Source organism: Schistocerca serialis, chromosome 6, assembly GCF_023864345.2.
Source record: "Schistocerca serialis cubense isolate TAMUIC-IGC-003099 chromosome 6, iqSchSeri2.2, whole genome shotgun sequence".
Lineage (NCBI taxonomy): Eukaryota > Metazoa > Arthropoda > Insecta > Orthoptera > Acrididae > Schistocerca > Schistocerca serialis.
The window spans coordinates 497234288-497306376 of record NC_064643.1 but is presented as its reverse complement, the minus strand read 5'-3'; positions in this window follow the sequence as shown (position 1 = coordinate 497306376).

The window sequence follows — 72089 nt, the reverse complement described above, 5'->3', positions numbered from 1 at the left end:
TCGTGTACCCTAGCTCACACCGGCACAAGATACCTGCATTTATCATGGTCCCACCGAGTTCATTTTATGTCTTTGCTTTCTCGCAGCGACGGATAATGCAGTATCACATTTACATTCATTAACATTTAAATTGTGCTTCATTCAGAATCTAGAACATTACTGTTACAAACTTAGTTCATTTGGCTTTTTCTTTCACCCCCCACACCCTGAACGTTTATTTTCGTAATGCTCTACCTCGATTCACAAAGAGACTATTTCTCTGAAGCTTGCTCGTTTGCGTGAAAGTCATGAAACTGTTAAGGACACCGGTGGGTATTACGCATTTATTAATGCCACAATCACTCCTACTTTTACGAATGACAAATGACTCAACGCGGTCATAATACATGCTTGTCGCGGTTCCGAACTGTGCCTGCAACAGTCCCCAGTGCACTTCCCTACATTGTTGCGCACATGTGGACAAATGTACAGTATACTACTGTATCTAACTACATGTAATGATTACATCTTATAGATGCGTTTTGTCTCAAATTGGCAAAAAAATCATAATATTACTACTTACATCAAACAAGAAGTCATAAAAATGCACTTCATTAAAGTGTACTTTTACTATTACATGAGTTCTTACCTCAAACAGGTCAAGTTTCACAATGCGTGTGACGTGAATGCCACTTCAAAGAATATTCACTTGAGTCTACGTTCTATTTTCATTTTGATGCCTCCTTAAGGAATTAAAATACTTTTATCAAATAACACTCATGCTCATAAATTAAGCTTAATGCTGATACATGGTGAAACAACGCTCTGGCGGGCGGTTTGCGGGTTTAAATCACCTTGGGTTATGACCATGCGGTGCATTTGACCTGCGGTCGTTGCACAGTGGCGCTGGGAGCAGTCCATATACGCAGAGGTGTGTCGGCGCATGTCAGAGTACAATGCAGTAAGTGTACAGACGTTTTCAGACGTGATAATGGTGACTGTTTGTTGCAAATGGCTCAAAGAACACATATTGATAACGTTATGAGGGGTAGAATACTAGGGCGACTGGAGGCTGGTCAAACACAGCAGGTCGTAGCACGGGCCTTCCGAGTGCCACAAAATATGACCTCAAGATTACGGCAACGATTCCAGCAGACAGGAAACGTGTCCAGGCGCTACAGTACGGGACGTCCACAGTGTACAACACCCAAGAAGACCGATATCTCACCATCAGTGCCCGCAGACGGAAATGGAGTACTGCAGGTAGCCTTGCTCGGGACCTTACCGCAGCCACTGGAACAGTTGTCTCCAAAGACACAGTCTACAGACAACTGAACAGACATGGTTTATTCGCCCGGAGACCTGCAAGGTGCATTCCACTGACCGCTGGTCACAGGAGAGCCCCTAAAGCCTGGTGTCAAGAACACAGTACATCGTCATTGGAACAGTGGTCCCAGGTTATGTTCACGGACAAGTCCACGTATAGTCTGAACAGTGATTCGCCCCGGGTTTTCATCTGGCGTCAACCAGGAACCAGATACCAACCCCTTAATGTCCTTGAAAAGGACCTGTATGGAGGTCATGGTTGGATGGTGTGGGGTGAGATTATGATTGGTGCACTCCTGCATGTCTTTGACAGAGGAACTGCAACAAGTCAAGTGTATCGGGACGTTATTTTGCACCAGTATGTCCGCCTTTCCAGGGCTGCAGTGGGTCCCACCTTCCTCCTGATGGATGATAACGCAGAGCCACATCGAACTGCCATCGTGGAGGAGTACCTTGAAACAGAAGATATTAGGCGAATGAAGTGGCCTGCCTGTTCTCCAGACCTAAACACCATCGAGTACGTCTAGGATGCCTCGGTCTACGTATCGCTGCACGTCTCCAAACCCCTACGACACTTCAGGAGCTCCGACAGGCACTGGAGCAAGAATGGGAGGCTATACTCCAGCATCTGCTTGACGACCTGATCCAGAGTATGACGTGTGCATGGTAATCATATCCCATATTGATGTCGGGGTGCCGGGTGGAGTGACCGAGTGGTTCTAGGCGCTACAGTCTGGAACCGCGCGACCGCTGCGGTCGCAGGTTCGAATCCTGCCTCGGGCATGGATGTGTGAGATGCCCTTAGGTTAATTAGGTTTAAGTAGTTCTAAGTTCTAGGAGACTGATGACCTCAGAGGTTAAGTCCCATAGTGCTCAGAGCCATTTGAACCATTTGATGTCGGGGTACATGAGCAGAAAACAGCGGCGTTTTGTAGCACATGTGTTTTTGGATGGTTTTCTCAACTTATCACCGATACCGTGGACTTACAGATCTGTGTCGTTTGTGTTCCCTATGTGCCTATGCTATTAGCACCAGTTTTGTGTGGTGCCACGTTGTGTGGCACCACATCCTGCAATTATCCTTAATTTATGAGCATGAGTGTACTAGGTGGTCATTTCCACAGCAGTTGAAAAATGACACCACTGGGGCAAAAGAAGCTTATTCCCTACACGCTAAAACTTATATACAATCGCAAGAAGTACAAATGATATAATAATCTAATACTAATGGTAATATTTACACTCATAAAGGGCGTGGAAAACCAAGTTACTATTATTGTACATATCTTTTTAAATCCTTAGCGGGGTATAGCCGCTTTACACGCCTTGTATTAGGGCAAGCTAACTGATAACTGTCCCGTGCCGTAGTTTCAACTATTTCGAAGAGCCCAGCATAAAGGAAGTGCCGCTTGCAGTTTTGTCGCATCATGCTAGAGGATTTTAGATGCGTTTTCAACAACACTAATGCTCCTACATCATAGGTTTGAACTTTGTTCAGTTTCTTATCATATTTAGCTTTTCTAGTCTCAACTTCCTTCATGAGGTTATCTAAATCTGTAGTTATTTTTGTGTCCTTGTCTAGAGCTAGATGGGATACTTCGGGGACTGGATTTATCCACTCGTTGTTTACCCTGCCCTGACCCATTATTTCACTTCGAGTGTACCCTGGGTAATCTACTGAATATTTCTTCAAAATGTGTGATATATTCAACCCAGCGCGTGTGTTGTCTTGGTGCATATGGTCGGATAAATCTGTTAAATTCTCTGAAAGTTTTAACAGGGATGCTTTCAGGATGAAAGTGTGAAATCAGAACGTGGGTTATGTTTTGCTCCTGCAAGAAGTGCTTCCATTTATTGCTCAAGAAATATGAAGCGTTATCCAACAGAATGGCGTTATGTTTGCCCACATTAGATATATAACCAATTAGGTTTGTAATAATGATGAGGGTGAAAGTTGTTGTTTTACTAGTGTATAGCTTCAAATATTTCGAAAACAAGTCATAAAGGGCGACCAAATGTTTGACACTCCCACGGGCAGTTGGTAGTGGTCTGCAGACATCAATAGATGTGATTTCGAGTGGTTTAGGTGGCAATATATTGTGGAGTTCGGTTTTCATCGAGACATTGATGTGACTGGCCTTCTAACAAACTGTACACGTTCTTATAAGATTGTGTACTTTCCTTTTCAGATTCGAATAGTAATATTACTTTGAGGTTTTCTGGGTACATTTTTGTATTCTGAAGTGTGCCCATGCATTGTTCTTATACCAGATCATATTATCTAAAACGGCCGTTGGTATACAGACACACCACAGGTCACTCTGTATGTCGTTTCTGTGGAAGAAAATTCTATTTTCCACTGTATAATGATGAGATAACTCGTTTTGAGGTTCATTTTCCAATGTTTGCGTGTTAGTCCGCCATTTTTCGTCAAGTTGTAGCAAGTGTTCCATATGTTTGCGCATCTCTATGTATTACGCTTACGTGTGGGGCCTTTTATGAGCAGAACTCTGCACTGGGAGGCCTGCTCTATCATTCCTGCATACTGTGTTAGTCCTCGTGGCAAACGCGACGATGCATCCGCTATGACATTTCTACTTCCTTTAACACATATAATTTACAGACGGTACTCCTGCAAAATGACCGCCCATCGCGCTAATCTCGCATGGAGTAACCTACACGACAGCAGAAAAATGACAGATTGGTGGTTAGAGTATACTCGCACCCGATGTCCATACACATAGTAGTGCAACTCGCGAAGGGCCCACACCACGGCTAACAGCCTCTGTTTCCATTGTGGTGTATGCCCTTCGCAATGAGATAATATTCGACCTGCAAAGCCTATGATTTTTATCCTGGTATGCCCGTCAGTTTGGTACTGCTGGAACAAACACGCCCCAAGACCAATCGAGGAGGCGTCTGTCGCAGTGCAAAAGTCACAAGTAATGTTGGGGTGACATAGGATCTCGGAGGTTAATAGTGCCTCGTGGATTCCTTCAAATGCCTGTTGATACGAAGGCGTCTGTATCCACGGGGCATTTTTCTTTCATAAATTTTTCAAGCAGCGTTGTTCAATAATTGGTCTCGCACAAACCGCCGAAAGAATAACGCTAACCCGAGATACGCTTTCAATTTCTTTTTTATTCTAGGAGTGGGACGACTGTTAGTTTCTTCGGATCCGGGACTATCCTTTCACTGGATATAATGTGTCCAAGGAAATTAATCCTCGTACTTCCAAACTTGAATTTCACTACGTTTGCAATAACTACAGCATTTTTAAATCTGGTTGATACTTCTATCAGTATTTCAGTATGTTCTTGCCCGGTGTTTGTAGCAAGTGACAAGATCATCTACATATAAAGTAACTCCGTCTAACAGATGATAACCCAAGACTGTGTCTAAGGCACTTGTAAACACTCCAGCACTTACGTTAAGGCCAAAGGGTAGATTTGATAACTACGCCCTGGAATGCTTATGTCATTATTGTTGCCCTCACTCAGTGCTCTGACTACCACCACAAGGCATGGCGTGCTCATGTTTACAGTCCGTGAGACGAGTGATTGGCACTGACGGTTCCGGCGGGAAGACGGCGCTGTTGCCGAACGTGGCTCACAGCACGCGGCGCCCTGTCTGCTACACGCATTCTCTAGCAGCAGAAATAAAAGCGAGACAAAATACAAGTCGTATTGGTACGCGTGAATTTATTTAAAGTTGATGCTTGAAATATATTAATTCGAAAACTGATAAGAGCTATTTAGTACAAGTATCTAAGATGCTGAAACATAATAAAGTTATTTGTTAAACTTCACAACTGAAATGAAAACTATTTTCGCAAGTTGTTGAACATTAGCAGTTTTGGTTTCCATTGTTAAGTATTAGCATTATTAATTTGTTCTACTACAAGCTACAGAATAATTGGTCAGTGTATTAAGAGTTATAATCTGAAGAAAGTACTCACAATATGATGATCTGGTAGTAGATCGATAGCAAACTCCCTCCTTACATTCCTGAATACGTTGTAGTTACTGTAATGGAAAAACACCACTCACATCACTGTCAGAATCTGATTTGACATTGTCTTCCTCAGCACTACGCGAACTATCACTGCTCTCTCCCAGATGCATAATTAAATTTTCGATGCATTCTTCCACAATCCCTTCGGTTTTGGCCGCCTCTCTGATGGCACTTGCAGTGCTGTTTACAATTTTAGCCCACGTCTCGCTTGTCACTTTATTGATAGCTGCTGGAAGGAGAGTTTCCACTTCAGAGATCGTGAATTTTATATTGTTTGCAGCAATGTAATTTTTTATCTGCGCCCACACTCCTTCAATTGCATTGAAGTGACAGTGGTATGGAGGAAGCCGAACGATTTCATGCCCGTGCCTTTTAGCATTCTCGTCAATTACATATGTTGGAAATTGGGGTTTCTTTTGTGCCACAATTTCGAGCAGTTCCGCCTTCCTTAAATCTTCTCTGAAATCTACTTTTCGCCGTTTCAACCACTGAATGATATCGTCTTTTTTTGTTGCCAAGGTTGGTGCCTTACCGTGAACAACGGAATGATAAGGCGCATTGTCCATAACAATCACTGATGGACTTGTCAGATTCGTCATAAGCGATGTCTCGAACCATTCTTGAAATACTACACTGTTCATTTCTTCATGGTACAATCCCGTCTTTTTTGACCGAAACATTTTCAAGCAGTTTGGCACAAAACCTTTCGATGTTCCTGCATGTAAGACAATAATACGCCCTCCTTTGCCAACAGGCACTGCCATTGTCCCCTCGGGCGTTCCATCATTCCAGCCTCTACGTAAAGAATGGCTGGCATTGACCCAAGCGTCATCTAACCACACTATCCTTTCCAATTCCACACCCATGATCCTGCGCAGAAATCTGCACCGCCATGCAACTACATCTGTCCTTTCCATTAATATTTTGCGTCCGTTAAACAGTGAATAGCTGAAGCCTATGTCTTTCAACACTGTACGCAATGAAAATTTGCTCCCTTTATAAAAGATCGTCTTTCTGAAGCGACACCTGTAATTTAGATAGAGTGGGATGTTCCCTTCTCTTATAATAGCTGTATATATGACGACGAATAGCGTCTTTCTGAAAATCGTCCAAAGCTGTCACCTGCTTATTTCTCGGTCGCTTCTTTCCTGGTGTGTGCAGCTTTGTTGTGCCACTCTCGTCGCAATCTACACTATACTGTTCTTTCCCTATCTTTACAACAGTGTTCTTACTTATTTTCAATGCTGCTGCAGTTTTCTTCACAACCTGAACAACAGGAATTAAGGGCCCACCTTTGTCCTTTTCTTTCTCAAAGTAATCCCTCACAGAGCACACGAATTCACGGGCCTGGGTGTGTAGCACACTTTTCTTCCTCAGTTTCACTTCTTGTGTTGGGCTGGTACTACCCGCCGCACTAGACGTTGTTTACAACGAAACATAAACAAAGAAACACTAAAAACAACAAAAACGAAATAAACTGCGAATTCAACTTCAGACAAACGACGAACGACCGCACCGCCTGCACGCATCGCAGGGATCTGCACGGAGATACTTTTCCTCCGATGTGTGATGGAGTTCGCAGCAGTTATTGCTTTGCCTCCCATGCATGCTGATGTTGCGTCTTCACATGTGGGTTGTCTTCTTGGGTGTCTCCTCAGCACAGTTCGGCAGAGCCAGCTATGTAGCTAGCAGGTGTGGCCAGCGGGTGGTGACGCTGCGTTGCAATTTGTGGCCCAGCGTCCGGATTTGGGCGTTGTGCGACCGACCAGCACTGTCGTAAAAGGTGCGGGCGGTCGTCTGGAAGAGGTCACGGAGTAGAGGTACTTCCGCGACGTCGTGAAGATGAGCAGTGGGAAAATCGTAAGGCAGGTGTAAGGCCAGCCGAAGGATGCGATTCTGCAGAGTCTCCAGCTTCTTCAGGTTCGTGTCGGCGGCGTTCCCCCAGACGACGGCGGCGTATTGGAGTACAGGACGGAGCAGCGCCTTGTACAGGGTGATGCCCAGCCGCGGTGGTAGTTGGGAACCAGGGTTCAGCAATGGGTACAGAGTGCGGAGCCTGTTCCGAGACACTGGTAAGTTAGTTTCTTAAGCGCGCGCGACCGGGTTTCAGAGCGGCAACGTGGCCCTAGCTACCCGCTCAAAGTCAGGCCGTCATTGGCTGCCTGCCTGCAGTCGCTAGGCAACGGAAAGACGCTACCGAGCTGTCAATACCAAAGACACGTCTCCCAGACTATAGTTTACTGAAGTTGACAGGGCTGCTTGGTTCTCGTCAATCACTTCTAGAATGCGTACTGTCTATTGCCGGTCGTTGCATCTTTCTGGTCTCTTCTGTCGTGAGTGTTGGCGTTGATCACTGTCATTTTGATTCGCAGGTGCCCGCCAGTTTGTTTTGGAAGACCCTGCCATCTTATCTGACCAACGCTGGGAGTTGTATTTTGTCACTTAGTAAGGTGGTCATGTCATTGAAAAAGAGCAAGTAATGTTACTGTTATACAATCTTTGGTCTTGTCGTGGCACAGTTTTTGTATCTGCGCAGTCTGGTACTTTTCTAGTTGAAGTTGGTAGATGATGGATGTATTTAATAGTCCTGTGTTGGTTCAAATGGCTCTGAGCACTATGCGACTTAACTTCTGGGGTCATCAGTCGCCTAGAACTTAGAACTAATGAAACCTAACTAACCTAAGGACATCACACACATCCATGCCCGAGGCAGGATTAGAACCTGCGACCGTAGCGGTCGCTCGGTTCCAGACTGTAGTGCCGAGAACCGCACGGCCACTCCGGCCGGCAGTGCTGTGTTGAATTGTGATTGTATCTGGTAGATGAAGAAGGGACAGCAAGGATGAGTATGATGAATACCTTTGAAGGTGAAAGGAATATATCTGTGGAACAATGTTCTTATTTATGAAGAGAAGAAATTTGAGGTAAGACTGCAGTGCTGCGCAGCTAGGAATGGTTATTGTCAGCTAGTTAACTGCTCAGAGCTCAGAGAAAAACCACCCCATTTTCCTGAATCATGGATTAACATGTTAATTGATTAAGCAGTTTGATTTTTATAGAAATTCTCTGTTAACTATATACGCTTTTTAAATCATTGTTCACTTTGTTAAGCACAGCATTGTTCAGAACAATGTCATGTGTGAAGATCAGGCAAAGTTTTACTCTGTCTTTCTGAATATATATTTCATTCTAAAATCGTTGTCTTGGAATATCGCTTCGTAGGAATAGTCACCCTCACCACCCTACTGTTTGTCATTACGCCTTACCGCATGCTACAGTTTGAATATACATTTAGAAACAGAAATCTAGCTTAGCCGCTGCCTGCTTGCTGTTTCGCTGTTGTGCTTCCGAGGAATCCGCATCAATGTTATCAAGACTCGAGGTAAGTGGAAATTTTGATTAGGGCCAGATAACTGTTTTACTTCAGTTGCATTCAGTTCAGTTACAGTTCAGTTCATATTAGGTTCCGTTTACTCAAAGTTTTCACACGAATTTAAGTCGGATAACGGTTTGTGTAGACATAGTTTTGGTAATTCGCAGATTATATAGAGTGGGAGATAAAATTGGGCTAAATTTCAGACATAAAAATATAGTAGGGAGGTTACAGCTTTCAACTGTTGGTAGCCCTGCCACAGACTGTTCATCGCTTCACTTCTGCACTTGCGATTATTGTTGTTCGCGTCAGCTTCGTAACTGTTATTATTATTATTATTATTATTATTATTTCGTTTATGCTCTATACTGTCAGAATTCTGATCGTTACCATTGAAATGGCCTTTGTTATTATTTTTAGACGGCGAGTAGCTGCCATTATTGCCACTTTCTTCACGTGAACCTTCATATATTATTTATTTATTTATTTTTTATTTATTTATTTATTTAACCTGATCAGATTAGGGCCATCAGGCCCTCTCTTACATCGGACCAGTGTTCCACACATGCAGCATTTCACACATCAGAGTAACATCATGAACATAGTTTAAATGAGAAAATTAGCTTACTCTAATGACAATATGAATAAAGACTAGTGACTAAGACTTAATAAAGTAAATGCGGAAGTATTTTTACAACAGTTGCTATACATACAGATTATGGTAAAAGCAATAATAATAACAGTAAAACAAAAAATCAAATAATAATGATAAACATGACTAAGACCTAATAAAGTAAATGCTGGCAGTATTTTTACATCAGGTGCTATACATACAGATTATGGTGAAAGCAATAATAATAACAGCAAAAAAAATCAAATAATAATGACAAACATGAGAAAGATTCGCAATAGTAATGAAGGTTTGTGTAGATGTACATTAATATTTTGGTGTGTAAAGTAGATGTTCACTAGTATAGCGAGTTTTGGGTAAGGGAGGTTTAAGGAGGGGGAGACAGGGAAGTAATGAGGTGAAGTGCACTCATGTACAGAGGAAGGCATTACTGTTGCTTAAGTAGATACGTCATTAACTGATTTTTGAAGCCGGTCATGTTTTTAAGTTCTCTAACATAACGAGGGAGGTTATTCCAGAGTCGGGTTCCCGCTACTGTAAAGGACTTGGAGAAGGTGACTGAGCGATGCAGTGGAACGGAGAGGATTTTATTATGATGGGAACGTGTGTTTCTGTCATGTTGTTCCGACATGAGTGTTAGGGACGAGGAGAGATATGAGGGACAGTGTACATTTATAAGGCAGTAGATGAGACAGAGTGTATGGAAATCTCTGCGTTTGTCTGCACGCAGCCAGGACAATTTTGCATATGCTGGTGAAATGTGATCAAAAAGTCGAACGTCACAGATATATCGGACGCAGGCATTCGTGACCAGTTCTAGACGTCGGGAATTTTCCTGAGAAAGGCCTTGTAGAATAATATCGGTGTAGTCAATGATTGGGAGTATAAGCGTTTGTACTAATTTCTTTTTCAGATCGAAAGGGAAGAGTTTTTTATATTTTTGTAGGACATGAAGGGATGCTGATGCTTTTTTGCACACTGCAGTTACGTGCTCTGTCCAATTTAGATTTTCATCTATTATTACTCCCAAACTCTTTGCTGAGGGCGAGAAGTTAATAATTGTTCCATTTAGGATAAGAGGTGGTACGGATTCCCGATGTTTTGGGCTAATGAGCTTAGAGTGACCAACAAGTACCGCTTGGGTTTTAGATGGGTTTAGTTTTAGACCTATGTCCTGTGCCCATTTTGACAGTGCGTCGAGGTCAGTATTGAAATTTTCAATAGCTTTCTTGAGATTGCTTGGTTTCGCACTTAGATACAACTGAAGGTCATCAGCGTACATATGGTATTTGCAATAGGTCAGGACCGATGACACATCATTGACATAAAGAGAGAAGAGTATAGGACCTAATACTGAGCCTTGGGGAACGCCTGACACTACCTGCCGCCATTGTGATTTTATATCCCCAGACAGGACGCGTTGCTGACGAGACGTCATGTATGAGCGAAACCATTGCACTGCGCTTGGTGAGAAATTTAGACCGCTAAGTTTGGCTAGTAAGATGTCGAAGTCGACAGTATCAAATGCTTTGCTGAAATCTAAGAAGCAAATGATAGTCGCTTCTTGTCTGTCCATGGCAAGTTTCAGGTCATCTGTCACCTTTATCAGAGCGGATGTTGTGCTTCGATGTTTACGGAAACCTGATTGGTATTCGTCTAATAGGTTGTTAGTAGTTAGGTAGTTGGTGAGCTGGTCATGAACTATATATTCTAAGGCCTTAGATAGTGCAGGAAGAAGGCAGATGGGGCGGTAGTCAGAGGCTGCTGTGGCGATGTCCTTTTTAGGCAGTGGCTTAATTTGTCCCAGTTTCCAGGCCTCAGGGAAAACACTTGTGATTAATGAATCGTTGAAAATGTCTGTTATAGAGGGCAGTAGTTGGTCAATAACAAGTTTTACCATCTGGATAGTGATACCATCATGTCCAGTAGATGCTGATCTAATCCGCATTATGGCTTTCTTGACAGTACTGCAAGTGACGTGCTGTAGATAGAACTTTTCTTTGCTACAGTCGTTCATCCCAATGAAGTAATCAATGATTCTCTGTTTTTTTTTGCGGATCAATTTTGGTTGCAGGTAATGTGAAGAATCGGTTTAGTTCTTCAGCTGGGACCATGGGATTTTCTGCAACTTTTATTTTGCCTAAACCGAGACTACGGAGATTTTTCCACAGGATAGCAGGTCTACATCTATTGTCAGCTAATGTACGGGCATGTCTGAGCTTAGCGTTTCTCACCGCTTGACTGACTTTGTTTCGTTTCTGCTTGTATACAGCGTGATTTTCAGGTGTAGGGTGTATCTTGTATGCTCGATGTGCAGCATCTCTGAGATTCATGAGCTGTTTTAGTTCATCAGTCAGCCAAGGTGCAGGTTGCCTTCTTGCTTTTGGGTCTTTATTGGAGCATATTTGTCATATAGTTGAGTAATTTTGTTAGTGAAATCGTGGAGTTTGTCGTTTATGTCCATGAGGGGAGTAGAGGTCATCCCCCAAACTATTTCTTGTGCCTCAGTTTCGAGTTCAGGCAAATTTATGCGTTTGAGGTCTCGGTATGTAGACAGTTTTTGTTTCTTTCTAGGGCATTCTAGTGAGTACGTCATGGAAATGATGTCATGGGCAGACATGCCAGGCGCAGATATTTGAGAGGTGCGGACTATTCTGTTCGGGGATTTCGTTGCGAATATATCTATGAAAGTGTGACTGGTAGTCGTGTGATGAGTAGGTGCCAGCTGAAGTAGCGTCATATTTGAGGAAGAAAGCATCCTCTTAAATTTCCCAGTGGAAGGACTATTGCACAGAAAATTAATGTTAGTGTCACCAGCTATAATTACATGTTCATATGACGATTCGAGACTAGAGAGGGCAGTTTCGAAGCAGGCGAACCCACCTACTTTAGGAGGTTTGTAAAGGACACATATTAAGCACTTTCTGTTAAGTGATTTGATCTCTATGAACATATATTCCACTTGTTTATCTACATTGTTGTCGGATGTGTGTAGTACTGTAGGTGACAAATCAGAGCGTATGTACGCCCCTACTCCGCCCCCTCGTCTGTTGCATCTGTCGTGCCTGACAAAGATATAGCCATCTAGGTTTACGGAAGTTGTAGGAATACTTGGTTTGAGCCAAGTCTCTGACAAAAGTATTACGTGTACATCAGCAGTTTGAAATATATATTTGAACTCGTCGAAGTGAGCTGGCAGAGACTGGACATTTGCGTGTACAATATGCAGCTTGGTGCGTTCGGGTGTTGATTGCCCGAGGAGGCTGCCGACCGATGTTTGCGGGTCGTGGTTGGCGGTGACAAGAGGGTCTGGCATGAGGAATGCGGGAGGCGTGTGAAGGAGGGGGGTGAGGCAGTGTCCTCCCAGTTCTGTGCAGTGAAAGCGACCGGAAGGGGGAGGGGGTAGATCCCCGGGGAGGCAACGGGATCTGCGGCCAAGGTCAGCGAGGTCTGCGACGGTTATGGAAGTAGCCGTGGGCTGGCAGGGGAAGGAATTTCGCTAAATACAACGGGAGTAATCTGCACGTTATGACAGAGTGTGATATTAATTGCACTTATGAGGATAATAACTAAAGTATGATGGTGGTTTGCTAATTAAGGATGGAAGTGAGACTACCTTATGCAATAATTAACAAAATTACATGAGAAAAACAATTAAAAATGAAAATAGTTATGTGGAGAAACGAAAAGTTGATAATACAAATAATAACAAATATTACACGAGAAAAAATAATTAGAGATAAAAAAAATAGCTATTTAGAGAGACGAACAATTTGATAATACATTAGTTACGATATGGTTGACAGTGTAAACAATATAAACATACAGGTTAGTGGCAGCAAGATTAGACATGATTTAGCTTCTAAAGCACAGGCTTTCGAGTTCATTAACACTGGAAATTGTTTTCTTTCCGTTTTCGGTCTTAACCATTATCCTGCCGTCATTTGTCCATACGTTATGTAGCTCAAATTTCGAAATCGCGCTCTTCAAAATGTTTAGTCTTTCAGAGGTCAGATCCACGCGTACTGTCAGACCCGACTTGGCGAGATTCTTCTTTGCTCTGAAGATTTCAGATCTCTTCCTATACGACATAAATTTCACTATTATAGGTCTTGGTTTTGTAGAACCTGGCGACTTACGACCCACTCTATGACTTCTGTCAATGTCACTCAGAGTCACCTGCACGCCTAGCTTTTCTTGGACAAGGTTTATCACAAGTTCATCTGTGTTCTCCCTGCTGCTCTCTGGAATGCCGAACAGTCTGAGATTATTGCGTCTCTGATATTGTTCGAGCTCGTCCGTCTTCTCGATCAATTTCTGTTCGAGCAGTCGTGCTTTCTCCTCACTTGCTTTTAACGATGTGTCCAGTGCACGGATCTCGCTGACATTCGCCTCCAGAGTTTTCTGTATTTTATCCGTCACTGCTGCAGTGACAGCATCAGTGATGGTTTGAACAACGAGCCCGAGCGTCTCCTTAGCCTGCAGCGCGGCACTCACCTCACCTCAGCCTTCACGAGTGCGGCGATGTCAGCGATGCCGGCCGGAGCGGCCGCAGCTCCCGGTGTGGACTCCACGCCTGCGCTGTCGCCGGCCTGGCCGTTGGCTGCACTGCGCGTTGTTCGGCGATTTTCCATTTTTAGTGCGATTCCGTGTAATTGGTGCTCAGTATGTGATGTAAAATACGACACTCGGCAGTAGATATACGGCTTTAGAATATGTACACTAGCCTAACTGCTTAAAACACCTCCAGATTTCACGTAAACTTGCGAGCCAAGCTAACGCACGTCACTCACTCGCCGCCATGTCTATAGGATCTAGTGCTGCTAGAAATCTTTCTATGTCTGTATCGGATACATCAACCAATCGCTCCTGTATTGAACTGGGTAGCCGTGTCTTCAAAATCCTAAGTACTTCTCTTAAACGCATGGGTTCATCCCAGCGCCGAGTCTTGTTTATATATTTCTATATGAAATTTCGCGTATTTCCCTTTTCAGGGTTGTATGGTTTTGGATTCTACACTTCCTCACGAAGCGTTACCTTTATGCAAGGACTCGAGAACTCCGCAAGGAATGCCTTTTGAAACTGTTATAATTGCATTACACGTTTCAGCAGTTTCCATGGCCCAGAGAGCGGAGTCACCTACTATGTGAGTGGCTGCAGACTGTATATTCTCACTCTCTGACCATACTTCCGGAAAAACATACTTAAATCTTTTAATAAATATTACTGGATGAATTGTACGCTTCTCGTGGCAGAAGTTAATGGACTGCTTTGTTTTATTAAACTCTCCTGACGTTTAATGCACGTGCAAACCTGTCTGCCGACTCGATCCTCCAGTACAGGAGGCTCATTTCCTGTACCATGGATTTCTGCATCCAGCATTCTGGATGCCTGGCTTCATTTCCATATTGCTTACGCTGTGGCGTGACGTGAACTTCGCTGTTATTCACGAACAATTGTGCTCGCTCATTGTGGACTATGCTACATGTATTTTCTCTCCTCCACTCTGGCAGATATTCCTCTAAAGTTTGCCTAATGCTTTGTAATTCTGTTCTAAGCTCACTGACCGACACATCACTTCCAAAACCAGCTTCCATATTTGTCTGGAAATTGCAGGCTGTACCTCTGTCTTAACGTGAGCTCTTATTTCTTCATCTTTCTAGTGCAACCACTGTTCGACATTTTTGCCAAGTTTGTCAGAGTGCACCTTCGTATGTTCGTTTATCTGCTTCTCTTTTTTTAACTGGAGCTGATCTAATCTACTGGTTACTTTTTTCTACTTGTTGATTTAATCTACTTGTGGGTGTCTAACGACTTTTAAGCTCCTCTGTTAATTGCTCAATTGGTTCCGGCAGCCCTCATATCCCTCTTTCATCAGGCTGACTTCGGTCATTGTCCCTTGCAGACCTTCGTCTTCTTTACGAGCAAAAGTCTGGCTCTATTCTCTAAAATCGTATTTGTTGTGACTTTACACTATCCCAACAGATTTTTTTGTTTTGTATGCATTCTTTCTCTCTTTGTAATTTTTCCTACTCTTTTTCCTGCTCGCGTTTTTCTCTTTTCCTGTTGTTTTCCTGCCCGTGTAGTTCGAGTCCTCTAAATAATTCAGTGAGCCTGTCTCCGCTGGATAAAGGATTTACTGTTACTGTACTTGTGGTAGCAGTAAAAATATGGGTGGCAATACAAACACTTACCTAAAGAAAAACTATTGTAATGGAGTAATTCTTATTATTTGAGCATCCAGAATGGAAAAAAAATCGACTTTGGTTATCTGTTTAGTATCTGTCTTGAAGTTAATTCTTTAATAAACTTTCACCGTTATTAGATTTCGAGAAGCGAAATCCATCAAGTCAGAGCATTTTATCATGAAAGCAAAAACGAAGATCATTCCTGAGCATTCATGTTTCATGGTATCATTAAAAGATTAAATATCATACTGATTTTCATTATGTAATATTTTTCAAAAAGTGAGGTGAAGCCCGCAAATTATTACATAAATATAAAGCTATTTGCGGTTTATAGCCGCTATTCAGCAGTGATATGCAGTAGCCTATGGCCGTTAGAAAACTTATGTATTTACTTAATAATTTAAGGAGAGGAGCCTTTCAGTAAGGAACGAAGTAGGTTAATATTTTAACGATTGAATTACATTCTGAAAGTAAGCACAAAGTGGAACATTTACAATACACATGTTTTCGTTTTACAAGCAGTAAGTGTCACAAGTGCTATCACACAGCTTCATTCTTGTACACCGATACAAAAGATAGTTAGTCAATTTTCTCTCTGGCGGCGCTTTATATGTGTATTACTCCAGAGAGGCTGATGAGTTTATCCAAAGCAAACATTGTCATCTGCTACTCTTTTTGCATTTTATGTGTTGTGGACGCACTGTATTGGCTTTCATTTCTCACTTCACCATATATTCACAGTACGACACAGCTTCCTATTTTATCGCCGTGGCTCATATAAGACTTAAACAAGGATGGCACAACTGTTACTAAAACTCAAACGTGCAAAACGTATATAAAACAAGGCAAATATGCGTGATATTCAAGTTCGGCTATAGATATACATACTCTATGGCAGGGATCCCCAAATTTTTCGTCTTACGGAACCATAGACCTTGCCGTTGGTGGGGAGGCTTGCGTGCCTCAGCGATACAGATAGCCGTACTGTATGTACAACCACAACGGAGGGGTATCTGTTGAGAGGCCAGACAAACGTGTGGTTCCTGAAGAGGGGCAGCAGCCTTTTCAGTAGTTGCAGGGGCAACAGTCTGGATGATTGACTGATCTGGTCTTGTAACATTAACCAAAACGGCCTTGCTGTGCTGGTACTGCGAACGGCTGAAAGCAAGGGGAAACTACAGCCGTAATTTTTCCCGAAGGCATGCAGCTTTACTGTATGGTTAAACGATGATGGCGTCTTCTTGGGTAAAATATTCCGGAGATAAAATAGTCCCCCATTCAGATCTCCGGGCGGGGACTACTCAAGAGGACGTCGTTATCAGGAGAAAGAAAACTGGCATCCTACGGGTCGGAGCGTGGAATGTCAGATCCCTTAATCGGGCAGGTAGGTTAGAAAATTTAAAAAGGGAAATGGATAGGTTAAAGTTAGATATAGTGCGAATTAGTGAAGTTCGGTGGCAGGAGGAACAAGACTTTTGGTCAGGTGAATACAGGATTATAAATACAAAATCAAATAGGGGTAATGCAGGAGTAGGTTTAATAATGAATAAAAAAATAAGAGTGCGGGTAAGCTACTACAAACAGCATAGTGAACGCCTTTTTGTGGCCAAGATAGACACGAAACCCATGCCTACTACAGTAGCACAAGTTTATACGTCAACTAGCTCTTCAGATGACGAAGAAATTGAAGAAATGTGAGATGAGATAAAAGAAATTATTCAGATAGTGAAGGGAGACGAAAATTTAATAGTCATAGGTGACTGAAATTCGATATAAGGAAAAGGAAGAGAAGGGAACGTAGTAGGTGAAAATAAATTGGGGGTAAGAAATGAAAGAGGAAGCCGCCTGGTAGAATTTTGCACAGAGAATAAGTTAATCATAGCTAACACGTGGTTCAAGAATAATAAAAGAAAGTGTATACATGGAAGAAGCCTGGAGATACTGACAGATTTCAGATAGATTATATAATGGTAAGACAGAGATTTAGGAACCAGGTTTTAAATTGTAAGACATTTCCATGGGCAGATGTGGACTCTGACCACAATCTATTGGTTATGAACTGTAGATTAAAACTAAAGAAACTGCAAAAAGGTGGGAATTTAAGAAGACTAAACCAGAGGTTGTACAGAGTTTCAGGGAGAGCATAAGGGAACAATTGACAGGAATGGCGGAAAGAAATACAGTAGTTGAAGAATGGGTAGCTTTGAGGGATGAAGTAGGTAAAAAGACGAGGGCTAGTAGAAATTATTGATGAAAGAAAATATAAAAATGCAGTCAATGAAGCAGGCAAAAAGGAATACAAACGTCTCAAAAATGAGATCTACAGGAAGTGCAAAATGGCTAGGCAGGGACGGCTAGAGGACAAATGTAAGGCTGTAGAGGCTTATCTCGCTAGGGGTAAGATAGATACTGCCTACAGGAAAATTAAAGAGACCTTTGGAGAAAAGAGAACCGATTGTATGAATATCAAGAGCTCAGATGGAAACCCAGTTCTAAGCAAAGAAGGGAAAGGAGAGAGGTGGAAGAAGTATATAGAGGGTCTATACAAGGTCAATGTACTTGAGGGCAATATACTGGAAATGGAAGAGGACGTAGATGAAGATGAAATGGGAGATACGATACTGCGTGAAGTGTTTGACAGAGCATGAAAGACCTGAGTCGAAACAAGGCCCCAGGAGTAGACAACATTCCATTAGAACTACTGACGGCCTTGGGAGAGCCAGTCCTGTCAAAACTCTACTATCTGGTGAGCAAGATGTATGAGACAGGCGAAATTGCCTCAGACTTCAAGAAGAATATAATAATTCCAATCCCAAAGAAAGCAGGTGCTGACAGATGTGAAAATTACCGAACAATCAGTTTAATAAGTCACAGATGCAAGATTCTAACGCGAATTCTTTACAGAAGAATGGAAAATCTGGTAGAAGCCGACCTCGGGGAAGATCAGTTTGGATTCCGTAGATATATTGGAACACGTGAGGCAATACTGACCCTACGACTTATCTCAGAAGCTAGATTAAGAAAAGGCAAACCTACGTTTCTAGCATTTGTAGACTTAGAGAAAACTTTTGACAACTTTGATTGGAATACTCTCTTTCAAATTCTGAAGGTGGCAGGGGTAAAATACATGGAGCGAAAGGCTATTTACAATTTGTACAGAAACCAGATGGCACTTATAAGAGTCGAGGGACATGAAAGGGAAACAGTGGCTGCGAAGGGAGTGAGACAGGGTTGTAGCCTATCCCCGATGTTATTCAATCTGTATATTGAGCAAGCAGTAAAGGAAACAAAAGAAAAAATCCGGAGTAAGTATTAAAATCCATGGAGAAGAAATAAAAACTTTGAGGTTCGCCGATGACATTGTAATTCTATCAGAGGCAGCAAAGGACTTGGAAGAGCAGTTGAGAGCAATGGACAGTGTCTTGAAAGGAGGATGAACATCAACAAAAGCCAAACGAGGATAACTGAATGTAGTCGATTTAACTCGGGTGATGCTGGGGGAATTAGATTAGGAAATGAGACACTTAAAGTAGTAAAGGAGTTTTGCTATTTGGGGAGCAAAATAACTGATGATGGTCGAAGTAGAGAGGATATAAATTGTAGACTGACAACGGCAAGGAAAACGTTTCTGAAGAAGAGAAGTTTGTTTACATCGAGTATGGATTTAAGTGTCAGGAAGTCGTTTCTGAAAGTATATGTATGGAGTGTAGTATGCAAGTGAGACAGGGACGATAACTAGTTTGGACAAGAAGAGAATAGAAGCTTTCAAAATGTGGTGCTACAGAAGAATGCTGAAGATTAGATGGGTTGATCACGTAACTAATGAGGAGGTATTGAACAGAATTGGGGAGAAGAGGAGTTTGTGGCACAACTTGACCAGAAGAAGGGATCGGTTGGTAGGACATGTTCTGAGGCATCAAGGGATCACAAATTTAGTATTGGAGGGCAGCGTGGAGGGTAAAAATCGTAGAGGGAGACCAAGAGATGAATACACTAAGCAGGTTCAGAAGGATGTAGGTTGCAGTATGTACTGGAAGATGAAGGAGCTTGCACAGGATAGACTAGCATGGAGAGCTGCATCAAACCAGTCTCCGGACTGAAGACCACAACAACGACACGGAACATTTTGAGAATCCGCGTGCTTTGGTGGAACAACTTGTTTGTTTTGTAGGTTAGTAATTTTTTAAGTGAGAACAATTTGCTTTATTCAATCATTAATACAGTTTTAACGTAACTAATAACACAGAAATCGTAACAAAATGTAAAAAAATAGTATCGTCAAAATGTTGAAGGAAATTTTTTCACCGACCACTTCACTTTCTGCGGAGCACTAGTGTTTCGCGGAGTACAGTTTGCGAAACCCAACCCTATCCGGAGAGTTTCTGCACACAACGCAACGGGAAGTACTGCCAACCTAAAAACCTAGGCCCGATCGTACGACGGGTTTGCAAAGTATTGATTTGTGGATGTTAACATTTCTCTCTAAGGGCAATTTATTTTATTTCAACTTAGAATTTGCTCACTAATTCTCGGTCTGTAATTTTTCGGGACAGTTCTTTTACCCTTCTTATATACGGCAGCCAGCTGCGTCCTTTTAGTCACTTGGGGTTTTCCGCTGTGCGAGGTATTCCCAATGGCCGTACACAACTTATTATATTTCAGCTGTTATTCAGAGAGACGAGGACTGTGGGACCGCTTTTGGCTTGAGGCTTTTTGAGGCTCTGGGTCGTAAAACAAGAGTCTCTCGGCGGTTGCTTACACGGCGGGACAAAGTCTGCAGACACGCGTTCCGGGTCTCCGCAGTCGGCTAATTAAAGAGAGTTGCGCAGTTATGCCGGAGTTAACACTTTTGAAACTCGTGTATTTAATTCGCCAACTTAATAGAAACTTCGGGCCGCGGCTCATTAAATTGTACGCGGAAACTACTTTGGCAAATTACTCGCAAACAAACAGCGCTCTCGCCGGGAGGCCGGGGCTGCGTGACGATGCCTAATTGCGCCCGGCTCCGCCCTCCATTTAAAAAATAATTCCACGTGTGTGTGTCTCGCAGCGGGATCGAGTTACCCCACGTGCCGACAACGGCGTGCTACCAACCTGTCACTTTGTCCTCGGACGGCTCACGTTCCACCACAAAAGCACTGGCTCAGTATTTGGAACTAAGAAGACCAAGGTGCTCAAGTGGGGAAATTCAGTACAGCTCGTCGCACGGTGTGTCATAGATAAACGAACAATTCTGTTTCAACTTAATCCAGTTTCTCATTATTACATTATTAAATGTTAAATACTGTTACAGAATTAAGTCGGAGGGTGATTTTTTTGGCAAGACAACCGAGAGAATATCACTAAATGGCAGCGATGAATCGGGTATCGTTAGAACAATAATAAACTTGGATGCTGAATAACCATGTCCAGGGTTCGTTACTGAAAGAAATAACCTGCCTCTGACTCCTCATAGCTTTTATTTGATTCCTTCCAGACACGAGAGATATTAGGCTCTTAGCATAGCGGAGGCGTATGCGCCAAAGTATGCCTTTTTGGTTTTTTCCTGCAACACATTTTATGAAGCGTACTATTTCATGTCTGCTAAGTGTGAATGAACGGCACGTCTTGGATATGATCGAATTCGCCATTTGACTACAATCTGTCCGGCCGGACAACAGTTGAATCGCGAGTATAGCATAGGCATATGAGCCAGCCTGCCGATTGGGGGTGCTTGTAGTGTTGTGTATAGAAAGCAGTGTTCTCTAATGATGATAACATTCAATAAATCTCTAGCGAATTTAGCATAATGACATACGTTAATTAAGAATAATGAGTGATACAGACCATGATTTTGCGTCTCATCACGTAAGTGTCCGCAGATCATGGTCTAGTGGCTAGCGTTGCTATGTCTGGACCACGGGGTCCCGGGTTCGATTCCCGGCCGGGTTGGGGATTTTCTCTGCCAAGGGACTGGGTGTTGTTCTGATCATTCCATCATCATTCGTGAAAGTGGCTGAAATGGACTATGTACGGATTCGGAATTTGTACGTACGCTGATGACCGCGCAGTTAAGGGCTCCACAAACCAAACATCATCATCATAATCGCGCAAGTCATCCTAGAACACGCTGTGTGCAGCAACACAAATGGAAACGGACGTGGCCAAGAAGAAGAGAAATATACGTAAAGAATATGTAAGTATGAAAACAAACAATGTTTTAATGGCCAAACAGGTAGCACCTGCTTGTCGGTCTGGTTGTTTTGAGAAACTGGGTCAAGTTTAAGTGGGTGAAATATTTGAAACATTTTGGGACATAGGGGATTACAACCTACAGAATAGTTATTTAAATAAACTAATGACGATTGCAGATGTGAAAAGATCACGTGTAAAAGACAGGCTGTCTCTTAGATTACGCACAGTAGACTATAAAGTGATTCATCGAAATAAACGTTACAGCGTTTGTGCAGTTGCTTTCGCAGCATGCATTGTTCGAGCTAAAAGCAACTGCGTGCTGCTTGTGACTGGGTTACAGGAACTAGAACCACTGATGTAGATCATCATGGACATCAGGAGAAGACTTGAAGAATACGTGATTCAGATAGAGACAAAGTAGAGGCATACATTAACAGTTCCCCTGTCTTATCCTTCCACTTAAAGCAGACCTTCTCGTGGTCGTGCGGTAGCGTTCTCGCTTCCCACGTCCGGGTTCCCGGGTTCGATTCCCGGCGGGGTCAGAGATTTTCTCTGCCTCGTGATGGCTGGGTGTTGTGTGCTGTCCTTAGGTTAGTTAGGTTTAAGTAGTTCTAAGTTCTAGGGGACTTATGACCACAGCAGTTGAGTCCCATAGTGCTCAGAGCCAAAGCAGACCTTCCACTACAGCAGAGCTACACACAGGATATACTTAGTCTCTGATTTAAACACATCCAAAATGTCCGGGCTTATTGTGACAGGATTGTTGAAAATTAAACTGAATATCGTGCAGTTTCTGAGTCATTTTACAGTCGCATCTTTAACACAGAATTTAATCTCGGATTTACTCCTCCTACGTCTGACATTTGCAACTATTGTGATAAAACGAGATGACAACTGGAGACACTGAGACATGACATCGATCCTGAACTAATAACAGAATTAAAACAGGAAAAGAGCTTGCATGAACGCAGAGCTGCGATGCCACAAGCACTGTTAAAACATATGATTAAAACTTTAGAGCAGAAAAGCTCGGAATCTTTTTCCCCACTTTCGTTGTCTGTCAGATGCAAAAAAAACACTGTTAAAACAAATGACTGATAACAAGGTTCCAACAGTTGCTGCTGTTGCCATTTATATACAACAGTCGCTTCTCACACTCGAGACAAATTCTGGAATCCAATTTTACAAGAGGAAATTATGAAATTATAGTTTTGGTATCCCCAATATAAAGGACATAGCAGCTTCAGTGTATCTTTTGGATGAAAGTACTGTAAAACGAGGCTATGCTGAAATTGGAAGTTGTCTCGAAAGTGAAATACCACTAGAAGTGAAGACATTATGTATTTTCAGAGATGACTGTAGTAGACAGAATAAAAACATGAAAATGGTTCTGACCCTTCTCAAATACATCCATGCAGGCCGTTTTTCAACAACGGGACACTTCATCATGGCTCCTGACCACCCTTACCTTCATTGTGATCGTGATTTCGGAAATATAGACTTGTATCTTACGAGCAGAGAAGTGTTCTCTGGGATTTAGTGTAGCCAAAAAATAAGAGTATGCAGAAGGAAGAACCCTTTTGATATCATTACGGTAATGAGAGACCAGTTTAAAGATGTAGGAATTTTGCAACATCACAAAACGAAGCTGGAAGCTCTGAGCACCAGGTTTTCAGAGGGAAGAGTTTTTGCTTACTCCAGAAAGTAAAAAATGAAATATGGCATTAAACCTACGAACAGCAGAGAAACTTATCAAGTGCATGTGCAAAAAGGACGTGTGAAGACCTACGACCATCATTTCAATCTTTCGACAGTGAGTCTACCGAATAAGTACACTAAACCTGTAGTTATTTCACCAGAAAATCTTGCAGATCTTCGCTCACCTCTTCCGTACATCCCCGCAAATCATCATGCATACTTCACAAGTATATTTACTGATGAAGAAAATATGTATCATGCAGCAGAGGGAGAAAGAGAGGCAACAGTGAACGATAACACTTTACATTGCTGACATGCTCATGGTTCTTCACAGTATAATCCAACCTGGACCAGCGCATAGTCATCTTCAGTGTACTACACTTTATGCTTTATGGTTGCGTATTTCTTTATATTCATTAGTTTATTCATTACGTTTTATTGTGTGTTTCTTATTATTTGCATTAATTATTAATATTAGATCACTTCTTGCGAACTGTTAACGTTACAGGAAAACAGGTTTGCCTATCACACATGTGCATTTGTACCTTATGTAAATAACATTGTTGAAGAAATTAGCGTTCAGAAGAATATCTGTCAAATAGCGTTTTACAGTCATACTTCATATGTTCACATCTGAACACTTCTTAATATCTCTGTTGAGTCTGTTAATAAATTAATTATTGGTACATGCCCCCTTAGTGAAATTTTAATCGCTTTTCACTCAAAACTAGCTTATGGCACATACATTTCTGCTATTCTAAGGGTCCCTCACACATAGGCATATATACGTTTTCACAGTTACCCATTCTGAGTCACATACAAATTCCAGTCCAACCTGCACCATTGTAACACAGTACAATTTTCAACCAGTGTTGATGAAATGGAGCCAGTATGAGTCCTGTGTTGATGGTTGCATACATTAGAAATGAAGGAGCCTCTGTGCGTCAGTTACATACAGGCAGAGAAAGATAGTCCGTGGCACATACGTCACAGCACGTGACACCGCAGGTCTTACAAACGCCAGCAGCCGTCTCCGACTGGGAGCGAGTAACTATTTCAGACAAGCTTAATAATTCTTGACTGGGGGTTTGAATGCATGCAAGTCCTCGATAGCACACGACAGAACAAAGACCTTTAGTCGGTAACTTTTCAATTAAATATTGATTTTTAGTGGCCCCTGTATGCAGCCGAGCTTTCCCGAAATGTGGCGGACAAGCCTACTAGTGTGACGCCACAAGTTCGTTACAGGGTCATTACATTTTGTTGGCCCTTCCTTCCTTCCTTCCTTCCTAGAACACCGCGAGGATGTCGAGTCTGAGAACGGTGGTACTGCAGTCGTACCCTGCTCGTCTGATGGTTCCCTTTTAGTGAAGCTTACGGGAGTCTAGGGCTGGCCGTAACATAGCACCCAAGTTGTGTGCACGATGTTGCAGTTGTAGTTGAACGCTGTCTGGGCGAACGGTCTTTAGAGCTTCTAGTGAACGGAACTTCAGTACCGCAGATGTGGTGGAAGCCACCTTATGGTGTGTGGCGGAGGGTACTTTGTGTATCACTGTCACTCCGCCCCCTTCCTGTTCCAGTAGCGAGTGGTCTGCGAGAGTGATTGTTGGTTAGCCTCCGTGTAAGGTCGAGTCTATATACTTTTACCTTCGTGACCTTTCCGCTATATGTTCGTAGGAATAAGTCACTGTTAGGTGTATGGAGGAGGTTGTCACGTACCAATATTATCGCTTTCGTCTTATATTACATTCTAGTATTGAACGAGGACGAATGACTGTGCTTATTCATCTAAATGTGCCCTAATCATGTGAAATAAAAATTACCCCAGCTCTGAAAAACAAAATGTGTTCAATGCATCTACTACATTGAAGATGCAAAATACGTTTTTCCTCGCTATAAATAGACTTATGAATTTATATGCATTAAGTTTTCTTCTAGAGATTGACATATCCATGTTTCATCCAATTAAGCTTTACTAATAGCACAGTGTTTTAGAACGGACTTCAAACACCAAGCTGTCTTGCATCGTAGCACATTTCATCATAATTAAATCAATGGAAAGTTAAGCGAGAAGCAATAGACTACCTTATATGCAATACTGTTGAATGATATTATACGTGCTCAGAGTAACAGTGATGTACTTCTGAGATGGGTAGACCGAGTAACTAAAGAGGAGGTACAGTTTGACTAACAGAAGAGATTGCTTGGCAGAATACATCCTGTGGCTTGAAGGAATTGTGAGTTTGGTAATGGAGAATAGTGTTCTGGGTATAAATTGCAGAGTAAGACCAAGGGGTGAAACGGTTTGAAACGGATGTAGGTTACAGTAGTTATTCGCATATAAAGAGTCTGGCACAGGCTAGAACCACGAAGACCTGCAGCAAACCAGTCTTTTGACTGAAGACTTCATCAACAGCGACAGAAATTCAGATATCAAAGTAGTAGTAGGATCAATGTTATTTAAATGTAATGATCCTATCCAACTGTCTCCCAGAAACCCCAATATGGCGAACAATTTTCTCTCATCAGTTTCTTCGCACCCCCGATAACCGGTGAAACGATTTTGATGCATTAATTACAAAAATGGTTCAAATGGCTCTGAGCACTATGGGACTTAACAGCTGTGGTCATCAGTCCCCTAGAACTTAGAACTACTTAAACCTAACTAACCTAAGGACATCACACACATCCATGCCCGAGGCAGGATTAGAACCTGCGACCGTAGCAGTCGCACGGTTCCGGACTGCGCGCCTAGAACCGCGAGACCACCGCGGCCGGCATTAATTACAAACATCCTTAAATGACGCTGCACTGATTTAAAACCAATGCAGTTTCCAACTGGAGCACTTAAGCAGTTTCCACGGTTACGCAAGGCAGACAACTACTTACAACATTAACGACACGATGCTACTACTATGCACTAGTAAGTCACGGCAGCAGTTTAGATATTCTTTTGGTCGTGCCAACTTGCATTTATGGGCTAGTATTGAGTACTGTAGCTAAACATTCGTTTCTGTAACTTTTTCGAAGACTTCTGTAAACTTATTTTAATGTTTAATCGTTATCTAGAGAATACACTTAATCCTCGTGTCCAGTTTTCTCGAACTGTCGTCACAGACTCGGTAACTTTTCTGAAGTGTGTACGTGAACGTAGCTCATAAACATACTCTCTGAGTAATAATTAATCATTCTCTCTGAGTAAAAATTCTCATTAAAATACATTTACAGCAGTAGTCAAAAAATGTTTTATACATATAGATATGCGAGCAAAACTTTAATTCTTCACAGCAAGGGCCATCTGGAAAATATTCCGATGGAAGAAAGCCTGATAATAAGTAAAATTCCTTAAGCGGAGAAACGGAGGAACCAGCAGACACTAGAAAACAAAGACTTAATTTTATGCACAGGTTCACAAAGAAAATTAAAGAATGTATCATAGAACATCGAGAGAACCCATATATTTTGTGTGTGTGTGTATGTGTACAGCACATATGACATTGAGAGAGAGAGAGAGAGAGACGACATACAAATATGTCTTCACCACATGCGTAGTTTATATCGAGGCAAGTGGTGACACGTCATTCCAGGAACACGCAGTTTGTGGTGTACCGGCATGTCAATAATAAAACGAGACTTACGTAAAATATCATGCATATTACACCGACTGCACAAGCTCATGTTCATAACATAATAAAGAAGACTGAGGGTTACAAATCAAAGTAAAGATGTTACGAATTACCAGCAGGTGTCACTATGCTAATAAACAAACAAAAATATAAATCACAACGAAGAAGTTATGTCCAAGGCGTCGACAATAGAAAGCATCTTGTACATTTTCAAAATGGTTCAAATGGTTCTGAGCACTATGGGACTTAACATCTGTGGTCATCAGTCCCCTAGAACTTAGAACTACTTAAACCTAACTAACCTAAGGACATCACACACATCCATGCCCGAGGCAGGATTCGAAGCTGCGACCGTAGCAGTCGCGCGGTTCCAGACTGCGCGTCTAGAACCGCTAGACCACCGCGGCCGGCTTGTACATTTTCCTATGTAATTATATAAAACAAGTAATCCAGTCCAGGTTATATTGGAATAATAAAATTCTTTTTAAAAATTTTTTGTAAAACTTTTTAAAAATAAATTTCTTATAAAATTATAAAATAGCTTATTGTATATCAGTTGTACTATCTACTACCTATATAGTCAAATAGTTGAAAGGCAAGTACCGTATAGAAAACGTATCGCCAGTGAATCAGCTTACAGCAGATAGCTCGAAGTCTGGGTGATAAGATTAGAGACACACCGCCCGAAGTACATGTTTGGGTTGTCTCTCTTGTTACCTACATGCATTATGACATGTACTTCGCTTACACCTATATAGCATTTTCTTCAATGAACTTAAAGGTTTTTTTTTTTGTTATAACTTACGATGAAATTATATTTCTTTTAGCCCAAGTAGTTTCAAAACAGTATTCGCACTATAGATAATTACAATCACAAGTTTTATTAACATTGCCTTCCCTGACGAAATTACCCCCTTACTTATCTCTTACTTCTTTCAGTTTAATGTTTTCCTTATATATTAATGGTTATTATGATGCCCAATAAACTGCAGTTTTTGTTTTTGCAGTTTTTATTTTTACAGCAAATGTAATTTCTGTAAAACTGCTGTCTTTTTAGGAAAATTGTACGTTTTTAATGACCTGAACAGTACAGTGCTCCATATATAGCTATTATTGGTTGACGTTAATAGTTTTCTTTCAATTACTGCCTTGAAGTTACAAATAAAATATCGCTGAAAAACAGGCAGACAAAGGAATAACTGTGTACAAAGGGCAGTACAGATACTGAAGCGATAAATTAGGAAAACGAAATACACTTTCATATTAGGTTTTGTACTACCTCTGTACAGCGTGTTTTCCAAATGTGCTTGACACTGGTAGCTACAGTATGCACTGGCAAAGGTCGTAAAATAAAATTCCAGAAACGTAGTTATGACATCTGTAAATATCTATAAAACATTCGAATCATGATGGACTTTCTATCAGCGGGCTTATTTTATTTGAAAACAAACACTTTGTTTGATTTGCGAGCGGCTAATTTCGCTCCCTTGGGTATTATTAAGCAACATCACAGAGAAACACCAAAAAATAATAAATGTAGAGCAATTAAAGTTGGGAAATACATTTGTCTGGGTAGTATACTTAATTGATTAACATCGCAAGATCACAGGTTAATGTAAGAGTGAGATAAGCCATTGCAAATGAGAAATGCTGGTGCATTAGTAACAGGTGTAACCACCAGAATGTTGAATGAAAGCATTAATACGTACATGAATTGCTTTCTACAGCTGCCGGATGTCAGTTTGTGAGACGGAGTTCCATGACTGTTGCAGGTGGTCGGTCAGTACATAGAAGATTGATGCTGTTTGTGGGTGACGCGAAGTTGCCGACCGATGATGTCCTGTATGTTCTCGACTGGAGACATGTGGTGATGGAGCAGGCCAAGGTCATATGTCGACATTCTGCAGAGCATGCTGGTTACAACAACGGTATGTGGGCGAGCATTATCCTGCCGGAAAGCACTCCTTCGAATGCTGTTCATAAATGGCAGCACAAGTGGTCGAGTCACCAGAATGAAGTACAATTTTGCAGTCAGGTCGCATGGTATAACGACGAGAGTGTTTCTGCTGTTATACGAAGTCGCACCCCAGACTATAACTCCAGGTGTAAGTAAAGTGTGTAGCATGCAGACAGGCTAAAACACCGAGGCAGGACCAGCGTTCGTCAGAAGCTGTTGTTTTCATCAGAAAACACAACATACCTCCACGTTGCCCTCCAATGAGCTCTCGCTGGACATCTATATCAACATATATACTCTGCTAGCCACCAAGCGGTGTGAGGCGGAGGGCACAATTCGCGCCAAAGTCATATATCACCCCCCCTGTACCACTCGCGGATGGCTCGAGGGAAAAACGACTGTCTGAACACCTCAGTACTGAAGTCGCAAATGGCATCTGGTTCGGAACTCTCCTTGGAGTAATTGAAACAGTTCATTGTGTCACTGTGGTGCCAACTGCCGCTGACATTGCTGCCGCAGATGGAGTACGATGCGCCAGAGTCATACACCGAGAACGCCGGTCTTCCCTCCAGACGGTGCCACCAGGCCGCCCAGTGCTCGGTGCCCTTGCGACCGTATACTTCCGTGACCACCGCTGCCAACAGTCATACACAGCGGCCACATTCCTGCCAGGTCTTCCTGCAAAATCGCAAGAAAGATCCAGCTTCTCGTAAGTCTATTACACGATCTCGTTCAAACACAATGAGGTGGTGGTAATGGCGTCTTTCTCGCCTTAAAGGCATTGTTGAGTAACATCAACCCACCTCGTCCCAAAGGCAACTAACGCGCACAACCGTTAAAGCGTGTAATTAAAGCAAACCTGATTTGATCCTACAATGGCGCTAATTTTGATAAGACATCATCTCTTAGGCACGCCCATCAACTTTCGTTTATGTCTCATAACTCCTTCTTGGTGGTACGATTTTTTTTTCCGTCGGTGTATATGCAGATATATATGTTTAAGCAGCATATTGTCAAAATGGAAAATGGCGGGCTTGTCCAAGACAATGGCACTTGAAGTATTGAAGTAAGAAATGGCAGCCCAGACAGTTGGGAAGAACCTGCGGTGTGTGATGACTGTGCATGGAGGCCTCTTGTGCGCAGGCAACAGGAGCTGCTGGTGTATGGCAGCAGCTGCGCGTCGCAGATGCGTAGCGCGGCTCAGCTAGGAGGATATGGGGGAGGAGGGAGTAGGGTTCGGAGGAAGCGGCGGCTCGCAACTTGTCTCGCCCCACCCTCACATCCGCTCGGCGGGCAGCCGGTCGGCGGACCTGCGGCTTGGGCAGGACGGCGCCATATGCCGTGAAAAGTGATGGTCTCACACTTTCACCATGAAGGCCGAAGACAAATTCAAGACTTGGTGTTAGTTTCTTACGTGCTAAGGACCGTTCATCTTCAGAGTCTCATTCTCCTCTCCCAAACGTGCATCATACTGAAATACTGTTGGGTATCAGAATTACAGCGCCAGAACGGATCGCTAATAACGAAATTTTACTTTGGGTGTACAGTACTGTAGGAAGAACATATTGTTAAATATGTGGGTGATTTGGCGCTATACAGGCTGTAAAATTTAGTACACATATTTGGCACTTTTGGCAGCAACAGTATCTGTAACCCAGATGCACTTCGATTTGAACTGAGGCTGGGTGACTGATACGGGTATGTCATACCATGCTGTTTCAGTTGTCATGACTGCCAAGTGATGGTGAGCTGGCTCTCAGTCACCCATGACCATCATCTTCTCAATAAGTGACAAATCTCGGGAATGTGCTGACCAGAGTAACAGGTGAACTCTGTGTATCGAGGCAGCTCCGAGCATCATGGGGGAACATTTGGTGTTAGGTTATCTTGTTGGAATTTGATGGATACCACGAGGATAGCGGATACTCACCGTCGTCAACATTTTGGGAATGTAAGCCTATCATCCAAATTATCGGCTGTGCCAACTGGAGGTAATCTTATTGTGTACCCAATGATACTGAAATTGTACCTACGTTATACGTTGTCTGAGGAGATATTGGACGCCTTGTCCATTCTTTATTTCGAAGCCGACCTCGTAACTGATAACCGTCTGAACTATGAAGATATGATCAACGAGTTTCCTGCCGTCAAAGCCAAACGCAAACTTTGCTGATTGGTGAGTTTATTCATTCATTCATATTAGTTTTAAAAATTTATGATTATAATGTGATTTTTCTTATAACTCAGGGTACATTCATTGGATTTACAAACAACGTATTACCTGTTTATTTTACAGTTGCTGATGGCAGAACGTGGAACTAAACCTCGTTTACGTGCAGACGTGACCGAAGGCGCCCGACAATACTAAGCAATACCCGAATGACCCAGGCTGCTCGGCGCTGTACGCAGTCAAGTCATACTGATACTGTAGTATCTGATGCGTATTCTTGGCGTCTGCTCAAATGTATAGTTATTGCGGAAATATATGTTATCGGAGATTACGCTCAGGTGAAAAAGTGTTAATAAATAACTGGGTAGCTGTAGTACAAAACTGTTCGGCCCTTACATGGATTAAAGGTATTATGTACACTTATTATGCAACATCTAGCTACACAGACCCAAATGCTTTACACATTAACTGTCAGATTATGAAACAAATTTGATTTTTCCACACTAGTCTGTAAAATTATGTAATAGCAAATCCAATTCCGTGTTTGTTTGACTGTAGTTAGTTATTAGTTCGTGCACTGAAATCTCTATGTCATTTTCATTTCTTACGTTTTCCTATAGATTCACGTATAAATACCGAACTTTTTTTTTCCTGCTACATATTCAAGTTATTAGATCATAAAACGACTGTTTAATTTTATTTTTGAACGCATCTCTGCAAAAGTACATATTATTTTCTAACGTACGACACGTTCGCTTCAATTTTTAGATCGTAACACATCTTTTTTATTTTGATTTTCAACGGTTTCGTGTAAAAGAACGTATTGAAAGTGAATGTATAACAAAAGTCCGTTGTCTCCTACACACTCTGCGGAAGTTTTAGGTCATAAAAGAAAAGTTATTTTCCTTGTGTTGGTTTCTGTTGTCTTTCGATAGAACAATGTGTTAACACAATGCAGTTTTAAATTTGTTTTATTCGCTGCCGTACACCAAGTACAGTTCAAGAAACATACTACATTTTGATTGAGTGCGACTAGACCGCTGACGCGCCCTTCAGAACAACAAATAGCAGAGTACGGAAACAGCTCACAGCGCTCCCACCCAAAACGGCAATTGTAAAGTGATCGGGTAATAGTTATTATTTAAAACATGTTGTTTGGGGGGCGACGCCTATAATATGGTGTGCCTAGAGGCGCAACATTTTTAAATCCGCCACTGGCTGTGCTATGAGTCGTTCATCCAACAACAATGTGCTTTCCGAAGGAAGCTCTTTTAAAGGAGCTGTTGTCCATTTTGGTCTCGGGATTTATGTCTACCTGACTTTTTTAGCTGCTTTAGGTATGTTAATTGGAAGAATCTCTGACTATTCCACAAATGTAGAAAGAAACTGAACAATATGTTACAGCAGTCCCTCAAAAAACGCTACGAGAAGAGTATAATAACTTATTCGACATCATATTGCAATACATGAATCGTATAATGGAAGAGACTTTAAGCAACTTTCGTAGCTATTGTTCTCATAATTTTGGGTCACTTTCTGCTCTGCAAATGACTCTCACACTCATTTTGTCATAAAGTTTTGATTATCATCCCGAAAAAAATCAAGCTCTGATCATGAAACTTAGTGTTTCTCTACATATTCACCCATCAAGGAGACTCATTTTTCCCAGCGGCGAATTCCCGGAGACTTTTGTTGTTGGAGTCTATATTTTGGCTGTTCAGGAAGTAATCCTCATCAAAAAATCGCCTCATCGTCATTCTAGCGATTCCTGCCACGCAATTGCTTACTCACCCTAGCAAAGAGGAGGAAGTCACTGACTGCCGTGTCAGTAAAATATGAAGTGAGGCAAAATCTGATAGGCCGAAGAAGCGGCATTTTGAACTGTATCCTGCGTTGAAGTGGAGCAACAATACCTTCCTGGGCACCTCTCCGCATATCTTTCTCTTGATAGCCGCTCGTGACATCATCAGGAGATTTTGCAAGCATGCTCCTGTGACGATATGCCCTTTATGAGCATATTCTTTGGCACCACACACCAGCTGTGCCAATAAACACTCACCGTCCCCTACTACGCCCGTGACATTTCGGTCTGAGTCTTTTTCTGCGCTGGTAAATCCACGTGTTTCGACTGTTTCCTTTGCTCTTTTGCCTCTGAGTCATAGCGATATACCCAGCACTCGTCTGTTGCGAATAGGCGGCTAAAGCAGTCAAAAATTTTGGTAACACTTGTAAGCTGTATAAAATAAGTGAAAAAATAATCTATATCGCTATGGTTTCAGCGACTGAGGCCTACTGACTGTTGTAGACATCGTCAGCTTCAGCTGATAGTGCCGCTCTTAAGATTGCCTTAACTAGGCGGAAACCGGACACTTTACTAAAATAATCTTCGTTACCTAGACAGTTTTTTCACTGACTTTATATTTCTAAGAAGTCATATTGGTTGGCGAGACACAGCTACAGCGTTGACGCTGCTGCCTTCATTCGACAGGCTATTTGAACGAATGCGAGCATTAGTAGAACGCAGCAGGTATGATTCTGAAAGCAGATAACTTTTTGTCGATTCGAAATAAGTTTCGAAAGCTGGAGTCATGGCAAGCGTAGTTACAAAGTATTGCTCCGTGAGTATTGGTGAGGTGTAAGTTCGGCTCTAAGAAGGTTACTCAGTGAACAGGATTCACACACCATCCCCATTATATCTCTGTCGCGATGGAACGGACGCGCGGCAGAGAGCATAAGGGAGGGTCGGTCGCTAATTGGGCCTGGCTGGAGGACCATCCAGCGGCGGCGCAGTCGCGGTGCAACGCAGTCACCTACAAGAGGGCCGCTACTGCAGCAGTAGCAGCTGCAGCGGCAGCGGCAGCAGCAGCAACTTGTCCGCAGGGTCGGCGCCGGCGGAACCTCAGATGTGGTTTCAGCAGGACGTCAGATGCTCTCACAGCTATATGGACCAGGGCGCCCCCACTCTGCCCCACGTGTAGAGATCTATGCGCTTAAAAGAAATGCTATCCGCACTCGCACCCCATCCGTAGATTCCCAAGCCGCACACGCGAAAACTGAAATTTGTGTGGTTGATGGAACTGGTACTTTAATACCAAAATATTACGCAAGGTGTTATTAGCAAATTAGAATTAAAGTAAATGACAGTTCATATGACCGCATTAGCTGTTTACTGTAGTCCTTCCAAACACCAACGATCGGTTTCGCGCCTTAAAAGTGCATCCTCAGGCACGTTACTGAATAAAAGAATTAGAATCTCTATACATAAAAGGCAACATCAGACTGACAGACTCACTGACTCATCGTTGCCCAGTCAAAACCACAAAGAATAGAAGCTTTAAACTTGCAGGGGGTATTGATCTTATACTATAGGCATCGTTTAAGAAGGGATTTCTCCATATTCCAAACCTAAGAGAATGAAATAGCTTTATCAAGGCAATTTTGAAGCTGTAACTACGAAAACTGATACGTGGTTGTCTTTGTCAGAGACAAAGAAACTTGTGTTTCAGCGTTTCTGGAAATTCACCCGCAGTAGGGATAAAATAGTGAGTGAAAGGCTTTTGAAAAATATCGTTATTAAAGTACTACTAAGACATTTTAAAGGCACATCTATGAAAATAGGTATTTGACTTTTCAGTTGGAAATAAAAAAAAGTAAGACTTCAGTGTTTTTGGTAATACAATCCGTAAGGACGTGACAAATAGCGGGTGAAAACTTTTATGAAAATATCTCATTAGGAAAGCATTTTTTAAGGTAAACCTAAGAAATTTTGTGTTGCACTTCTCGGTTAGATATAAAGAAATATGTGTTATGGGAGGGAAGTTTCTATGGAAATATCATCACAAGAATACATAAGACGTAATTATCAAAAATCTTGTATTCTAGCTACCAAATCGCTTTTTGGTCATAAGTACATTCGGGAAAGACCATGCTTTTATGGCCTTAATTAATATGAAAAGTTAAGAAGCAGTTTCAACTTGTGAACAACGTAAAAATTCTATTAAAGGGATGCAAATAAATCTATGCAGAGCAAACAGTCCACGCGAGCTAAGCAGTGGGCGCTAAGCTAGTCTTTATATAGTAAGAAATCATAAATTATTTGTTTTTCAACTTAAAAATACTTTCGCCACAATGCTGTTATGTGTAGGTATTGCTAAATACCATTGTGTTAAACAAATTTTAAAGAAACTTTTGCAACAAATGCAATATTGTATGTTGCTGCTGATCATCAGTTATCATTTTCATTACTTCATGCCTGATGAGAACTACAATGTTCCAAGATGTAGCTATAAATGTAAGTGAGTTATCCCTCAACAGTTGCCATCAAACTAAAAGCTTGTTAAACGCCAGTGGTGGACGTCCTAATCAAAATCCGTAAGATGAGAAAATATGGGTGAGGATTTGCGTTTGTAAGAAAAGTTTTTTGAAGTTCATTTAACACAACGGCTCTTAGCAAGAATGGCTCTGTGGTGAAACATTTTCAAGGTTTTTTTTTTAAAAATTCGTTTTTGGTTTCATATTGTACTAGGAATGTAATCATTTTACACAGAAACGCTTCTGAGCATGCATGTTTAAGGAGCGAAACAGGTCGTGGGTTTTTGAAAAGACTACAATAAACAGCTGATGCAATCATATGGACTTTCATTAGCTCTAATTCTAATTTGCTAGTAACACAATGCGCAATATGAAGGGCGCTCAACAAATAATGCAACACATTTTCTTCCAAAAGCACGTTGGTTCTATTCAGAATTCCAATCTACCGTGTTATGCCCTACTCTTTTGGCTACAAAATTCTATTCTACAGCATAATTTCCGTTCAATGCGACGATGTTAAGCCATATTATTTAGAGGGCCTGTAAACCTTCGTGACGCCACTCTACTAGTAGACGTCAGAGCCGAAGTCCTGCTGAACCAATGACCTGCCTATCGTCCACGAGCTGCTTCCCGTGGAGCGCATCTTTCATTGGGCCAAACAGATGGAAGTCGGAAGGCGCGAGGTCCGGGCTGTATTTTGGGTGAGGAAGAACAGTCCAGTGAAGTTTTGTGAGCTCCTCTCGGATGAGCGAACTTCTATGAGGCATTGCGTTATGAAGGAGGAAGAGAAGTATGTTTGCCGACGAACACGTTGAAGTCGTTTCTTCAGTTTCCTGAGGGTAACACAATATACTTAAGTGTTGATCGTTGTACCATGGTGGAGGGCACCTAACAGAATAACCAATTCAAAGCCCCAAAAGACTGTCGCCATGAATTTTGGAACACGTATTACGTTCGAGTACAATGACTTTTCTGGAGACTAAAAATCTATTGTGCAGGAATCAGCATGGCTTTCGAAAAAGACGGTCGTGTGAAACCCAGCTCGCGCTATTCGTCCACGAGACTCAGAGGGCCATAGACACGGGTTCACAGGTAGATGCCGTGTTTCTTGACTTCGCAAAGCGGTCGATACAGTTCCCCACACTCGTTTAATGAACAAAGTAAGAGCATATGGACTATCAGACCAATTGTGTGATTGGATTGAAGAGTTCCTAGATAACAGAACGCAGCATGCCATTCTCAATGGAGAGAAGTCTTCCGAAGTAAGAGTGATTTCAGGTGTGCCGCAGGTGTGTCGTAGGACCGTTGCTATTCACAGTATACATACATGACCTTGTGGATGACATCGGAAGTTCACTGAGGCTTTTTTCGGATGATGCTGTGGTATATCGAGAGGTTTTAACAATGGAAAATTGTTCAGAAACGCAGGAGGATCTGCAGCGAATTGACGCATGGTGCAGGGAATGGCAATTGAATCTCAATGTAGACAAGTGTAATGTGCTGCGAATACATAGAAAGATAGATCCCTTAGCATTTAGCTACAAAATAGCAGGTCAGCAACTGGAAGCAGTTAATTCCATAAATTATCTGGGAGTACGCATTAGGAGTGATTTAAAATGGAATGATCATATAAAGCTAATCGTCGGAAAAGCAGATGCCAGACTGAGATTCATTGGAAGAATCCTAAGGAAATGCAATCCGAAAACAAAGGAAGTAGGTTAAAGTACGCTTGTTCGCCCACTGCTTGAATACTGCTCAGCAGTGTGGGATCAGTACCAGATAGGGTTGATAGAAGAGATAGAGAAGATCCAATGGAGAGCAGCGCGCTTCGTTACAGGATCATTTAGTAATCGCGAAAGCGTTACGGAGATGATAGACAAACTCCAGTGGAAGACTCTGCAGGAGAGACGCTCTGTAGCTCGGTACGGGCTTTTGTTAAAGTTTCAAGAACATACCTTCACCGAGGAGTCAAGCAGTATATTGCTCCCTCCTACATATATTTCGCGAAGAGACCATGAGGATAAAATCAGAGAGATTAGAGCCCACACAGAAGCATACCGACAATCCTTCTTTCCACGAACAATACGAGACTGGAATAGAAGGGAGAACCGATAGAGGTACTCAGGATACCCTCCGCCACACACCGTCAGTTGGCTTGCGGAGTATGGATGTAGATGTAGATGACTTTTACCTACTGAGAATGTGGCATTGAACTTTTTCTATGGAGCAGAGATGGTGTGGCGCCACCCAATGGATTGCCGTTTTGTTTCTGTTTCGCTGATGTGAACCCACGTTTCATCGCCTGTGACCATGTTCATTCAGAAATTGTCATGATCAGCCATGTAACACGCAAGCAAATGCGCAGAGACGGTACTTCGTTGTTCTTTATGGTCTACTGTTAGACGGCAAGGAACCCAATGTCCACACACTTTTCAGTACACCAACTGGAAGACAGGTGTCTCAGCATTATCAACAGAGACGTTGTGCAGAGAAGTGTGTGATTGTCATCCACAGGTTACCGCGAATGGGAGCCTCCGCACATTCCAATACTGCAGGAGTCACAGCTCTGAGCGGCTCGGCGGCACAGAGAAAATCAAACAGGTTTCCGAGACATAGTTGCGATGATGACAGACGCCTCACACAACGACACACTGTGTGCATTTGTTCACTGCCAAGTCTCCGTGGACATTCTGAAAGCCCATATAAATATCTGTGTAGCTCTGGTTTTCAGCCAACACAAACTCAGTTTGAGCTCTCTGCTTGAAACTCAACTCCGTTACAGACGCCTACTTGGTCACATATAGCGCTGACACCTGTCGGAACTCCATGAAACTACAGCGGTTGAGTTCGGAATATTCCTGGACGTCCTACTAGAAATTATGCATTTTTCAACCGAAACTGTCCGAGAATAAAAATCTATTGCATTACTGAACACGTCTCGTATTATGGTACGAAAGTTCTAGTTCCATCACTCGCGTATTATTTTAGATGTAGTAAAAATCTGTAAACCACTTTAATCCGTAGCTCTAACGGTAGACTTTCGCGTAACGTGAATTTTCGAGATCTACAGTTGTGACCACCAGTTGAATAACTTATCGGTACTTCTTTGAAATAGAATGTAGCAGCTATTCGCTTGGAATGATTTCGACAAGTTCTTGTCAGTTTTCCGTAGGTATGTCGCACAAGATGTCTACGCACAGTTCATACGATTCTCCTAAATTAGGCGCCGAGGTTTTGTGAATGCGCAGAGGACGTCCGATAGTTCCCCAGACGTGTTCCATCTGGTTCAGATCAGGCGAATTTGGCGGCCAAATTAATTAGTTTAAGGTTCCATGCGTAATTTTCATGATAAATCGTAATGATGTGAATGAGTCATTATATGTTCCCATCACAAATTATTTTGTAAATGTGGCTACATTGTGATCATTTACAACGTTTCTTAGACATTACAATAACGTAAGTTCTTCTGCAGAATAGAAGAAGTTGTCAAGGAGAAAATTTTTCGGTTTGTTTTACGTTACCTGCGTAAGTACACCAACATGCTCCTCAAACCATTGTAGTACGATTATGACCTTGGGTTTTGTAATTAGAGAGTTCTTAAATACTCCTAAGCATCGACTACCAGTTTTTATCCTTCCCTCTATGCATTGTCTATTACCATTGCGTGATGGCTGGGTGTTGTGTGCTGTCCTTAGGTTAGTTAGGTTTAAGTAGTTCTAAGTTCTAGGGGACTTATGACCACAGCTGTTGAGTCCCATAGTGCTCAGAGCCATTTTATTACCATTGGTTAAAAAGTAACCTGTGTATCTGAACAACTGTCATCATTGAAATATTTATTACATACACTCGGTTCAAGTATCGTTCTGCTGTCTGAGAACTGAATATTATCATATTTTTCGTTTTATTTCCATCGATGGTGTGTCAAATCTTTGCTCCATCTGCTTACATTACTTCAGATGCTTCTGTAAGGGGTTTTGTATCTCTTGCCACAATTGCAAAATCATCTGCAAAAGCAAATATCTGACTGCATTCCAACGTTATTCTACCACTTTTGAACATTTTTTGTATCACACTGTGCAGTTCAGTGCCAAAATCAGAGCTGGCGTATTGCGAGGACGATTCTCAGTGTTGGATAGTTAAGTCGGATCCTCTTTGCGTTTTGTTATTTTCACGCCAAAATAAAGGTATCTCTAGACATAAAGTAGATCAAAACAGCGTAATGGTGTCTACTGTCTGACGAATCCTTCTATGTATATGTCATCGTGACACCGTAACAAATTAATGGCGCAATAATATCTGTAATCTACGACAGTACAATACTGTAAATCAATTACCTCTAATTGATCATCGAGTCGCAGCAACTGACGCAACTGAAAAACAGCGTGCTAAATAATTCTATCTTCCATTCAGCTTCTGACACCAGGTTTCGAAACTTAAATGAGCATGAGTAATGTTTTGTTCGTAAAGAAAGCCGTTATAGTATTATCACACTTTTTTAAATCATGTCATTCGCCTGATCTGGAGTACTGATAGGTTCATCTAAGCGTAACTGCTACACCGAATATACTCTGTAATCAGGCAGTGAGACAATGACTGTGGGATAACCAGAACAGAAGAGAATAGAAGCTTTCGAGATGTGGTGCTGCAGAAGACGGTTGAAAATTAGGTGGACTGGTAAGGTATAGAATGGGGAGGTTCTCTGGAGAATCGCAGACTAGAGGAATATATGGAAAACACTCAGAAGAAGAAGGGACAAGATGATAAGACATCTGGTACGACATTGGGGAATAACTTCCACGGTACTAAAGAGAGCTGTAGAGGTTACAAACTGTAGAGGAAGACAGAGATTGACGTAAGTTTCAAGTGCTAGTCTGAGATGGTTGACACGGGAGAGGAATTCGTGAATGGCTGCATCAAACCAGTCAGAAGATGAATAAAAAAAAGTAAATAAATAAAAAAATGAAAAATCTGTCATGGCGCACCCTTTGAGCTCCACTGCTGCTACGAGGTCCAAGTTAGCTTTCTTGCATGCAGTAACAGATATGCCACTAGCCTGTCCCTTTATTTGCTAATAGTCTTTAATAAAACTGTTCACTAGGCTCTCCTTTTTAGTACTAGCCTACTCCAGTTCATAATTCTCCCGTGCACCGAATTTTTAAAATGCTTTAATAACACAACGAATGAAAATCTTGGAGTTTCTAGTTCTATTGGTTTCCTGTGGTCCATGTTTCACTTCCATATATTGCTGTCCTTCAGACTACACATTCATTAACTCTGTCCCACAATATCTGACCCGAGTAGAGCTGTTTCACTGAAATAAGCTCTCTTCGCCTCTACTTGTGACATCTTCCTTGCTTCCGCCATGCTGTATAACCGTACTTCCTACATAGAAACAATCTTTCACTTCTTTCGCAATTGCGTCATTTCATAATATGATGTTACATAAGTCTTCTTCTCTTTGCTACAACTGTTCAACATGTTTTTTTTTTGTTTAGTTATTCTTGTATTACCACTCATATTGTTAAAACCGTTACTGAGATATCGGTTCTGATATTACGACGATCGACCCGTTTCACTTTCCAAACGTTACACTGTCTGTTGCCCACCTGATTCTTGAACTATTCCGTTACTTGGTGTTAAATGTTTGGTAATACTTAAATGAAAATGAGTAACATGGGAGAAACGGCTCCTGAGTTTCAACGATAAACGTAACAAAAAAAAAAAAAAAAAAAAAACCAACAATGTTGCCTGCCTCAAAAGCTGCAATTTCAGATAAGTGTGGCTGAACTACACTGATGTACCCAAACGTTATGACTGCTGCTCACCGCAAGTTTGAATGCTGCCTGATGGCGTTGCCGGCACATGTAGCGGGAAGAAAAGCATATGAGTGGATCTATAAACAAGACGGGCCGTAAGAGACGTAGAGATTCGCACCATATGAGATCTAAAGTGTTCCCATGTTGACCTAATGACATGTCGCCACGACTGCAGCGGGCACGGGACCATGAGCTTTGACCGCGTTCAATGGAAACGTATCGTCCGGTCGAATCAATCGAGTGTCTTGTTACAGCAGGTCGACAGACGTGTTCGGTGGCACCTTCATCCACGTGAACGGTTGCTCGAAACACGCACCGCGCCACGGACACAGGCTGGTAGAGTACTATGCCACGAAAGACATTGGCTTGCGGTTCCAATGCAACTTTGGTGGTGCTTGTGGGTCAAAGGTGTAAAAGATAAGAGAGACGAATGTTAACAGTTTATGTTTATTTGAACGAAAAATCTCACGTTAGTCAAAATATATGAGGCTTGGAAAGATTTAAATGGGTGGAGAGTAAAACCACAAATTATAGAAAGTTTTAAGAGAAAAGATATATTTCAAATTGTAGAGAATACGCTGGTCAGGACATTTGGGTAGGAAGGCAACTGACAGGATGCCCAAAGGAATGAGACAAAAATTATATTCCAACAGAAGGAAAGACCGACCAAGAGCAATGTGAATGGACAGCGTGATGTGTAAACTTCCAAGATAGAGATCTAAAGACGGAAGAGAACAGCAGGAAAAGTGTGAAAGCAGAATGCTGACGATGCTATTGATTATCAATGGCTTTCGTGGCAAACAGAAAGAACAAGCAAATCCCTGTACTGTTATCACGGTTTGAATTTTTTTGCTAAACACACTCTGCTATAATCACATTTCCATAAAGATATTCTCTTGACTTTCTGCGCACGAGCGTTCGGCTAGGCGTTACTTCCAGATGGCACTGACAGTTATGCAACACGTCCGACAGAATCGTCTGGCGGGTAGCGGCCTTTCCAGTAGGTTGCTCGCACTCGAAGAGAAAAATCTGACACGGAACCCTTGAGTGTGAGATGGAAAGTTCATTCTTTAGTAAGGCTCATTTAAAAGTGTTGTGTTGATAATCAAAGCAGGAAAAATATTAGCTGCTTATGACCCACTATGTGCATGGCGAGGGCGACAGAAAGCGAGCGTTCAGCAAGTGTAGAGATCAACCCTCTATTGGATGCATGTGTTACACTTCACGAACTGGACATTGTCGACATTCAAGAAATGTTCAGAATAAATCATTAAGTTGCACTATGAACACCAAATGGGAAAGGCAGGCCACAGTGATCAAAAAGGTTAGCATCATCAAGATCGAAGGCGAACTCCTTGGTAGTTACAAATTGTGCAGGTCATTCCGTTAGGTATCCACTCTCCAAGAATGCATATGGAATCATATTGGTGTGACTGAGTGATGAAAACTGATGGAATGTGGTGGCATGCAAACGAATGCGAAACAGTCTGTCGTGCCGCTTATCGAAAATCTGGCTGTTTTATAAGTCGCAGCTGCAGATAGTGAGATAATATGATTTATATGCACGAAAAAACAAACATCTAGAGGCTGAATTTGTCTAGTGATTCCAGGTAGTATGAACTGCCAAGTGACACACTTTTCAGGAGGGATAATTTGCTCCAAAGCAGTATAATTTTTATATGCAGACCAGAAATCAATCAATGGCAAGTTATTTTGACCGGCAATTGGCCAAAAGCAGTACACGTACCATAGTTGTAGTTCTCTTACACCCGTATTCCCACTCTTGCTTGCTGTAACGTAAATATTCCCTACTGCCCACGCAAAATCGCGCGCACAAGATAGAATCGAAGGGGCAGAGCACCCCCGACTTCCCGCTGCACAATAAATAACCTCCAGCCAATTTACCATCCACATTAACAGTCGGCATAATTGTATACGAATGTGTTAAGGGATTGATGTTAGTTGATCTTGATAGAACTCTCTTCGTGCCTCTGATTTCCGTGCCCCCTTTCATATGAATTTCCTCTTCAAATCACAAATTTCTGACTGAACGATGGGACAAGTTTGTTAATCTCATTTACAAATTTTCGCGTCGATTCCCCAGTTTGCTGTGCATCGTCAAGTTTTCGCTTTCTTTGAAATTTCGTTATCTTACGTCTTCCAATTATGTAGCACTGTTTGAAATTGTCCAACCATCCGCTGCTTACCTTGAATTCACTGTAATCTACGTCGCAAGTAATTTGATGTGCGTAGAGCGGTAGGTTACTATAATGCACATCTTGTAAATTGTATGGAGCATCCTTGAAAAGCGCAAACATCAGTTTTTTGCAATTCGTGCGCCTTGTCCTCCCTTGAATATCTGTAGTTTTTCTTATGCACTACACGGTCTTATTCGGAATCTCTTTAGTGTCCGCTCCTTGGATAACGATTGTCCTTTACTACCTTTCGCTTTATATGAGATTTGTGGCTTCCTGTTGGACAAGCATGTGAACTACGTGGCTCGATAGGTTTCAGTATCACTTTCACTTGCTAAGCACGTATTGTCGTCATTGTACTCCTTCTGTACATTGCCCGCACAGTCGAGCGTATATGACACCACAGATTCCACTGACTCATCTTGCAGGAAAGCTAATATTTCATCTGCCACTTCTTCCACACTCTGCGTAATTGCTTGGGTTCCTTTCTGACGAAAAAAAACAATTTCGGAAACTGTTGTAGATATAACGCAATGTTTTTTTTGTTTATCGCTGTCATTTTCTGCTTTGTATCAACACTACTAACACTGTAACACTGTCGTGAGTTACTCGCAGATTAAGCAGTTAAACTACGCTCCGTAGCCTCGTGCTGTGCTCACCACTGGATGTCTTCACTCCCGTCCTCTGTTGCCGTTAGCAGCCAATATTGTGCATGCATGATAGACAATATGTGGGGCGTCGAATGACGGAAACATGATTAGCCTTTCTAGACCTCGCAATCAAAGGGTTCCTTGCGAGTGTGAGCTTAGAAGACGACAAAGATGTCGACTTGCAAAAGTTGGACAGAATTTTATCGATTATACCTTAAAATTCTGATATATAGGCCTATAGCAGATTCCGAAAATTTGTCACACTCTATACTAAGGCACGACTATTGTACCAATGTTGTATGAGGTTCGGTCGCTAACCCTCATTTCGAGGTAATTACGCGACTGTACCGATCATGCAACTCATAGGACTAGAGACCACGATTAATGCTCCCATATTACGGTATACTTGGAGAATGTTAATCTCCTCTGCAGGAATTAACATGGATTCTCTAAACAGCCAATGTCTGAAACTCAGCTCGCTCCTGTTGTACATTATAACCTTAGCGGTGTACACAATGGTGCCTAGGTTGACTTCCAGGAAACATTCGAGACAGTTCTAGCTTACGGAAAATCAGAATGGCGTCGTTACTGGATTGAAGGCTCCCCAGCCTATACATCGCAATTAGCAGCAGGTCTCTATTAGCGGGATGACAGTACTTTCGGAAGCGCCGTTATGGAATCGTTACTGTTCGTGAAATATGAATGATGTAGTGTCTAACAACCGTACCACAACAAAGGTCAAAAATTAATTATGATTGAAGTGTTGCTCACTCTGCTAAATATTGCATTTTCGGGCAACAGCAAAGTTATATTATGTGGCAGGTGTCATTAGAGCACAGTTATTAAAGTCATTTCTTGAAATAATGGATAAACTAGGCACTCATCTTTTCGTGTTTCCCACGCTGGTCTCGTTGTGAACTCATGGCTCAATCGTCGAAAATCTAGATAGTGATGATTCCAAGCTCGGATGCAAAGAGGCCTAGGTGTTATTCTGCGATATTCAAAAGTTTTATAGATGCGTTTCATAAACTATTCTTGAAGCTTAAACTTTTGCAAGTTAGGACAATGGTAATGTAAAAAAGTAATCAGCACTCCGAATTTAAGTTACGCTTCTTTTTTATTACCTTTGTTGCAACATCACTTCACAATATAAAACATACTTGAAAATATCTTCCTCACTGTTAAAGCAATTTGCGTCTTTTCAACATGACGACCAAGACTTGACTCTCTAATAACCGCTTACGCGCCCCAAAAATCAGAGTTACAAGTACGTCAAAGATTATAGTGACAAAAGAAAGAATACACATAAGAATAACATCATTGCAATAAAAACATATCGATGTATCAAAGTACCTCTACATTAATGAAATCAAATCTGAATGTTGTCACAGAAATATGTTAACTATTTTACAGAAACACAGTAGAATATTGCTGGTATCGGGAGGTTGAGGTGAGGTGCCGTAATGGTTACGTAATTCAAGTACCATTACAAGTGGATAACGTCGCAAGCTTCGAAGAGCTATTCACGGGCGGTGTTATTGTGTAAGTTGTACCATAATTAATACCGAGCAGTGACAAGGGCGAAAGTATGCGACAAAAAAGTTCCAGAAAACAAGGGGCGGCAAAAGACATGTTGATAACTGCCAATGTATTTACGGGCTGCCACTGACTCCGACATGAAGAGTGGTCCATCAGCAAGAAGTGAGAATATGGAAGCGTTTGTTTCGGCCACAGTACACCAGATCCTCAATTCAGCTTACGAGAAATTCTTGCAGTCATTGATATTAGCTTTGCTTCTGACTGGTGAATAATGCATGGCCATAACTTTCATACGTACCGACTGTCACTTATGCAGGACGAGCATGGGAACTATTTTAATCAGAGAGCTACTTTCTGCGAATGGGCCACGAATAATTTCAATCCTGACACCTTTAAAACTGTTATATCCTCTGACAAAATCACGTTCGTAAATGATGGTGCTGTGAACCGTCATAATATGCATTACTGGACCACAGAAAATCCTAGCTTTTGCGTCATGTCTATCTTCAGACCATTAATGTGTGTTAACCCTTTTGTGGTCATAGTCTTTTGAGCTTATTACAGGTGACAGTTTGTACTTCAGTGACTTGCTATGAACCACCTATGGCATAACATGCAAAAACAAAAAAAATTAAGGCACCCATTTTTTTGAAAATTTATGTTGGGAGACAGCTTCCCACGGACAAAGAGACCATACAATCAAATTTTTAGGAAATTTTTTATTGTAAATATTGATACTGCAAAACATAATAAAAATATACATCGTTGCTGGATTATCTTTTACTAACTAAATATTAACAAAAATTCAATTACTGGGTGTTATGGAACAGTCTGAATCATGGATCTACACATAAAGTAACATTCCAGTTTGAGCATACTATTCTCGTTCTTTTTTCTTCTGTTCTTGTATTGCACATTCGACAACGTCTATTCTTCATAATTTTCTTTGGTATATGTTTACCCACATTTGAAAATTTGAGTTCATCAGGAAGACCAATGCTATCTGCATTTTTTAGATGAATACAGGTGGACGCCCACGTCGTTTCCTTGAAGAGAATAATGACAGTAATTTTCTTGCCAAATGTAAACTGAATGACAGCTGCTCTCCATTTCCTGTGACTGCTGCGTGTATTATAAACGCATTCACAATGGCAGCATCAACCAGAAAATAAAAAATTCTGTGCCACCATTTTAGTCATCGCTGTCCAACTTCATATCGTTCTCGCTTCTAATGGAAGAGATCCACACCACCCATTACACTGTTGTACAAACGTATGGCACTTGGACAAGCAATGCTACATTTCCTTTTCTGGGAACGAATATTACATCCTTGGGAGATGTTGCTGTAGACAAAACTGTTACTGTCCTTATGTTTTGCGACTTTATCGCAACGACTGAGTCTTTTACCTGCCCTTGAACTCTCCGCGTGAAAGTTTGTCATTTTTATTCATCATTTCTGGAAGACATTCTCTGTTGACTATGACAGTACCTACAGAAAATATTCCATTTGCCAGAAGTGTTTTCATTAGGGCGTACGAAGTGAAATAGTTGTCAAATGCAACAATATATTTACTGTTTTTCAAAGCTGAACACAATTCAAGTACAACCCTTTCACCAAGAGGTATATTGGCGATATTGTCTTCCCTTTTTCCACAATAGATCTGGAGCTTCAGTAGAAAGCCTGTCTTAGCATCAGTTAGGCACCAGACCTTGTACCATTTTTTTTATAGGCTTCATCGGCATATATTGTTTTATGCTTCCAGCTTTCCTTGAAAGGTATCATAGCTTTATCAGCAGATAATCTGCCTGAACGATTATGTGCCTCTAAGAAATTAGCATTTAGGGCGTCAGCCAGGGGCCTTACTTTATACAGTTTATCATATCCATTTGGGCACCCTTCCTCACTGCCTTCGAATTATCGTTCAGGTGACGGTTTTCTAAAAAAATTTCAAACTGCTTTAGAGTTATCACTTTCGACACTGATTCAACAAGCAGAAGGGCATCTGAACTGCAGTAATTTGATAAATGTGGTAAATTGTGAATGCCCATAATAAGCAACCCAATAAATGATTTTATTTCAGAGTCTGTCATGTCGATCCAGTTCTTTGTTCTTACAGGTGTTTCGGACCTCAGTCGAAAATTGTGTCACTCTTGGGATACATACAAGTTTGTTCGACAATATTCTAAATGATACAGTATTTTCGTTGAACATCTCAAGAAAATACTCATGTGGACGATTCGTTTTAGAGAATATTTTTCGGGCAATATTAAGCTTTCTCTAACAGAATCTGTGTCTAAACATTTTTTTTTACTCTATGGACTGAAACATTGTCTTCTACTGAAAATACTTGTTGAAAAGTAATACCATATTACTTTCCTCATCAATTGAAACATCGTCTGATTCAATATCGGAAACTGAGACATCCTCAGGAAGTGAGAAGAGGTATCCTAGAACGTCTTCCTAACTGCTAAAGTAATTCTGCAATTAGAACTATCTAAGATAAGTTAACATGCCTCTCAACACATCTGTAAGCAGGCCTATTGTCTACACTAAAAGTATGAAATAGTGCCAGACGTATGGCCAACTTGGGCCGTGGGAGAAAATATACCCACACGTTTACAACTTATTTTTGATGTGTTAGAATCGACTAGAAAATTTCTTTCATGCGTTAACTTGAAGAACATTGCATAAAATACCGAATGAGTACCGTGGAGTTACTTACAAATATCATTGTCTGCAAATAGACAAACAAAATCACGAAATTACGTCAAAACGACGTCTACTTGCCACCAGATTGAGCGCAGCTGACATATAATACTCCGTCAGTTCTTGCCAGAGCGACTGCTGGCATCGCCGGGAATTTTCACGTGTTTCTAATTCTAGTCTACAGATGGCAGCACCAGCTAGACGTATCAATGTAAAGTTCTTTGCCACTTGGAGGATATTAAAGTGTGTGGGAAGATATCTTCCCATTGCCGATGTAAGAGTTAAGGAAACCTTTGGAGATTGTAACGCAGTTACTCAACCAACTTACATACAGCTACCATAGCTTCATATTTGTTTTCTCAGTCGCCATTTATGTTTCTGATTCTGCTTAATATATCGATACTAAATGATTATTGTAGCTCAACTGATCTATTTGCTTTTCTACTTAAAATTCAATCTGTAGAAATGGTTAGTAATTACAGCGAAGAAATTGTAATTGTGAAAAAGATGTGTAACCTCGCACTGGTTAGGCAGATAATTTATAAATATTAGCATGCACCCGGACACAATAAGTTTGAGAATCCCCTGTCAAGTAGAGGTGGGCTGCGGACTGGTGCGTGCACTAAAGGCTCGGTAGGTAACAGGAGTGGTGTGTGCTCCTGCAAAGATATAGCTGTTATGCGTTGCGTGCGAGGCAAGAAGAAATCTTAGAGCAGATAAAATGTGGCTGCATGCGAGTCAAGATAATGAGAAGTTTTATGATAGGTACAGCTGCTTGAATAATAATTGCTTGTAAAAACCCATGCAAGAAAGAAGAATGTGCAAATGGCGCGTTAGATGTACAAAATAATGTGTCCGAGACACTGTTAATTGAGTGTGAATTTCACCACCAGCCACTACGACAGGTAAGAATTGGTATTTGTTCTAATTTATTTTTGTGACATGGTGAACATTCTTTTAATGTCGAACACTAAATAACGTAACAAGTTTAACGTATTTAATCGACTTTGTGAGTGAACAAACTCCATTGAGCATTTCTTTCATCGACGATACAGAGAAATGCAAAATTCCAGAACGAAATTTGTGCTCTGCAGTGGAGTGTGTCTTAATATGAAACTTCTTCGCAGATTAAAACTTTGTATCTGACCGAGACTCGAAATCGAGAGCTTTGCCTTTGGCAGGCATGTGCTCTACCAGCTTTTCTTTTCCTCAATCTCCCGGGAACTAACGCCACCGTGGAAGAAAGGATATTGCGGAGATATGGCTTGGTCACAGCCTGGGAGATGTTTCCAGAATAATTTCTTCAAATGGTTCAAATGGCTCTGAGCACTATGGGACTTAACTTCTTAGGTCATCAGTCCCCTATAACTTAGAACTACTTAAACCTAACTAACCTAAGGACATCACACACATGCATGCCCAAGGTAGGATTCGAACCTGCGACCGTAGCGGTCGCGCGGTTCCAGACTGAAGCGCCCAGAACCGCTCGGCCACCACGGCCGGTATAATTTCTTCCCTCTGCAGCGGAGTGTTCGTTGATATGAAACTTCCAGGCGGGTTAAAACTGATACTAGCGAAAGTAAAGCTGTGAGGATGGGTCGTGAGCCGTACTTGAGTAGCTTAGTTGGTAGAGTACCTGCCCGCAAATTGCTAAGTATCCAAATTCAGGTTTCGGTCCGGGACACAGATTTAATCTGCCAAGAAGTTTCGTATGAACGCACATCCCGCTGCAGAGTGAAAAATCTCTTCAATTGCTTAACACACCAACTCTTTACAGGAATAATTTTTGAGTCGTTGAGATCATTAAATGCTAAAAACATGTCCTGCTCTGCAGTGGGTCCTGTTAGTGGTATAATCTTTACCAGCTGTTCTCTTGTCTCGAAATTATCAAAAAGCAGTGTTGCAAAAACGGCCATCTCAGCTGAATTAGCTATATCAGTCGATTCGCCAAGTTAGAGAAAAGCAGCTGCAGCGATAAAACGTCGCTTTTAATTGTGTAGTCACGTCAGGACTCATAACCTCAACCCTCCTCATAAGTGCATATGCAGGAGTCCGTATAGATTTAATAACAGACGTATGGAGTGATTTAAAGTGAAACGATCGCATACAACTAATAGCAGGGAAAGCAGTTGCCAGACTGAGAAACATTAGAAGAATTCTCTGTTAGCTGTAATCCACCCACAAAGGACGTAGCTTACAAAACACTTGTTAGACCAGTACTTCAATATTTTTGGTCACACTGGGATCAGTACCAGACAGGATTCATAGATGAAATGAAGATCCAAAGAAGAACAGCGCGTTTCGATCCAGGTTCACTTATTACGCGCGTAAGCGCCGCAGGAACGCTCTGCCAGCTGCAGTGGCAGACACTACAAGAGATGCGTGCTGCAATACTGTGTGGTTTACTGTTAAAATTTTGGGAAGATGCATTCCAGACGAGCCAACCAATACATTGCTTTCTCCCACGTATATCTCGTGAAAAGACCATGAAGACAAAATGAGAGGTAGTCGACGTCACACAGAGGCTTATCACCATCCGTTCTTCTAGCGAACTATTCGCAATTGGCACAGGACAGGGCGAACTGACAACTATACACGTAGTACCCTCCGCCACACATCGTAAGCCTACTTGCGGAGTATAAATATAGATCTAGACTAGCACAGGGGAAGAAAGCTGCCTTCAGTACTATTAGTGACAGGTGCTGATATGGGCAGGCGGAAAACTTATCTGAACGTGTACGTCTGCAAGTGAAATGGGGACCACGACAGAAAAAGAAACTGGAACCACCTGGGGGAGGGAGGGGGTGGGGGGGGGGTGAGAGAGCACTTTGTAGGACACATGCTACGGTATTCAGAAACAATTAACTTGGTGGTGGAAGGAACAGTGGTAGGGAAAAGTAGTAGAGAGATGAAAAGACCAGAGAATGCAAAAAAAATGTGCTAGATGTAGGGTGTAGCAGTGACGTAGAGATGAAAAAGTCAACATAAAGTGAAGGACAGCACCAAGCCAACAAAAAGACAGATGACTAAAAGTAAAAAGAACATTTCAGGTGGGATGTACGTGGAAATCACACTGTATTCTACACTACGCGTTTCGTCACAGGGTTATTTGGTAAGCGTGATAGCGTTACGGAGATGTTTAGCAAACTCAAGTGGCAGACTCTGCAAGAGAGGCGCTCTGCATCGCGGTGTAGCTTGCTGTCCAGGTTTAGAAACGGTGCGTTTCTGGATGAGGTATCGAATACATTGCTTCCCCCGACTTATACTTCCCGAGGAGATCACGAATGTAAAATTAGAGAGATTCTAGCGCGCACGGAGGCTTTCCGGCAGTCGTTCTTCCCGCGAACCATACGCGACTGGAACAGGAAAGGGATGTAATAACAGTGGCACGTAAAGTGCCCTCCGCCACACACCGTTGGATGGCTTGCGGAGTATACATGTAGATGTAAATGTAGATGTAGATGTACTGCAGTTCATCTGGTTTGCGTACTTTGGAGCTTCTTCTGCAAGCCACAATCTCTCTTGAGATGCTATGTCGAGACAGATTTGCGACGGAGATTATGTTGTTATTTTATGTTGTAATATATTTTTGTTGTATGGATTTATGTTGCAAAACTACGTAAGTCAATTGTCAGGTTGAAAGTACAATCTCCCTCCCGCTACGTTTTTCTGATTCTTAACTGAAACAGTTATCTTTGCGATGTTTGGACATGGACTGCAAATGTTAAAGAGAGAGAACACGCTTCGTAAAACCTGAACATTTGTCTAAACCAAAAATTTGTCCCTATTATTTAAAGACATCAATTCCTCTACTTAAGTTAAAGGGTAGCTTTGAAAGGATAATAGTTCATAACACATTCTTCGTTTCTTTAGTTTATGAAGCACACTTCCTAGCAATGGTTAGACCCAATCATTGTCATATTAGCAGCTGAATTTAGTTCCACTTTCAAACTGAACTTCGCCATTGTTGTGCTGCTTTTTCACATTAAACTATCACGTTATAAAAATTACGGTTGTCTTGCTGAGTGTTCTACTAATAATGCGGCCCGCCAACGAATGCTGCTGGCTAAAACTGAGGTATGATTTGCCCACTGATTTCATGTCTAAAACCATTAGCGAACAAATTGATTAACCCCTCAGTGTTGCCCACCATTCGACGGAAAACTTCCAAACTCATATTTTATCGACATCTGCAAAGCGCTCACATTTTTTGGTGCGATCCGACTGCGTATGGCCGCTCCACACGAAACATGAACGACGATTGCCTTCGGGGATGACGGCATGTGATCGATGGCGAGTGGACACGGTTTTCTAACGAAAAATGCACACTCACCTCCGAAAGTTTCAGAGAACCAGCAGTGCGTAAGGGCTACAATAGGCCACGTCATGTCACTACCGGCCCTTACAATGTGCTGATTACTTTTCTCTATACGACCTTTTAGAGAAGCAGTGTCGAATGTGTTTCGTTCAAACGGATAAACAGGAATAAAGCGTCGTCGTAAAAGTCTGCATCGGAATGGAGAAGCTTACCACCATTTTTTTCAGGGCGGTTCAACTGACGAAACCACACAACATTTCACCATATTATTGACATTATACTAAATCTCACCTTGTATTTTTATGTGGTTAATTTTTGTAAATTTCTCGTACACTTCAGGATGGTGATGACACCGTACTAACGACAAGAATGACGGAGGGACTGAATTTTATGTAAGTTCTGTCACCTATACAAATATAAAGTCCTCGGTAAAAGTGAGAAGTATTCTATTTGAGGAGTTTGAAACAACGAAAAATTTGTTGTTGGAATGTTTTTTGTCTGTCTTCAGTTCCTTTCATTCTATAAGTTCCTTAACATGTCTACCTCTTCGGCACCTGCTGAGGTGTCATTCATCAACATTTTATTCGAAACTTGTAATGGCGAAGAACAAAAAAGGATTATACATGCTATCAACATAACAGTTGGTAGCTGTTTCAGAAGTTGAAAATTAGGTTGTTGTCCAGCTGTGTGATAACTAAAATAGAGGCACTGTAATGCATTTAATCTGTAGGTACTAAACTAAAACTTTTAGCTAATGAATCACGTGAAAAATACAAACTCATTCATCTTTTGACGCTTCCTGCTACGAGACACTAGCTCTGACATGGAAATTTCCATTTGTGGAACAAAAAATGGGGGGAAAGAAGGCAGCAGGGGTGTTTTTAATGAAGACACTCGGAGCGCGCCGATGTTCTACAAAAAGTTGGTCGGTTCTGAGGCTCAAACTTATGACCTTGTTGTGTAGGAGGGAGCAACCATTAATAAAATCTGACGACCTGAGAAATTTCATATTCCCCGTCGCGGGGGAGGATAAATAGATTTACATGGCTGATAAATGAAGCGCGGCCACGTGGTCGGTTGGGCTGGGCGGGCTTTAAAGCCGATGGATGCGGCGACGGCTGCCCGGCTGTCGGCGCTCGTCCACGCCGAGTCTGCAGCTGCACACTTCTGCTTTAGGGGATGCTCGTATACCCCAGGGTGAGAGTCTCACATTACCGCTTATGGCACACGGTGAAGAAGCATTCATAGTGAGTCAGAATGTTCTTTGTTGTTGTTGTTATCTTCACATCGAAGACTGGTTTGATGCAGCTCTGCACATTATCTGTCCTGTGCGAGTCTCCTCTTTATCTCTGGATAGTTACTGAAAGTGCTACTCTGAGATTAAGAGGTTGGCACAGGAGAGGAATTCGTGTCGGGCCGCATCAAACCAGTGAGAAGACTGTTGCCCCTCCCCCCCCCCCCCTCCTCCAAGAAAACTACTGCGTCTGTTTGAACATGCTACTACAGAGGGGTCCAAAAAAATTTATCCACTGTTTAAAGCCCATAATTTGCAAACTAATTGACGGAGTTGTCTCATTTTTGGTGAAAGTGTAGTTCCAACTTAAATATATCACTGTAGATGTTCGAAATGGTCACCATTAACATCCACACACAAACGATGCGCCGAACAGCAGCACGAACTACTGACAGCAACGTGTTCAGTTGGATATTTGCGCATGAATGTACGATGGATTCTCGAAGTTCACCCAATGTGCGTGGCTTTTGTCGATAAACGACGTCCTTTAGTGTTCCCCACAGGTAAAACTCCAGAGAAGTTAAGTCTGGGGAACGTGGTGGTTCAGATGGCTCTGAGCACTATGGGACTTAACATCTGAGGTCATCAAAAATGGTTCAAATGGCTCTGAGCACTATGGGACTCAACTGCTGAGGTCATTAGTCCCCTAGAACTTAGAACTAGTTAAACCTAACTAACATCCACGCCCGAGGCAGGATTTGAACCTGCGACCGTAGCGGTCTTGCGGTTCCAGACTGCAGCGCCTTTAACCGCACGGCCACTTCGGCCGGCTGAGGTCATCAGTCCCCTAGAACTTAGAACTACGTAAACCTAACTAACCTAAAGACATCACACATCCATGCCCGTGGCAGGATTCGAACCTGCGACCGTAGCGGTCTCGCGGTTCCAGACTGAAGCGCCTAGAACCCCTCGGCCACACTGGCCGGCGAACGTGGTGGATACTCCACAGCACCTCTACGGCCTATCCATCTTCCTGGTAGGTTTTCGTCGAGATACGCCCTAACACGATTTTGGTAGTGCGCTGGGGCACCATCTTGTTGAAAGTAAACTCTTCCGTCTCCATACAAGTCTAGGATGGAAGGTAAAATGGATGTCTGAAGCTACCAAAGGTACACCTCACCGGTAACTGTGCCGTCAAAGAAGAATGGCCCAATCAAGCCCCGGTAAGACAACCCACACCACACATTTACTCCTGGCAAATTCACGGCTTTGTCTACATGGATGTTCGGATTTTCGGCGGCCTGGTAGATGCAATTGTGGCGATTTACTGTACCATTGAGCTTGAACTGTGCCTCATCATACCACACAATCATCTCCGCAAACTCTTCATCGTTGCGCACCATGTTAGTAAACCGCTCGCAGTACTCCATTCTACGATCTGGGTCGTCCTTGTTCATTGCGTGTAGCAATCGTGGGATGTAGCAGTTCCACTTCGCTGTCCTCAAAATTCGCCGAACACTTGAGCGACGCACTCCAGTTCTCCAGTTTCACGGGCGCACTGTCTCACAGACTCCTGTGGTAAGCGAGTGAGTTGTAACACACGACGGGAGTTAGCTGGACTTCTTACTGTTACAAAACAAAACAACGCAATATAACGCTTGTGTGACGATTGCCGAAACTACAAACTATTACGCTACCAAAGATGAGACAACTCCGTCAATTATTTTGCCAGTTATGGACTTTTAAACAGTGGACACATTTTTTTGGACCCCTCTGTGTATTCGAACCTTCGTCTTGCTCTTCAATCACCCCCTCCCTAGCCCTCTCTCCCCCTTCCCCTCCCACACACACACTTCGCTCCATTACTAAGTTGATGATACTGCGTCAGGTTGTGTCTCATAAACCCATATATAATTTTACTCTACTAACCCCATAAATTTAGCAGTTTCCAAATTAGATTCAATACCTGCTCCTTAACTATCACATCTACGTGTCTAATTTTCAGCATTCTTCTGTAGCACCATACTTCAAAGGCCTGTGTTCTATTTTTTTCTGAATTGCTTATCATCCTCCTTTCACCCCCATACATGGCTACACTCCAGACAAATACCTTCAGAGAAGACTTCCTAGTACTTACATTTTCTTGCTCCAGCCAGCTTTCAGTTTGTGTCTCTCTCTACTTTGGCCATCATCATTTATTTTGCTGCCCAAATAGCAAATCTCATGTACTACTTTTAGATTCTCATTTTCTAATGTAATTCCCCTAGCATCCCCTCATATAATTTGACTACATACCATTAGCCATGTTTCACTTTTGTTGACATTCATTTTATAACGGGTTTTAAAGACACTTTCCGTTCTGTTCAACTGCTCTTCCAGGTTCTTTGCATTCTTTGACAAAATTAAGGTGCCGTCTACAAAACTCATAGTTTTTATTTCTTCTCCAAACCTCTCCTTAGTTTCCTACACTGTTTGTCTAGTGTAGAGTGTAGGTACGCAAAGTGCCAGACTACATCCATAACCACTCCCGTCTCAACCACCGCTTCCCTTTTCGGATTTCGACTCTTATACTCGTAACCACAGTCTGGTCGCTGTGCAAGTTGTTCATAACCTTTTGTTCCTTGTATTTAATCATTGTTGCCTTCAGAATTTGAAACAATGTAGTCCAGCTAACTCTGTCAACAGATTTCTCTAAAAAGAAATTTCCTGGCAGATTGAAACTTTGTGCCAGGCCGAAACTTGCAAGTGGGACCTTTTCCTATCGTAGTCAAGTGCTCTACCAACCGAGCCACTCTGCAGCGGAGTGTGCGCTCATGTGGAACTTCGTAGCAAATTAAAACTGCATGCCAGACCGAAACTCGAACTCGGGACTTCTGCATTCTGAGGGCAACTACTTGTTGCCCTCAGAAGTCAAAGGTCCTGAGTTCGAGTTTCGAACTGGCAAGCAGTTTTAATTTGCTACGAAGTTCATATGGAACTTCACTCTGCGGAGGAGTGTGCGCTCATATGGAACTTCGTAGCAAATTAAAACTGCTTGCCAGACCGAAACTCGAACTCAGGACCTTTGACTTCTGAGGGCAACAAGTAGTTGCCCTCAGAATGCAGAAGTCCCGAGTTCGAGTTTCGGTCTGGCATGCAGTTTTAATTTGCTACGAAGTTCCACATGAGCGCACACTCCTCCGCAGAGTGAAAATTTCATTCAGCTTTCTCTAAATCTACAAATACTATTAACGTAGTTTTGCCTTCTTTTAACTAGCCTCAAAGATAATACGTAGAGTCAGTGTTGCCCCGCGTGTTCCGACGTTTCTCCGGAACCTTAACTAACCTCTTTCGAGGTCGTCTTCTAACTACTTTGCTGTCCTTCTGTAAACAATTCGTGTCAGTAATTTACAAACGTGAATCGCTAAACTAATGGTTCGGTAATATTCACACTTGTTAGCATCCGCATTCATTGGAATTGGAATTATTACATCCTTCTTGAAATCTGAGGGTTATTTCGCCTGTCCCATATATCTTGCACATCAGGTGGAGAAGTTTTGTCATTGTTGACTCTCTGAAGAATATCAGCAATTCTGACAAAATGTCGACTGCTGCAAGAGACTTGTTTTCAGTGGTCTGTAAAATTATTCTCGCAGTATCATATCTTCCATATCAGCTTTATTTGCTCCCTCTTTTCTGTGTGTAGTGCTGCCTTCAAGTTCATTTCTCTGGCATAGCCCTTTTACATATTTCTTCTTCCTTTTAGCTTTCCGTTGTTTGCTTAGTACTGCGTAGTTGGTTCTCTTTTTTAACAGGTCTTAAATCTTCCTATAGGTGGCCTCTATCTTTACCCTTTTGCTTCTTTACCCTTACATTTATCCTGTAGCCATTCCTGCTTAGTCGTTTTGCACATTCTATCAATTTCATATTCGTTTTGACCCACTTTCGCCTGCTTCACTGGCTGAATTTTTATATATATCCTTGCGTCAATTAAATTAAATATCTCCAACGTTATCCAGGGATTTCTACTACATCTTGTCTTTTTATCCATTTGATCCGCTGCTGCCTTCACTATTTCATCTCTCGAAGATACCCATTCGTCTTTCATAGTACTCCTTTCCCTGTTTCAGTCAAGCATTGCGTGATGCTCGCTCTGGAACTCTCTGTGATTGTTTAAGTTCATCCATTGCTTTAAGTTCCTACTTTATTTTCTGCCTTATTCTCATTATGTTTCTCGAAATCGAGAAACCACAGAAACTTTCAAAGATACGTTACGTATTTAATACGATGAAATAAATAGTCAAAGATTAGTAACACAATTTCAAGAGTCCTTCAGTGATTACTCTTGGTTTTTATGTACTTACCGTATTCTGATCATTGGGTAGTAAATATAATAAATTCTTTTGGATTTCTTAGCTCCTTAGAAGATGTCCTTTAGTGCCTAATAAAGAATACGCTTCTTCCTTCACATTCTCTATAAACACACACCATTAGCTTGAGCATATGTATGTATACCCCATGAGTCCAAAATGTTTCGACACTAGATTAATAAATACTAGAGAAAACTTAAGATGGTGATTTTAACTCTTCAACTGTTCTACGTAGCCTCCCCTCAATTTTAGAAAATCACACTGAATGCTCTTACAACCAAGTGGAACTTCTTTGGCGTGTTGTTCAACTACCGTATCACATTCGCTCCTTCTTCTGCCTTGGCGAACTATCACAGACCCATTCCGTACTTCGTCGTTTTGTGGAAGCCTATTGTTGATTGTTGATAAAACCAAGTGTCGTCACATACGATGATTTTTTCCACAAAAGAACTGTCCGCATTTTTTATTCAGTCAAATCAAGACAGTGTCTTGAACACTTGCTTCAGAAATTTTTAGAGCGTTTCTCAATTGCCATTTGCCATGCAACAACGTTGACACACTGCTACTGCATACTGATTGGTCTACTGCACACCTGTTTTTTAGAGTTTTTAGAAGAAGCTGCCACCGTAGTTGCGGTGCCTCTTGGACGAGTGTTTTAGACAGAATAAATACGAGTGATGATAATATTTTGATTCTAGTACAGATATACGTCAAGCACGATTGGAAAAACTTAACAGAGAAGATACGTAATCGAGACAACGGAAACAAAGAAGTTGCAATTAACAATGAAATCACTGATCGAGTAGGTCAGTTTCTATAACTGGGGCAGTTAAAGACTACAGTTGAATGGACAAGTAATAAACAGAGGAATGCTAGGAGAGGAAAGTTTACATTCGCTGTTTACTACAAATTTTTACTTGTGGCAGTTAGACACACGCTCTTAAGAAGAAAATCTTTCAAAAATGAAGGTTTTTCTGAGAGAATTGCAGAGAGTACGTTGAGAATTAATAGGATGGAAAAGGATACGAAAAAACTCATCGAGACAGCCTGGAGTGGAAGACGTGCTTTTGACTGCAGCGAAAATAAAAAGGCAGCGTCAGTGGACAAGGGAAGTTCTCTGGCGGAATGCGATACACAAGACTCCGGCGACCTGTTAGAAAGCAGGCAGATGGTTACAGTAAACGTACAGGAGCAACATGCATGCCTATAGCTGAAAATTGTAACGCAGTGGACGGAGTAGGCTTTCATCTAGCGGTGGACGACAAGTAGTTGATGCTCGTAATTCCATTTGTTTATTTGTTTATTTGTCCATATAATACTCTTTCTCAGTACATATGTGGTACACAGGATATTGGACAGAAAACCTTTTATCTATTGGTTTTTCAAATGTCAAACATACATTATTTAAATTTTTATAACAAATTGGATCAGTACAGTTAATGATTACAAATTTTTTAAAATACTGTATATTTATAACTTATTTCTTCAATTAAAGATACAAATTATATTATTTCTTGCGTAAGATACTGTGAGATTGAATAGTAGCAGTTTTTCAGAAGGTAGGCTGTCGCAATCGATGGTCCTAGAACAATACCTCATCGTGGGCTAGGTGCTATTTATTTAACTGTATTACACTGATGAACTACATTACACCGATGAAATTCATAGTGTAGAAAAATTTCATGTCATGAATTGATTAAATTACACTGCTTCCCAAAATTAAAACAACAAACTGCTATTTCCCCGTCCTATGTCTAATTCATCGAATAATCACAAAAACTGTCAACAGATGTTACGAACGTGTCCTGCACGGAAGACTCCGCCGGCTGGAGTGGCCGAGCGGTTCTATGCGCTACAGTCTGGAGCTGCGCGACCGCTACGGTCGCAGATTCGAATCGTGCCACGGGCATGGAAGTGTGTGATGTCCTTAGGTTAGTTAGGTTTAAGTAGTTCTAAGATCTCGGGATGACCTCAGAAGTTAAGTCCCATAGTGCTCAGAGCCATTTGAACCATTTTGCACTGAAGATGGCATTTCGATCGACTGACAACCACGTCAGCAATGACGGCAGGGCACCTATCAAGTAGGGGAGTGTTTGCAGGGTAGTCCCACATCCACAATCGCTATATACACAGTCACGACGGTGCAGTATGTCACAGAGAAGATGCCTACAGAAATTCTGTGGAGGGCCATAGGAAGAATGGAAGCAGGAGAGTTGTTAACAGATGTGGCCCGATGGCTTAATGTGAATCATTCTGTTCTTTCTCGGATGAGGTGACAGTTTATAGAGACCGAAACTGCATCCCTGAGCCAACGACGGGGACCACGTGTGACATCAGAGAGAGTGGACCGTTATGTGGCTGTAAGGGCACAATGGTACCGCCCCAGTACTGCACTACTACTGGCATCTGACCTCCGAGCATTTCCTGGACGTGTTGTATCGAGGAAAACGGTGTACAGAAGGCTTCAGCAGAGTGGCCTTTATTGTTGGAGATCTGCTGTCCGTTTACCTCAGGTGTTTCTTCGCAGAAGAGAGCCGTCAACATACCAGCTGGTCGGTCGAACGGAGGGCCAATGTTCTTTTCACAGATAAGTCCTGGCTTGGTCTGGTGAGTGATTCTGGACGGCTTCACATCTGGAGGGCTCGTGGAACACCATTTCGGAACCTCGCGTCTTGAAACAGATCGATATCGAGGGGTTCCTAATAGTGTGGGCAGGAATTATGTTGACCACTTGATCGCCTCTTCATGAAATTGTACGGGTGTACAACAACATTTAACGACTGTCAGGTATCGCGAGGGGATCTTGGGATCTCATGCGAGGTTGTTGCAAGGTGCCGTGAGCCCAGACTTCGTATTGATGGGTGATAATGCTCGGCTTCATAGAGCACGGGTATCTGATGTTTTTTTGGAAGATATTTCACGCATGGTGTGGCGTGCTTGCTCTCCCGTTTTGAAGCGCATAGAGCATGTCTGAGATGCATTAGGGAGACGGGTTGCATCACGTCAGCATCCACCAACCACTCTCCAGCTCTGCAGGAACTATGGGCGTTATTGCCTCAACATGAGATTGATGATATCATTCATAGCATTTTTCGTTGTTGTCAGGCCTATACTGGTGCCAGATGTGGTTACACCCCGTACTGAGCGCATTATCCAGTTGCCATACTGTGTGTGCAAACCTGTTAAGTTGGAAAAAGATGATCATTTTTGTCTACTGCTATACAAGTTGCAGTTTACTACGTTCTGGATTCATTACATTGTTTCTCCTATTCTATCATTTGTTTATACTGTTTTGCGGCAAAATAAACGCAACCTTGCAAAATTTCCGTTTGTTGCTTTAATTTTGTTCACCAGTGTACCTTGGTTTTAGCTGCAGCAGAAGTAGAGGTTTAACATTCACAACTCCAAATCATCTTTTTTCTTAGATACCTTAATGTTTTCTACTTCCCTCTTATTTAATTTTCTGATGAAAGATAACATACTAGATGATACCATGGGTGCATGGAGAAGTTATTAATACTGCCCTCTCATTTCATTTTCTGATGAAAGATAACATAGCAGATGGTACCATGGATGCATGAAGAAGTTATTAATTTCTCGGCCTGGTGACGAACAGCTGTTAATTTTTTAGATGGTAAGATGCATTTATTTATCGATGTAGTCCCCTTTCAGGCCTGTGCACTTGTTTCGAGGTTTTGTAGTGATCACCTTATAACTTAGCAGCCGTAACGAATGTACCCAATTCGAAAAAGTCTCCTGCCACAAATTTCTGTAGATGTGAGAGTATGTGAAAGAGCGTGCCAAATTTCATCATATGTACTGTGACTGAAATAACCGCATGCTCCACAGGCGTCAGCGTGGTCCAGTGGATGTCGGTTCCCGCGACGGATTCCGTGTGTCCGGTAGATGCAAAAGAACGTTAGTGCAGACACCTTGTTCAGATACAATGATCATGTATGATCTACCTCTGGGTTGGAGACTGTAGCCATTATGACAAGTTCAATAAAGTTTATGTAATATTAAATCTCGGGGTCTAAGTATATAATGCTCGTATATCTCTATTGCAAGCATAAGATGGTACCATCAGCTTTGTTAACTTATACCGTTTATTGAAATAAAAGTAAGGGGCGACCGAGTGGGAGTTAGATCGCGCTGATTGGCTTACTTTAAGCCATTATGCTGCGCAGAGAGAAAAAGGTTTGGAATCATGGGCTCTACCACATTCTAGCCGTGCGGCAGAGGGTACAAATGTTGTCTCAGTTCATCCGTAGAGTGTTGTGGTTGTGTAGGTACGTTTTGAATTTTGTTGCAAAGACAGTTGAGAGTGAACAGTAACCCATCGGTTAATGAACATTTTCGTGTTACTTTTGTTAGTGCTACAATTTTTCGTAGATTTTCTTTTAAGTGCTACAATGGTTTCTCCCGAATTTTAAAGAAAATTTAATCATTTTCATTACAGATCAACACTTTCTCATCATGGGTATACTCCGGAGGTAATCTGGTGCTCTAATGTCCAGTCATTTTACAATGTTTCTCCCTTCCGACGTAGTTGCCACCGGTAGCAGATCTTGTGATAACGAACACCAGTCATATCCCTGATATCCCACTTGTAAAACACTTATGGCAAGAGGAACTTTGTGTTGAAAAGAAAAGTTTTAGGCTTCTTCTCGCTTATACACTGAAGAGCCATATAAACTGGTACACCTGCCTAATATCGTGTAGGGGCCCCGCGAACACGCAGAAGTGCCGGGACACGATGTGGTATGCACTCGACTAATGTCTGAAGTAGTGCTGGAAGGAACTGACACCATGAATCCTGCAGGGCTGTCCATAAATCCATAAGAGTACGAGGGGGTGGAGATCTCTTAAAACAGCACGTTGCAAGGCATCCCAGATATGCCCAATAATGTTCATGTTTGCGGAGTTTGGTGTGGCCAGCGGAAGTGTTTAATCACAGAACAGTGTTCCTGAAGCCATTCTGCGGCAATTCTGGACGTGTGGGGTGTCTCATTGCACTGCTGGTATTGACCAAGCCCATCGGAATGCACAATGGGCATGAATGGATGTAGGTGATCACACGGGATGCTTATGTACGTGTTACCTGTCAGAGTCGTATCTACACGTATCAGGTGTCCCCACACCATTACAGAGCCTCCACCAGCTTGAACAGTCCTCTGCTGACATGCAGCGTCCATGGATTCATGAGGTTGTCTCCATACCCGTAAACGTCGATCCTCTCGATGTAATTTGAAACGAGACTCGTCCGACCAGGCAACATGTGTCCAGTCATCAACAGTCCAATGTCGGTGTTGACGGGCCCAGAAAAGGGGTGAAGTTTTGTGTCATGCAGTCATCAAGGGTACACGAGTGGGCCTTTTCAGCTCCGAAAGCCTGTATCGACGAAGTTTCGTTCAATAGTTTGCACGCTAACACTTGTTGATGGCCCAGCGTTGAAACCTGCAGCAATTTGCGGAAGGGCTACTCTTCTGTCACGTTAAATCATTCTCTTCAGTCGTCGTTGGTCCAGTTCTTGCAGGATCTTTTCCGGCCGTAGCGATGTCGGAGATTTGGTGTTTTACCGGATTCCTGATATTCAGGGTACACTCGTGAAATGGTCGTACGGGAAAATCCCTCCTTCGTGCTGTGTCCTATCGCTCGTGCGTGACTGTAGCACCACGTTCAAGCTCATTTAAATCTTGATAACCTGCCATTTTAGCAGCAGTAACCGATCTAACAACTGCGCCAGACACTTGTTGTCTTATATAGGCACTGCCGACTGCAGTCCCGCATTCTGTCTGTTTACATATCTCTGTATTCGAACACATATGTCTATACCAGTTTCTTTGGCCCTTCAGTAAATTTCCTATATGTACAGTAAACGTTCTTCAAACAGTAGTTTTCCGTAGTTGATATGTTCATGCCCGAGTTTCTGAGTGCAAGCACTGTGATCTTCCGTTACTAGTAGCGTTGTCGTTGCGGTAAGAATTCTAAGAGAAGCTAGAGAGAGTCGGCACACTACTGAGCGGTCCTAAAATAGCTTGCAGAGCAAAGGGAATAGATTACAAAGGATGATGAATTGTGAAATATGATTTTGTAAGGATTAATTGTACAAATGAAGATTTATTTGAGGTAAAGTGTTGCTGAAATGTTTGCTTGCGCATACTTCTGATTTGTTGGAAAATGTGAAGTGTTAGTGGAATTTTCTCTTTATTACTATGGGTTTGATGATTTGATTGCTCAGACATGGCTTGCACTCAGGTGATCTATATTTACCACTCCTTTACCATTTCAGTAATTAATCACTTGGGAGAGTAAACTTTGTTATGAGAGAGAAATTTCATAGAGAGTTTCAGTTTTTGCAACACAGTTTTGTTTCAAAGATAAATTTTCCTTCAATATTTACAAAATTCAATTTCCATCAGCGTCCTCCCACGAAAGAATTTCACGTTTAAAGTTTATTTATGTCGCTCAGTGCACTTTGCGGGAACACAGTGATTAGAATAATTTTCACGTCCTTGCATTACGCTGCGCAAGCCTCTTGCTTTCCTTTTAGCTTGCTGGTGGGCTACATATTGTATGTTCACCACTTCGAGCAGTACGTTTCCCTCACCACAGGTAAACCATAAAAATTTTTCAGGACCCGATTTACGGTACACTCAGGTTACAGTTAGATCGCTCAAGGTCAGCTTTGGTTTTCATAATTCATTATCAGATTTAGTTTAGGTTGAGCTCATTTCAGATTTCATTTTTGATGCAGACAATCTTACTCTCACAATGCAGTGTTATATTTCCTCGTGTATCATTTATTGTATTGGAAGTTTGTTTAGTCAGATTACGTATGTAATTTCACAAGATATTTTAAACATTTGGCTTATTTAAGCTTTCAAAGTTCGATTGGTGATTTATGTAATATTTTCGCTCTGTTAACCTTGTGTGCTGGATTTGCAAGCCACGTATTGTGACTTCACGCAATGTAGCACTTCGCTGCACTATACAACAGAATTTCACAGAACAGCTTATTTAATACAGTTACTTTTCTAATCACTTTGATAGGACTAATTAAAAATAAAGTTATAGAGTTTCAGTTTTGGAGGCTCGCTTATCAGATAGCGTTTCTGTAACTACGCCATTAGCATTGTTCAGGATTACAGTACAGATATACAAGCTGTAAAGAATAACATTCCAGCACGGTCCAGATTGAAAATTGAAAATTCGTGTGTATATCTTATGCGACCAAACTGCTCAGATCACCAGTCCCTAACCTTACACACAACTTAATTTAAACTAACTTACGCTAAGGACAACATACACACACACGCCCGGGGAAGGACTCGAACCTCCGACCGGGGGAGCCGCGAGGACCGTGACAAGGCACCATAGACCGCGCGGCTAGTCTAGATTGAGTTCGCAAGATTTATTAATAAAAGTTACAACGTGTTTCATATAGCCAACTGGTACATCCACACCAATTCACTGCCATAACATAGTCAGCTGTAAAAGGTCACATTATTACCTGCTACCAGTTATACATTATGTATAACGTTTTATAACGACCAATGCGCTCTTTTAACCGAGTCACTAATAATTTCTACAGTGAGATTTTGAAAATCATACCAACACTACGTTCTTGTGGTGGGAGTAATCCTCTGATTTTTTTTTTCTCTTTGATTTATATTACTTTTGCAGGCGGGCCACTTTCTAAGTACTTTTTGGAAGGAAGATATATTTTAAGTTTTCAGCTACTGTGCCGTTCTAGAACTGCTGCTGATGAGACGCCGATGTTGGCCCATGAGCTTCATACACGAGCCCGCTGAGTAGCGTAGAAACAGAGACAGAGGTAGAGGGAGATGGGTTTGAAGGGAGCTGGTGGTCCTTCGGTTTTCCTCATTACCGTAATGGAAGCGAAGACGCTCATTTGTAAGCGGAAACAGAGGGAAAGCCCCGAGCCGCCACAGTTCCGAAAATCTTGCCACTTGTCAGCGAGCGCGCACTCGCGACCGGCAGACAGCGCTAAATTGCGGCCGCGGAGACTCCAGTCCCGCCGCCCTTACCACCACTCCTTCCCTCCACGGGCCTTCCGGGAGGGACGGAATTCCTCAGTGGATGGCGGTAGAACCTCTCAACGTACTCACTCGTGCCGTGCCTGGGGGTCTGGGAGGTGGTGATGCTGGGGGAAGCTGGGCGGAAAGGGGATGGTAAGATACTCGGCGCCATGTCTGATACGACATCCCCCCACCTTCCCCTCCCCGTCGCCTCGGTTAATTAGCGGAATTCGTTGCCGTGACGCAGTTGGTCGCAGGTCGCCCCAGCTAACCGCATCTAATCCGCCCGTCCATCCGTCGGCTGCGGATAGATTTTATATCTGCTGCGCTGCGAAGTTGGAGGCCACTTAGCCTCGCCGCGGCGGAAGCTTACTACCACTCGAGCAGAGGGAGATTGATAGAGAGAGAGAGAGAGAGAGGGAAAGAGGGGAGGCAACTTAAGTGGGGTGGAGGCACTCCATTTCAGAGATACTTCGGTACGAGGAAATATCTCGGGAAACTTACGACGACTTTGCTCCGTGATCTCCGGACTGGTCTGACAAACACGATGTTGACTTTGCCACGAAGTACTGCCGTCGTTCTGTAGATTCGTCACTGCTGGTTACGTTTTAGTAGCTCTTTCACGCACGCACGCACACAGATTCTTCTCAGCACCAAAATTATACTGTAGACAGACGTTTAAAAGGAAAAAATTTCCTTAATCGGAATCCGGGTTTGTTCAGTGCAGTACTTTACTGGGTATGAGCCAGTTGGATGTGATAATTACACTTTTTCCTTCCTCCAACCTTCAACTTTACTTATATCATCTTCCAGCATTATATTTTTTTCTATTCTGCTATTTTAATGAACTGCCTACATGTTAAAGAACTCCGTATAACATTCAATATGTACTAATACTATTACCCATATTTAGGCGCGCCTCTTGGTTTCGGTACCAAGGAAGGCTGTGACATTTATGTAAATCGGAAATGGGGTGCCAGGGTTCTATAAAAAGTTTGCAGAGTGTTTCTCCTTTAGTTTTAATAATGAACTACTTAATAAAACGAAAAACTGACTCCAAGGAAAGATCTGTAGGCAGCAAGTGCTGCCGACGACGTGAATGTCCCGACACTCTAGAACCACAGAAATGACTATAAATGACATGTAAAGCAGAGATGTTTCATGAAATGATGCATATTGTCGTAATTCACAAGTATAAATACGAAAACCACCAACTACGGTAGATTAACTTCGCTTCATGCTAATCGTTTTTCGTGTTTTGGAATCTGAACTTTGGACGTTCACTTTGTGGTCTTTTGGGCTCGCGTGATAAACCAGTCAAGTTTTCGTGAGGTAACGGATCCCGTGTTGTGACTGAGTGACTGACTGACTGACAGATTGGCTCAGGAAAATCGAGCAGCCGCCATGTATTAATGCTTCAAATGGCTCTAAGCACTATGGGACTTAACATCTGAGGTCATCAGTCCCCAATACCTAGAACTACTTAAACCTAACTAACCTAAGGACATCACACACATCCATGCCCTAGGCAGGATTCGAACCTGCGACCGTAGCAGCAGCGCGGATCCGGACTGAAGCGCCTAGAACCGCTCGATCACAGCGGCCGGCCCGCCATGTATATTTAACTGTTTGTGAGCCTAATATGCCATGTTTGGTGCTTTTCGTATTTATGCATGGGTATTACGAAAATATGCAGTTTAAGTATTTTTATTATTGTTGTTGTTCATCAGTCCGCCGCGAATTCTTTTCCTGCGACAACTTCATCTTAGAGTCGCACTTGCAACATACGTCCTCAGTTATTCGCTGGATGCATTCCAGTCTGTTTTCCTCTACAGTATTTGCTCGCTACGAATTCTCTGGTACCACGGAGTTATTCGCTGATGTCTCAACAGATGTCATAACCGTCCTGTCCCATCTTCTTGTCAGAATTTTCCGTATATTCCTTTCCTTACCGCTTCTCTACAGAAACTCCTCATTCCTTACCTTGTCCATGCACCAAATCTTCAACATTCTTCTGCAGCACCACATCTCAGATGCTTCGATTCTCTTCTTTTCCGGTTTTCCCGCAATCGTTTTTTCACTGCCAAACAATTCTGTGCTCCAAACGTACATTCTCAGAATCTTGTTCCTCAAATTAAGGCTTACGTTTGATACTAGTAGTCTTCTCTTGGCCAGTAATGCCCTATTTTTCAGTGCTAATTTACATTTGATGTCGTCCTTTCTCCGTCCGTCGTGGGTTATTTTGCTGCCTCGGTAGCAGATTTTCTCAACTTCAGCTATTTTGTGAACACCAGTCCTAATGTTAAGTTTCTTGCTGTTATCGTTTCCGATATTTCTCATAACTTATGTCTCTCTTCAGTTTAATCTCAATCCATATTCTTTGCTCATTAGACGATTCATTCCGTTCAGGAAATCATGTAATTCATCTTCACTTTCACTCAGGATAGCAATGCCTTCAGCGTATCTTATGATTGATATCATTTCACTTTGAATTTTAATTCAACTCCTGAACCTACATTAAATATCGTCCAGAACACGTCAATTTTAGCACAGATTCTTGTGCTAAAGTGTCAGGAAACGTGATGTTAGCTCAACATGTTACCAGTTCATACGTGCTGTTTTCACATTTACGATTTGTTACAATTATTCACAAGAAAATAAAATTTACAAATCACAGAACAATACACTCACAAGAGGAAACTTGCTAATAACCCAAGTTATACTGCAAATACCGTCATAAGCAACGAAGTTCTTAGTAACTAAAGGTAACGACATATGTTTTGTGATCTTATTTTTTTCCAAACAATCGTCAAACGTTGCTGAGTGATGAAACTTATGTTACCGTATTCTAATGCACTTTAGTGAGACGTTTACAAACTTAGCATATCTTTACAACAATGTATAGACTTACCAAAGCCAGCATCAAAAGGTAACTTTAATGTTATCAGAAATTAATATTAAATGTCCCTTAGTGACACATCCAAGTATAATATACCTGGTTTCGAGAGTGAAGGTTCAAAAGGTTCAACCACTCTGTTGGTTCCCTTTCGTTGTAAGCAGCGGAACGTGAAAAATTTGTGAAGACCAGTGGGATATCTTTTTGATAAACCAATCGAACCTTATGGAAGCCCATAAAAGATGTATACCTATGCGTCTCCCCAGCTAACATCTACCAGCATTTCAAGGTTCCGCTTTAAAACCAGCCACTGGTTACTACTCAATACCAGCAGTTCCGAAAAAGGTTCCTGTCATCATTAAAATCCGTGTAGGAGGTTTCTAAGTGCGCTTTGATGATTAAAATTCTGTAATACGTTAGTGAGAAATATATTTTAATGTATATTTTTGGACGGTTCCGCCTCAAAGCCTTTAACTAAAAACCACGCTTGAATTTTATTTTCACACGACCTGACCAATTTGCTGGTGCTACATCGTTTCAGAGATATAATTACTACATTCTAGTGTCCTTATACGTATCTTTTAAATAAAACCTACTTTGCGGAACTTAAATGAAACCAGTTGTTCTAACGCGTTTTTAATATCTGAATTCAAAGGTTTCCTAAAGCAGTCTCCAAGTTACACTCTTTGCTACTTTCTTGGGCTCGATTTCCTTGTTTTTGATCATTTTCTCTCTCTTTCTTTCGTATCCATCTTCTGTTATTAGTATACCGCCCTTTTCGGTTGTCTTTGTTTTAATTTACTATCTTCTTCTTTCGCTGACTACGCCTCGTAGAGCTCAATACGAGGAGCTAGATTTTCACCAGATGAGTCTTTTTCGTAAAGTTACCTGCTTGGTGTGAATGTTGATGAGGACGGGTTTGTACGTTGCCTCTTTAACTTACGTGTGTTTGTGCTGCTACAGAACTTCTTTCTCCGATACCACTTGGGTTGCAAGCTTTGGTTTCGTTGACACTCTGTCACTAATCTGACTCGTGTTGTGTTTCCCCAGTTCGCATTTGGGGTTATGTTGCTCCTGTATGTAAATTCTTTGCTGCAGACAGTTAATATCCAATATGTGTCCCAGCCAAGATTTTTCTCCTCTTTCTGATTATCCCTTCTAATAAACTTCCTTCTTTTTCTACGTTTTTTATTGCTTCTCAGTCCTTGCCACCTTGAGCAGTCTTCACCATAGCGCATTTCAAAACTTTCTGGCCGGCCGGGGTGGCCGAGCAGTTCTAGGTGCTACAGTCTGGAACCGCGCGACCGCTGTGGTCGCAGGTTCGAATCCTGCTTCGGGCATGGATGTGTGTGATGTCCTTAGGTTCGTTACGTTTAAGTAGTTCTAAGTTCTAGGGGACTGATGACCTCAGAAGTTAAGTCCCATAGTGCTCAGAGCCATTTTTGCAAACTTTCTGAATATCACTCTTGTTTCATTTGAATTTTCCACGAATCACGCTGTATAACATTACACACCAGACATAACATGTAGCAATTCTTTTCCTCATCTATTCTGGAATTCTTCTAGCTGGCAGTAACTGTTTCACCTTGTCTAATACTCTCTTTCCCACCGATATCCTGCTCCTTATTTATTCTGTACAGCTTCCGTTCCATGTCATTAAACTTCCCCTGTAAAGAAAAAATTTTACTTGTTCTATTATTTTTCTGTCTAAGAATATATCAACTGGCGCTTATCTCGTGTTTAGTCTCATCAGTTTTGAGTTTCCCGTATTTATCTTTAGTCGTTCTCGGCCTTTCTTGCAATACTGTTTGTCAACTGCTGCAGCTCCTCGTCTGATGCCATCTGCACTGCTTGGCCATCGACATAATTTATAGTCTTTATCCTTTTTCCTTATGCGTTCTCTACGCCATACCTGTTAGTTCTTCTCCGTGTACGGGGTGAGCCAAAAGTCACTATCATCGTAACCCGTTAAAAACTTTTTAAGTTAATCTTGTTTGCTCGCTATAATTATAGATACCAGAATGCACTGTTATATTTTTTTTTCATATGATCACTGATACAAACCCAAGAGTGCACTGCTGAAATCAAACATTCTGATATTATTCACTGTTGATTGTAACATGTCGGAAAGAACTTTTCTGATGAAGAAACGTGATGAAAAAACGTGGTACAAACGTGGATATAATTTAATAATAAATTAGTGGAATACTAATTTCAACACTGTTCCACCTACAAGAAAGGCTTTTTACAATTTACGGAAACATTTTGAGAAAAGGGGATCTGCAATTGATTGTCACAGGTCAGGCAGGCCATCAGCAAGTGATGAAAGTAAGCTTAAAGTTATCCAAAGCCCTAAAAAGTCTATTTATAGACTATATCTAGAGCAGGATATTTCTAGAACTTCTGGGCGGTGAATTTTATATAATCCCAAATCGTAACAGTACAAACGTCGTCTCATCACTATGTGATCAAAAGTATCCGGATACATGGCTGAAAATGACTTACAAGTTCGTGGCGCCCTCCATCGGTAATGCTGGAATTCTGTATGGTGTTGGCCTACCCTTAGCCTTGATGACAGCTTCCACTCTCCCAGGCGTACGTTTAATCAGAGGATGTAAGGTTTCTTGGGGAATGGCACCTCCCGCCTAACTGTCATAGTACTTGCAGTGGAATTCCCGTGCGGTGGTCTGGAAAGATGTCTCCCTGTTACACATTACGGCCCTCTTCAACTTTCAGCGGTCTCTGTCAGTTAACAGACGAGGTCGATCTGTACGCTTTTGCTCTGTGCGTCTCCCTTCACGTTTCTATTTCACTATCACATCGAAAATAGTGGACCTAGTGATGTTTATGACTGTGGAAATCTCGCGTACAGACGTATAACACAAGTGACACCCAA